We start from the raw sequence: 72089 nt of genomic DNA, 5'->3' as shown, positions 1-72089 counted from the left end.
GATGTATGTATGAAAACAAATCAAACTGTAACAAGAAGGTATAATGAAATATTAAAATGTCACCCCAAGATATGGGTCTTCCTACTCCCTTTTTTTCTACAACCTTTAAAATAGCTAGTTCTTTTAAGTTATACTTTCCTCTTATCTGCAAGCCTATCCTCCCCATTTGTTCTTTTTTACCTCTATGTTTTCCTGACTGAGACTGTAGCTTGATTCACCTCTGCAAATACCATCAGCACAAGGGATGAAAACAGTTTTTGGTGTAATACATGCAAGCATCCAACGGATGAATATCATGCTGAATTTGCAGGTGACCTTGGGGAAACCAGGTTTAGAATGAACTATTATGGCTCTTTTTTAACCTAGGAAGCACTGTGTGAGGCAGTGTACCGAGAACAGCAGAAAGCTCCTGTCCACAAGAGTGTTTGGTTTTCAGATACTTCACTGGTTTTATGTCACCTATGCCTCTAGCATTCTTCTGCTTCTCAACAGCTGGTCTAAGGTTTGATTTTTGTTGACTTCAGAGATGTTTTATCAGGCTTGAACTGGAGCTTAATCAGAGTTTATCTAAACACTGACCTGGAAGCTGTAAGGCAGAGGAGGAATAAGTTTGCCTTCTGTCTCATTTCCCTTCCTTCCTCAGGCACTGACCTTGCTGACTTCATCGCTTGAAATTTTATAAGAACACTCCATGTTCATTTTATATGTCCAGAGTCGTGTTTTTTTTTCCTCTCATGAGCTCTAGTGTGCTGGTAGATTGCATCATTCTTAGCACCTGTCCAAACTTATTAAGCTACATGAAAGACTCCTCAGCTCAGAGACATTCAAAATGTGTAATTTTAGTTTAGCTGATTAAGTGTGAGATACATGTCACAGTGGACTACCTATGCAAGGTGACCGTCAACCACCGCACCTGCAGGAAATGTTATTTTCTTTGGGTAGAGGTACACAGTATCAAGGGATGAGGCTCTGCTGCTCCACCTAGTGGGAGGAACGAAGCCCATCACGGTGCACTTCTCAGATAGGTGAAACATCTCTGTAGCCTGTTGTAACCGCTCCAAGTAAAGGGATAAAAACTCCATCTGCTGTGAAGGCAAAGATTCAAAAAGGAGACACAAGTGGCACAAACACAGCGATGTTCTCTGAAGATGAGTTTTCATTTACATACAAGTTTTCTGTAAGTCCACTTCCACATTACTGAAGAAATTAAATTCCAGAGATTGTTGTAGCTCTCAGATGTAGGAACAAAACCAGACTCAACACCTCTGTTTGCCCTCAGTTAATGTATAGTAACTAAGAGTTGCTACCTTGTAGCTCTTTTATTATTCAGACTTTCTGACTCTACATAATCCTGTGTTCCAAATCCTCATCCACTCGTTTGGATTCTATTAAAACTGCATTTCTTTAAAGCAATCACAGCTAAGTGCTTTTCATGTCGTTAATGGAGACAATGGACTCCATTACATTTTTTGCCTCCCATTTATTTCTAAATCTTCACTTCTCTTTCATGACAGAATAGATGTCTGGTCCTTGGGGTGTGCAGTTTTGAGTGACTGATTAGTAATGACAGATCACCAGGCGCTCTTTCATGATGATTTTATCAGTGAGAATGTCAGTAATTTCCTTGTTTCACCAGCGTTGGTCTGCACATTCCCTCAATGATTATTTTTCCTTCAAAGAGTCCAACCAAATAGGAACATCTCAGTAGGCCATAGAGTTTCCCTAATAATTCTGTTACAAAACAATTTTTGGTTATGATTATTTCAGTAAGAATGAAATGTCAGCTAACACGATATTAAAAGGAATTCTTAGCATAGCATTTAACACAACAGTTAAAAATAATGAAAAATATTTATTCTTAGTATTATAAGAAAGGCACAAAGTCTTTACACACACACAAGCACATACATTTTGCCTTTGACAAAATTCTGCTTTCTCTGTTCTTTTCTAATGTACTATTTACATCTTCAAAAAGATATATCTGTGAATTTATTCAGTTTTAAAGGAAAATTGTGCAAAATCTTCAGGATTGTCTTCAGTGATCTAGTGAAAACATGGAAGATTAAGAGGAAATTTAGTCTGCTTTTTACATTCACCAATCATTTGAAAGGCAATCCTTACTCCAGCCAAATATAACATGTAAGCAGCTATCTTCCCTTGGGGACTGGTAATGTAGGGCCCTCAGAATGTATTATTGAGAGCGGAAATCAGCCGAACAGCCTCTATTATCTTAGTATAGGAGGAATCCCATGAAAGTCAAACATGAATATTTTACTGGGGAAGGGAACGCCAGTTTGACTTGCTGTAATTAATTTATAAGTCAAATTTCCAAAGCTTTTTAAGACATGTGTAGGCTTTTTGGGTCACCCTCTGCTTTCATTGCACCAATACACAGAATATCTGCATTGTCTTCAGTGAGATCATGACATATTTACACACTTATGAACTAAATAAATATTATTGTTAACTTCGGGTCTTGATTCCTTCCTTTTGCTTGCTCACAAAAGCTGAAAAGACACAATCAGTTCAGGTCTTAGATGTCTTAAGGAAATTTAACACATAGGGTCTAAATGTTCCCCCGTGTAATTCACAGGGGAATAAAGGCCTCATAGACCTTGTGTTTGGCCATGATCTGCAGTTGTCTTTGTCTTGCCAACCAAATGGAAGAAAGGCGTGCTTTTGCTAAATAGATACAACAAGGTTTGACAATGTCTAGGGGTTTTCCTCCAGTTCAAAAATCTACCAGCAAATGTCTGACTTCTAGAGGGGCATAAGGTGAAATCCATGACAGCTCATGGCACACGGGAAGAAAGGTTTGGAATTACTAAATTACTAATTGCAATGCCATTTGCAGTACAAATAAAAGCAAAATTTGAACCCAAGATTGAAGAACACCTGATGAAAAAGAGCCCTGAGTCCACCAAGCAGGCATTTTAGATCAGAAAAATAGAAATAGTGCAAGTTTCTTATGTATTCTGTGGTCCTTGATTTATCAATGAGTTTATAAGGAGGAGGAATTGTCAAATTCTTAGATGTTAGTGAATGATTTATTTGGTGTCCAAAAGCAAACCTTTGAGTCACAAGATAGAAAGAAAACAGGCCTCAAATGGTCAGTCCAGATTTCCTGTTAAGGTAAAGGCTGTTATATTCATTAGGGAATCTAACAAAGAGAAACATTATAAATATCAAAAACACTTCTGATCTTAAAACTGTAAAGTAGGAGTTTAAGAAATTTCAAGATGGGTGATTTGTTTAACATTTGCGTTACCTCCATGACATTGTATAATCTCAGTGTCACACTCTGGAATGATAACTCTGAAGATCAAACTGACCGCTTTGCCTCATGCTGGGTTTCCCATCCACTGCTAATTACGATGTTTGCCTTTCTAGGACTTTTATGTGCTTGACATTCAAATGCCTTTTCCACTTGTGGCCTCAGCTGGTGTGATCCTGCTTCAACAAGCAGGCATGAAGCAGGGCTGGTTTTGTTTCCATGTTTCTCTTGCTATGCTTTCACCTGCCTGTCAGAGGCTGACACAATTTTGTCAGAAACACCAGAAGAATTCCCACTAGGTCAGTGGACAAACATTCAAGCTCAGTAGTATTACTTACTTATCCTGTGTTGTGACATTAGAAGATCATGTCTGCAAAAGGTCTCCAAAATCCTTGGCTGAGAAGTAGTATGAATGTAAAAAGTGGTACTAAAAGTACACCTAGAATTTTACACGTGTGTCTGCATGAATGTGCATAGGCAAGCGTGTGCACATCTGTGTTCATATTTGAGCATATACAGATTTGCATTCCCATATACATTTAGAAACACTGCATTTAAGAATCTGTACCTGTTGCATATCAGTACCATCCAGGCAACTTCTTGACATGTCTCCAGAACTACATAGCAGACTCCCTTTTTCAGTAGTCAGGGCTGTGATCTGCGCTTTTGCCAATAAAGCCTATCCAAAACCTTCACAGAAAAAACTGTGGTCTTCATCGCATCAGCCGTGAAAAAACCCACAACTTTTATAATATATTGAAATACTCGCTGACGAAAGATATGGTCATGTCCCTATAACTATATATTCTAGTCTAGAATGCTGCAACAAAAATCATTCCTCTTAATTGCTTTCATATCTTTAATGATACACCTTTCAGTTGCCGAACAATGAACTGAATCTATATCTGCATAGTAGACAGGCATTCATGTATCTGTGTAGTACTAATACACACAGCCTTTGGAACAGTTAGTCAGCTATTCTACTCTTTTTTCTTTTACTCTTTTTTCCAATAGATATCAAGTGGTTTGAGGTTTTCCTGAGTGTTTTCTACATTTCATTTTCTGTGACTGCCTCCATTCTTATTTGTAAGATCTTTGTAACAGACTGATCTGATTGTTTTCTGAGAATTCAGATTTTAAAAAAAACTTTGGAGTTTAGGCGCATCATGTGATTAGGATATGCACTCTTTTGGACTAATACTTAACCAAGATTGTCCACATTTTTTTCAGTGCTGAAGAGTTTTCTTCATTAAAAAAACTTTTTGCAATTTATTTGCAGTCAGTAAAGATTCTGGAGCATATTTCAAAGCCTTACCATGTTTTTTGTCCTCCTCTCAGAGTAAGTTGTATTCAGTAACAGAAGTTACTATGTTCGTTTTGCATCAACTTTGGAAAGTACTCTTGCCTCATTTGGGATGAAAAGCACTTTACAAATGTAAGCTTATTGTTATTTCTTTAGGAGTATCTTTGACAGTTCACTGCTGTTACCCATGGAACTTTGGCCTGGTAATAAAGCTGATAATAATACAGTCAGTCACCCTTATCCTGGAGGCCATCATCAAGCAAGTGGAGGAAAAGAAGGTTATCAGGAGTAGTCAGCATGGATTCACCAAGGGGAAATCATGCCTGACCAATCTAATAGCTTTCTACGATGACATGACTGCCTGGGTAGATGAAGGGAGAGCCATGGATGTTGTTTACCTAGACTTCAGCAAGGCTTTCAACACAGTCTCCCGTAACATCCTCCTAGGGAAGCTCAGGAAGTATGGGCTAGATGAGTGGTCGGTGGATTGAGAACAGGATGAATGGCAGAACTCAGAGGGTTGTCGTCAGCGGCGCTGAGTCTAGTTGGAGGCTGGTAACTAGTGGTGTCCCTCAGGGGTCAGTACTGGGCCCGGTCTTGTTTAACTTCTTCATCAACGATCTGGATGAAGAGTTAGAATGTACCCTCAGCAAGTTTGATGGTGACACCAAACTGAGAGGTGTGGTAGATACACCAGAAGCCTGTGCTGCCATTCAGCGTGACCTGGACAAGCTGGAAAGTTGGGCAGAGAGGAACCTGATGAGGTTCAACAAAGGCAAATGCAGGGTCCTGCACCTGGGAAGGAACAACACCATGCACCAGTACAGGCTTGGAGTGGACCTGCTGGAGAGCAGCTCTGTGGAGAGGGACCTGGGTGTCCTGGTGGACGACAGGTTAACCATGAGCCAGCAGTGTGCCCTGGCTGTCAAGAAGGCCAGTGGCATTCTGGGGTGCATTAGGAGGAGTGTGGCCAGCAGGTCGAGGGAGGTTCTTCTTCCCCTCTACACTGTCCTAGGGAGGCCTCATCTGGAGTACTGTGTCCAGTTCTGAGCTCCCCACTTCAAGAAAGAGGAGGAGCTACTGGAGAGAGTCCAGCGGAGGGCTACAAGGATGGTGAGGGGACTGGAACATCTCCCCTACGAGGAGAGGCTGAGGGAGCTGGGCTTGTTCAGCCTGAAGAAGAGAAGGCTGAGAGGGGACCTAATATATACTTCCAAATATCTGAAGGGTGGGTGTCAGGAGGACGGGGCCAAGGTCTTTTCAGTAGTGCCCAACGACAGGACAAGGGGCAATGGGCACAAACTGAAGCAGAAGAAGTTCCGTCTGAAAATGAGGAAGAACTTCTTCCCTCTGAGGGTGACAGAGCCCTGGAACAGGCTGCCCAGGGAGGTTGTGGAGTCTCCTTCTCTGGAGATATTCAAGACCCGCCTGGACAAGGTCCTCTGCAGCCTGCTGTAGGTGACCCTGCTTTGGCAGGAGGGTTGGACTAGATGACCCACAGAGGTCCCTTCCAACCCCTACCATTCTGTGATTCTGTGATTTATTGGGTTAGCATCAATGTTTATCATTCTTGGTTCAGTTACATACATTACTCGTGTAGTATTTCTGAGGGAGAAAGAAGGCTGCTGGTGAAAAGATGGAGCTCACTGCAGAAGGCTGGCTACAAACTTTGAGTCAACATTAGTGGAAATACAGAATTTTATACATTTTATATGTGATACTCTGTGTGCTGTAGTTTAGGACTACTTGTATATGTATCATTTACACAAAATCTTTTAAGCCTGTGAAAACAAGACCCCATTCCTTCAGTAAATAATGCTGGGGTGAGATGGGAAAAGAAAGCCATCTGAACATTCATTGCTAAAATCATCATGTTAATGTAGAAGCTTGCAGCTCTTAATCTCAAATCTGTGTGCGATGGTGCTTTGTAAGCTTCTTAAAGAGCTGAAGAACAGAGCATCGGCTTCCCCTGGAAATTGTAGTCCTTTATTTTCAGCAACCTATTGCAATGAAAATTTTACTCCTGTAAAATTATTTGCTGATCAAATAATACACGTGTCTATTCGTGCAGACTGCAACACAATATCACGGAATAGGAAAGAAATATGTAACAGAAACAATTATAGTCAAACTGTATTTTTCTGCCTGCTCAAACTATACAGAATCTTTTAAATGCTTTTATCCATTTTGTTTATGTGTTTTCCATTTTACCTTTATAGTGTTATCATGTCAAATGTAAAACAGATGGGATATCTCTGTTCTAGACATTTTAAAGCAGATGTAAAGGCAGCCAAACAAAAGGATGGTGCCTGGCCCAAAGAATGTACGAGCTGAAACATAAAATAGAAGACAGGAGGAAAAGGTTTAAGAATGACATGTTTTAGTAAGCATGGAAGTCAGAGTTTTAAGAGAGAATTTGAAAGGGGAAAAAGTTGCATAGTCTTGCCTATCTTTATAAGTAACATAAGAAGAAGCATGGGAGGAAGTTAGAAAGTGTTTGTCTGAAAATGTAACACATAGACAAAAGAATAAAGTACCATGAGCCTGTCAGTATCTGTTGCCAAATTCTTGATACCAAATGAGATCATATTCTGTCCCCATTTCAATTATTTCTCCATAAATCATGCACAAAAACTCTTGTGCTTTTCCTTCTAAATAAAAAATAATGCAGAAATACTTACATCTTTATTGATGTACAAGTTTTCTTTACATCCTACACAATTTAGTTCTTCCACTGGGAAAGCTTCTTCCTACACAAACTACAGTATAGTCCAGTTGATTCCAGCCATTTATTCTTCAGCTTTTGGTGAATGGACACCTCAGGGATTCATGAAAGCACTATAAATTGGAAAAGGTTGAAAATTACTGATAAGAAGAAATCACAGTCTTCTTTTGGATACGTCTAAATAAGAATAAGGTCCAGCTATGATCTCTGTAGGCTTTAGAGATTCATTGAAATAAAATTCAGAATACTACATGCATCTAAGTGAATATCATTGTATCACATTTACAGAAAAGCAGTATAACAGACCAAGGTAGCATCAAGAATTCTATTCTCCCATTCTTTAACATCATTCCAGACAATCTCTGTTACCAAATGCTTGCCATTATACAATTCAATTCCTTCAGAAGCATCTAACCAAGAAAAAGACCCATCGTTTTGAATGATGTCCATTGCAACTTATGTCACTGCCTATAATGTACCCCTTTAAAATTCTCTTTACCTTCACAAACCAAGACATCTGAAACATCTTAAGACTGATGTCACGGAGAAAAGTTTAAACAAAGGTGTGCAAAATGTGCATTTTCATTTCTATAATTCAAATCCGTTTCCAGCAGTCTGGCTGTACAATTAAAGCAGTTTCAGAATAATAAAGCTTTCTAGTTAAGACAATAATGTCTGGAAAGATTGCCTTTATAGTTAAAAGACTTTTTGCCAAGTCATTTTAGACTTGAGTGATGGATTGTCACTTGCTATATAGCACTTTTTAAGAAAAGCCCAGATAAAGAATTACACAGGAAATCATCTATTTAAAACTGCAAACTCAGTCAAGAGAAACAGGAACAATACTTTATTAAACTTCATCACTTATTTAACAGTAATTTCTTCATGTCTGAAATATAAGAGAGTAAAAGCAAAGGAAAAAAGAGCATGTTAAGTTGAACTGAAAAAGATACATTTGTTGTGGATTTGCACTATCTGTATTCTTTTGTCAGAATTAAAAAGAGTAAGGTCTCTGTTTAATTCTACTAAGAGAACTATACAAAAAAGAAGGCTTAGTACCTCTTTCTGTCTTGACAATGAAGAGAAAACCAAAAATTAATTTCGTTAGAAAGAAATGGCAGCTGATAACACTCAAAAAAATAAAATCCCTCCTAGCGCTGAAAGATGGTTCTGCTAAGAGATTTGTTTGTTCATTTGTTCTGAGATCAGGTACAATGAAGATATGCAATACATCATGTCTCTCCAGCCCCCTAAAAATTAAAATAAGTAAAAGGCATTCTTCATATCTCGTTGGTATTCAGACCTAGGCCAGTACAAAATGGTGTCAATTACATAGTCAACTTCAGCTAAAGTATCTGCTATCCAATGTAGGAAGTAAAGGAATCCATAGCACAGTAACTTACCATCTCTGGACAAATAACTATAGTACAGGGAGGGAAAGAAACAGTAACAATCAAGTTTCATATTGACTGCATTATTATAGAAACAAGGCACAGGGATGTCACAGAAGCATGGATGCTTTCAGGATATAACTGGCTACATAAGTACATAGTGTAAACCCTATTGGGACGGGGATTTTTTACCTTCTGTTCTCATATTTCTGTTTTCCTCTTCCTTGAAATCAGGGGAATTTTTTATTGTCACTTGTGACACACTGGTCTACACAGTGAGACAGTTATTGGTAGTTGAAAATGTATCAGTGAAGCTAAAGTTGAAGGGGTGAAATTTATCAACAGGTAATACAAATAACATCATTGGTAAGAGACCAAGTTATTAATATTTGCTTATCCCAGGAAATGGTCCACATATGTACTGTGATTCAGCTAGTTAGTAGAGCCTGGAGAAGTGAAATTGCACAATGAAATCTGCAAGTAATGAATATACATCTCACTAGAATGCTCTCTTCTTTAAGATATGACAGTGTTTTGGAAGTGTTTTCAGAATAAATGTATATAGGAAGCTTAGCTAGGATGCGGATAGGAATAGTGGAAGAAGAGGAAGAAGAAAAATGTAATAAAATGAAAATAATCTGAGATATTGAATAATAATGTTAATTACAAAAATAATTTTTAGTACTGTGGATAAAGGAATAGAAGAGTCAAATTACTTGGTGGAAACCTGTTCCAGAAAGACAGGTGATTAACAATAGATCTTTTTCCCTTTTAACCAAGTCATTCAAATGAGAAATACCTGTGGACATAAACATGTATTTCAGAAGCAGATGCAATTTTCATGGGATCTGATTTTACAGATCAATTTCCAGCTGTTTTTGGCTTGTTGCTGTTACTAGACTTACATCTCATGGCTCATGCCCTTGAACAAAGTGTCATCTGCAGTGCAGCTATCATTTAACTGAATTTTGAGATGGTAATGAAATATCCTTATTTGTGTGTGTCATAACAAGACACACAAATACAGTACTGATCGTGGAAGTGAGAGCATAGCAGGATGTCCCTAGCTAGGAACACGACAGACAGGAGTTTCAAGCTGTCTTTAAAGCTCTGCCAGAGTATTGTTGATCTTGCCAGAGACATAGAGAGTGGCAGCAGGGTCATATCCTGTCCAACTAAGCAGTGATTTTTTTATGGAAACTAAAATTATTATTATTATTTCTAGCAATGAGACTAAATTTTTTTTTTTTTTTTTAATATATTGTGAGGTAAATAATGCTGTCTTTCATTTCTAGGGATCATGGTGGCCTGTGCTGATATGCCCTATACTCTACCTCATGGTAGCTGAGGAATATCAATGAGATCTCTTTCCCACATACGGATTACTGTGATACTCAAATGCTAGCTTGCAGTTCATGGACAGGAATTAAGTGCAAGATAGTCTTATGCAGCAGAAAAAATTTCCCAAACAGTAATCTGGCAAAATCAATGGAAAGAAACAGGAGGGTAGTCCATGATATACCTCTGTTTGGGTTAAAGAATCACCATCGTAAGGAACACACACATACGCAAACCAACAAAAAACCCCACATAACTTCTGATACTAAGCAATAATAAGACAACATATTTTGGGGTACATTGCTGAAAGATTCTCTTGAAGTCAGCCTGCTCATACTTCTACTGCCTTTGAGGAAAAAGTGCAAGGCAATGCATTTTGCCATGTGTTTATTCTGTCAGATCTTTGTTTTGTTTAAGCCACCACGATTTCTTCATAAAGCAGAATTACATGAGAAATTGCATAGAAACAAGAGAGATACCAGGAGAAAATTGTAAATACAGCAATGGCAATCAGAAGCGCATAGCATGTTTTTATCATCAGGTTTTATGAACAATATTTCCGTATCTGAGTATCTGACCTCCATATGTAATAAACAGAGGGATGTATGTTCCTAACTTAGGTATTTGCAATTAGTCGTTGAAACACTGATGGAGCATGGCTACTAAGACTGGACCCTCTTCGCTACACTGGGCCCCTGAAGTTAGAAAGCACCAAACGTAGCAGTCATTTGAGAATGAAGGCTTTAATTTAGTATATAGTAAATGTGTGTTCTCTGCTCAAATTACAGCTTTATGAAAAAAATTAAGAATTTTCAAATTGCCTGATTTTCAGGTTCGGATAGGGTGTAGATAGAATATAATAAAAATTTAAAATATAAAAATACCCTACATAAAAAGTAAGAAGGGTTAAAGATTTTGTCTTAGCGTTTCTTTCCCTTAGCTTTAGGTGGATGTATCTGAGTAGAATCATAGAATCATAGATTCACATGTTGGAAGAGACCTCTAAGATCGTCAAGTCCAGCCATCAACCCAACACCACCATGCCTACTAAATAGCATAGATTTGATAATGGCACATCACAAAAAATCCCTTCTGCGCCTCCAAAGCAATTGTATCTGTTTATTTTTCTGTCGCAGAGAGAGGTAGTATGAATCTGAAATGGCAAACTTGCCACCAGGTAAAAAAGCTGTGTTAATGAGTTAACTTTTCCCTTGTGTCTGCCAGAAACAACAGTGGGATAGCTGGATCAAGTGGAAGGACACATAAACAGTCTAACAGAGTAAAAATTAAAGGATGGATGTATCTGCTGTGTTAGGGCAAACAAAATGCATAAATAAGTTGATCTTTAATGTTTTTATCTATACTTTTTTAAGAATAAGCCAAATTATCAGCAGGTCTGAATGCCTTAATTCATCCCTTACGCTTTATAGCTTCTTAACCGTACGTTCCATGGTCACCTTTTATACTTCCTAGTGTAGTGAACATATCTTAACACCAAAATTGTGAAGTATGTTTTAATTTTATCAGTGGAAATATAAGCTATTAAAAAACCTATTGGACCAAAATTCAAGAAATAGATTGGTAATTTCTGTGTCATGACATTTTTCATAAACCTTTAAAAAATAAGACTCTTGAAGATATTTTATCTGAAATCAAAGATTTTTTTTCCCTACCCAGGATAGATTCTTCTGGCAGAATCATTTATTAAGCTAAGATGACTACTACCAAACTGCCTAACAACTAGTTTCTTTCCTATGACAGGTTGGATGAGAGACTCTGAAACTGAAATCCATTATTCTCTTGAAGACTGTATTAGTGTCTAAAAAGCAGTTAACCGCACAACATTTGATATTTATTAACACTTATCTACATCTAGCCTAGCAAAAGCAAATTCAATCCTCAAGCAGAAGTCAAATCTTACATATCAGATAAATTTCCATGACATTCAGTGAGGTGTTCTGTGGATTTTAGAAGAAATTTCACTAAAATAATTTAAGCAAATTGCAAATGAGTTCCCACATCTGGCTTGAACTCATATATCATTCATTGTAACATGAATAAATGAAGACATTCATCACAAAGCACGCAATAGAAAATGTGTTCTCCTATTGGTATAATTAAATACTCATAGAGGGCTAAATGCATAATAGCTTCCAGATCTTTTATTTCATGCCAGAATTCGATGGCTCCATCCTCATATGTTCCTAGTCAGAATCATTGTGAACCCTCTCCAGTTTCTAAACATTTATTGCTAGTGCAGTAATAATAAACATCTTGCATTTATAAAATATAATGGTGCCTAGAATTTTTCATTTTTCAAGAATGTAGATCACACTGTCTAATGGCTCTCATATGTCCAGCGTGCCCATGAACAATTTGTCTGCTGAGTGGAGTGTTAATCTGACACCTCAAGGACAGAGCCAGTTTCAAGAAGACTCAGAGAAAAGCTGGAATATTTCACATGTTGCAATAACTACTAAAAGCCCAAGTATACTTATTTTGGGATTACTTAAAGATCTGGAATATATTACTTCTGCTTTTCAGTGTTTTGTTCAAATGGGAAATATGAAAGATGCCAGAGATTTATTTTATTCTTTGGTTTTAGGTGTATGCCAAAAATAATTTAGAGAATTTTGTACCTAATAATGACATTTCTTGTCCAGTTCTGAAATACATTTAGGGAAGGAGCACACAATAAGTTTGTTAGATTTTGAATAGTCTTGGAGAAAAAAAAGAACACAAGCTGTCTCCTGCTTAATTATGAACATCAAGAGATGTTCTTTCATCAAGATCTTCCTTTTCTATAAGAGTGAGGGCTGGTGAATGATGACAAGGACATTACCATCTAGCTTCTCTTCTCCTTCATGAAATGTGTACCACTCCTTTCTGCAAGAATTACATCAACATGATTAAAGCTCTGCTGAAGTCTATAAAGAGTTGGCTTCTGTCATTACTGAGCTTCGAATCAAATGTTCCTGTGCTTTTAAAGTAGCTATTTGATCCATAACGATAAAATATCCATAAGGTGAAGAATTAAATGTGCTTTATTTTCTAGATAGAAAATAATAGCGATGAAATTGAAATGCAATGAAAATTAAACTCAGTTAAATGGAAAAAAAACCTTCTTCTTTTATTGTGATGATATTGCAGTGAGTGAAGAATGATTTCTCCTCTAAGTTTGTTTGCATGTGGTCTGATCATCTATATGATTACTTGCTTAGAATAGGTCACAAAAGTTTAGCTGGCAAACAATTTAGCTCATGGGTCAAGGAACTGAATCACTCAATTTACAGTTTCCTGCCAACAATAGAGTATTTTGTATTAGAAAACTGGTGACCAAATCCTAGAAGCATTTATATCATAGTTACATTGGCCACTGGGTATGTTACTGTCTCATTCAACTTTAGATGCCCACAAAACTCATTTAAAGTGCAGATCATGTAGCGTATTGTTGGAGATCTTGTTTGGGATGAGGTGAATCGGTGTGTCAAAATGCTTGTTTCTCCACACTGACTGTGAAGTGAGCCTGAAGCAACCACCTAAGGTGTTGGTATTTACACAGAGGTAGATGACCCTTGCTTTGTTTCTCCTCAGAGACAGTAGCAGTAAATGCATGTCAGACATTGACTATATTAAGTGTTCTAATAGAACTAAGTGTTATCCTTACGTAACATTGGTATATGAATGTTTCCTAGATTGAAAGAAAAGAGAAATCTAAATTGTGCTCCATTTGTGAGTCATTCAGAGCTGTATTCTGCTTCGAATACAGAAAATCTATCTTTAGGCCTGGGGAAATCTCTATCCTGATGGGGAAACTTGGATGTTAGCTACGATCATATAACCCTTTGAAAAAGAATGCTGTCCTTCCAGTGTATAGCTTTATTCATAACCTTATCATTTATCTGAGCTGTATTTTCTAGACCTCAGTGCCACAGGAACACTGCTGATACAGCAGGAAATAGATGGATGGGGTGTAACTGGGGAAGTTTTTTTTTTATGAGATGCTCAGTTTGTTTTATGAGGACGACACTGTTAATATTCTAGATGTTGAGCTTTGGTCATGCAGAAGGCAAAAATTTTCTTCACCTTCTCCAGATCATGTATTACTTCATCAATGGAATTCCGGTGTCAGATTTCTAAAATCTATAGGTCAATGAGACATAGACATCTAAAAGCTTAAGTCCCTGTAGAAAGTGAGAGTTGTACTCTGAAAGTCAGGTCATTTAGTTGCTGTTTAAAGTGTTAATCAAAACAAATTCTCACTAATTGCTCCATGAAAGAGCTAGAAATTAATTTAGATCTCAGATCCTGCCTCCAGGACTTCAATGGCAAAACTTTTTTCCTAGTTGACTGGTGAATGTGTACTCCTCAATTGTTTCAAAACACTTAGCGTGTTTCCTGTCTTGGATTTGTCATTTCATTTCATCATTCTTTTCTTGCCAAGAAGTCTATTGTCTGGATGAGAAAAAAAAATGTTTATTTGAAGCTCATGTTTTGCTGTCACAGAGAAGTGATTTGATCTAAAAATTCAATTTATTTACAGCTTTTTTCCCAGACTCTATAGAATCCAGAGATCTACACCTACTCAGACTTTGTACTTCTAATTCATATAGCTCTAATTAAAGTAAATAGATTTTAATCTGACTGCTAAAATGTAAAAATTTCTTTCAATAAAATGACAAACGTTGCAACCAAATAAACTGTCAAAACATCTTGCAGTGATGTTTTTAATTACATGTTCATTCTGCTTTTAATGTATCTAGTTACAGATCTATTTATTTGGCCCTCTTCTTGCTTTTCTCTTGAAAAGCTTTTTTTTAAAAAAAAAATTCTTGCATTTCTCTGACTTTAGTACATTTTGGTAGAAAATCATACTTGAAAAGAATATAGAGCATGCACGGCTGAGACAGACTCTATGAAGGTGTTGCACAAACATACTCACAGTATCTGCAGCGCTTGGAAAGATTTCAAGTATCACTTCTAGATCACACTGTGATATCATTTACATTCTTAGGTGATTCTTGGAATATCTTTTTCTTGTAATGATCCAACATGACGACAGGCAAGTTGAATCTGATAAGTGGTTACACACTTAACCCTTTAGACATAAACCATTGACCAAGTTTGGGACTAGGAGTAGATCCAGGTGCACCTAGATTCTCCTCTGAGAGAGAGTTTAGAACACAAGGGGGTCTGCTCTGAACCTCGTGACTCAATTGAAGGGTTCTCTTTTTGCCGCTTGTCAGAATCCCTTAGCGCTTTTAACACGGCAATGACTGACAAGGAATCCCGTGGGTACCCTTGAATCTCAGGAGAGGAATGTACACATGATGATTAGGTGCTTAAGGAACAAATATTTATGTATTTTTTTGAAGAAGGGAGAGGCTGAATTATTCTCACCAGATTAAAATAATTCCATCTGAAGTTATTTTTTCAAGTACTTTGGGTCCGTGCCATGGCTGAGGAGGCATCTGTCATGATCTGTCATCAGTAAGGACGTCTGGTCCCAGGGACCAGCTACAACAACCTGGTGTAAGTGGAGTGTAGATTACCTTGGATGGAAACTTTGTTCCCCCCAATCCAGCATTTGGGACACAGCATTTGTGTGAAATCTTCAACAACTTTCGTATCACTCATGAAAACCATTTCTGTAATCCATTATTATCCTCCTATGCCAAGCTACAATATCATCAGGAGGTTTTTGTTTGTTTTATACACCATTCCTTTTTGTATCTTTCTAGAGAAGCCTTGATTAAATGCTGAACAGCAAAATTGGCAGTCAGTGATGTGTAACGTTGAATAGACGTGTTGCTCCTTTTGTTCACTTACTTTCCTGATTTAGCACAGTATTTGATAGTATTACAGGTGATTTACATAGATGTCACTTTAGATTCTTCTTACTGAAGATGAACAAGAAGGTTTTGCCTAACTTCCCTGTATTTATAGTAAAAAAAGAAATAAAAAAGACTTTGTGAAAATGAAATTTTCAAGTCTGATAATCTCTCTGGTAATTCTCCTCTTTCTGATACATTGCTCTATAGGCCGGAAGTATAAAGCTATGACATTTTAAAATCAGTTACTGTAAATATAAATTCAATATACTGTAAAAATAAATTCAGGAATTATTAAGTTGCACATGGCCATGCTGCATTATAACATACTACATACTGGCTTAAAGATACTGTTATCATCTCTAGTGAAGTTGTGGCATGACAGCCTTTAACATGAAAGCCAGAAATTGGTTTGCTAGCATATGAATTCTGGAGTCAAAGAATTTAGAAGAAGAGCAAATTTATCAAGTTAATGAGAATCTTAAATCAAAATGTACTAGGATGATCTGTGCTATTATAGTCATATCACTTCAGGTCTTTTGAAGGTGTAACTTTAACCATGACCAAATGAATATGAAGATATGCAACTTCTCACCACCACCTAAAAAATTTTGGTTTTTTAAGTGGAGAATCAGGAAAAAAGTCCTACTGAAAGAGGATTTTAAAATAAAAATTTAAAAATAACATTAAATTCTTAGTATTTCAAAACTATATTTACAAGTAATAGACGAGAGGAAATGATGTATTTTAAAACTTTATCTCTAGTAGTGTAGACTGTCAGGTTTATCTACAATTATGACATTCTTGAGATAACATTAATCTACCCCTAAAAATGTGATAATTAATAATATAGCATGCAAGGATTCATTCCAATTGTAATTTGTGTTTAATGTAATGCTAGATTAAGGACATTCTAATAAATATAAATGAATATTTCAAGTTTATTTTCTTTTTTTAACTTAGAAACCTGGATGCTTTTTTAATGCGTTTTTTTTAATATAGGGAGTTGCATTCATTTGATTTACTTTTTAGTATCTACACTGGTGACATTTACAGTGAGATGAGTAACTGCAATTATTAACTATTATTTATTAAGTCTCAGTGACTCTTTAGTCAATGGGCAGAAATGGCCACTTTGAGGGGGAAATTTGTTTAAGGTACATTACATATTTCAGTGAAATGCTTCAGGCCCGTAAAGGATCTGTTTCTCTCTGTTGGCTGTAAAATCTGCACAACAAGCTTACATGCACATGGCTACATGGTACAGATGTATTCCAGTTAATGGAATCCTGTTTGATTTTTCATGAATGATATTCTGTAGGTAAAGATCTTTCTTTTTTTTTCTGTAAGTCATTAACGTTGGTTTTGTTTCAAAAAACTTTTTCTTATTTGTGATACTTTTTAGTATTAAAGTAAATTACAAAAGTAAATAAAATCTAGCTTTACTAAAAATAAAACCCTTACTGCCACAGTTTTTTCTTCTCCCCAAAAGTTTCTGAAAAGCAGTGCTCAAGGATTAACAGAATTCTTACTTCTTAAATTGTTATTCTGCCAGCATTAGTGCACTCTTTTCTTACAAGAACTATTTTTCAGTCTCTGTATGTTTGCTGACATGTATTTGACATTACCATTGCAAAGATGTTTGAAGTTCTACATTCCGGGTAGTAAGGACAATAAACAATTTGGGAAGGTTAACAATAACAATGATACTTGAATTTTATTTGAAGCATCTACCTGATGAGGCTAAAATTTTTGTTATTCAAACCACACACAAAAATAAATTCAGGAATGATTAAGTTGCACATGGCCATGCTGCATTATAACATACTACATACTGGCTTAAAGATGCTTTGATGAGATGTATTGATAGTTTCTAAAACTGAATACTTATGAAACTTCCAGAGAAGGACAGAACATTACCTAAATAATTGAAAAATGAACAGCACTTGCAATGCACATATATGTTTTTATTTAAAAATTTGTTTGAAATCTTCTGATTTCTGAAACACTAATTCAGACATTTGCTCTGCATTGAAGAACTTACAAGCCCCTGGAGTTCTTAGCCCTGTTCACTCTTAAGGCTACTGTATTTCATTGAACCTCATTATTTTCAATTATATGGCATAAAAGGGATTTCCAGCATGACACATGGGGAGAAATGTACACAGCTCCTATAACTTGTGAGTGTATAAAGTGCAGATAAGTGCTGTGTGCCTGGATGTAACACTACAAGGACTGATGTTAGTGGAATCTCTTGTATCTGAATGGTTGATAAGCATCAGAAGTATTTTCCATTTCCCATCTGTTTCTGTTTAAATTTGCACATGTATTAGCAAAATTCCAAATTGTATCATGTTATTTTGACCCATTATATTGTAATTTACATGAATATGGAACAGAAGGGAGCTTCAATCAATAACTGGAATCAAAACAGCCAATGGAAATCTGGATCCAGATGCTCTCCGCTCTATTGCTATAAAATATACTCTTCCACGTACAATTAGTCTCCAGTTTTAAATCTTTGTCTCTTTAGATCCAGCTTTTACTATCCTTCAGAGAAGCCAACCTGTAAAACATCAGGGTTTACTGTGAAAATCCACATATACAGAAGTCTGCACCAGACCTGTATATGACTCATTTAATGACTTTTGTGGTCTTATTTTGTAAAAATAAGTTAAGCTTGTTAATAATTCACACCAGGTGGACTGAAAGTTCCTTGAAAAAATAAAGCACTCTTGTTTCAGCTTCATAACATGAACAGGGATATAAGCAGTAGCAAAATAAGCAAATATGTTTCTAATTGTGACCTTTAGCAATAAGTAAAAAGCGGATGAGGTAAACCACTAAAGAAACCAGTATATTTTGGAACAATGAGTAGCTTTTATATTAGTTTTCCATATGTTGATTCAATTAGGGGTTCATCAAGGCTTTTCACCGAATTGTCTTTTGGGTTATTCTATGGTCAACTAATCTTAGGTTGCTCTAGATTTACATCAATATCACAGGTAAAACCGATTAATTCTTAAGTTTGGATTGAAATCAACCTGTCTGGCTGTGTCTCTGTCTCTTTCAATTTTATTTCCACAAGATCTTCCAAAATATCTCACTTATGAAGTTTGTAAATATTTGTATTTTATTTTCCAAAAGAAAATGAATCAGGCAACTGTCTTCCACTTAATGAGACAGCAGCATTTCTTTCAGGCATGACTAAGAAGGTTTCCAGATGCTGGGTACTGAGTCAGGATCTGAGACTGAATGTTTCTGGAAAAGTCAAGACTCATTCACTCACAAATGTTTAAGCTACTAAGTATTTTACTGCACTAATACTTGAAAACAAATAAACCAACCCCTTATGCTAAGCATGGATATAGATGTAAATACATACATACACACACACATATGTACACATACGTGTTCTTCAAACAGGAAAAATGAAACATACTGTAGTTTCTAACCCTGTAGCTTAGTTCTACGTAGTAGTGGCACTCAAGAGCTCTGAAGTCTGGGCTTCTTCTGTACGTTTCTCACAGAACTTTCATTGCTGTTAAGCAGTAAAACTGTACAAGCCTTGGTGGAAGAAGATTTGATATATTGACTGATTCCTGCCGAATTTTTTGTGCTAGCAAGTTGATATTTTCTAAGAAAATATTGTCAGAAGGTTTCTAGGTAGAAGGCCAAACTCTGTTGCAGGTCATAGGCTCAGCTCCCACCAACTTCAGCAGGAATGTGAAATGTCCACCTATATGCTTTAGGAGAATAAAGAAATATAAGTTCTGGAATTTCGCAATTTACTTTTGTTGCACATGTAACCCTCCTGTCAGGTGTCAGCAGCAGTAACCAGGACTGCATTCAATAACGTCTAGGGGACTCCTTCTAAAATCCGTGTGAATGGTGGCTTGGTCCCCCACCTAAAACACCAACATTTAGGAATTTAATAATCTAACCTTCTACAGGTGTTCCTTCTCCCCTTGCAAGCACGCAGGAGTTCTGAGAGTATGAAACCACAAGTATCATTTATTTGGGAAAATACAAGAAGTATATAGTTTCAAAAAGTAAGGAAAACCCACACAGTGTGTTGGGGATATGACCAGCTTCACAGTTTCGTTTATTAGTCACACGACTCCTTATAGTGCAGCACTCTGCAGGCAAAGTATCTTAACATAAGCTGGGCCCTTGGGATGACTTTACAACTTTTTTTTTTCTTGTGTAAGTTCTGCACCACTCTTGTGATGCTACCACCTCTTTTTTTTTTTTTTTCCTATTCTGAGTGTTTTGGTTTCGGCTGCCGCCGGCAACAAAAGCGCCACGCGGCCGCCCCTCCCCCCGCCGGCGTGCGGAGGAGAATGGAAAGAAAGAGGCAGAAACTGGTGGGTCGGGATAAGGGCAGTTTAACAGAACAGCAAACAGAGGGAAAACAGGAACAACAACGATACAAATAAGGAGAAAACGCAACCACGAACCGTACAACAGCCGCTCTCCCGAAACCGGACCGGCGCTGCGCCCGCCCAAGCCGCGAGTGCCTTCCCGCCGCACCGCCCCCCCCACCGGAACCCAGCGTGACGTCACATGGTATGGAATACCCGGCTCTGTCTGGCCAGGTGGGGTCAGCCCCCACCCCCCGGGCTGTGCCCCTTCCTGGAGTCCGGTGAAAATTAACCCTGTTCTGGCCAAACCCAGGACACTGAGATGTCAAATACAGCACTTGGGCTATTATTTCCTGGTCTCAAATGCCGCTGCTAGTCGGCTCCTATAAATTTAGCTCCTATAATATTGGTCACTGAAGAACCTGTACACCACTGCCTAGATATCTTGCTAAAAAAATCTTACATAAAGAAAAGGATAATTACCAGCAGCTAAAACAGGTGAAAACAATGAAAGATTCAGAGATCAGTTATAAGTACTTGTTTCTGTATAAGAATTGAGAAGCTGTTAAGCTATAAAACTGTGTCCTATTTTATGAAGTACAGGTCAGTAGAATTGTCTTTCATGTTCTGTAGATTTTTTTGACAACTTGTGGGTTTTTTTCAAAATCTTAATTATTTCTATGAAAAATGGGCAATCATAATCTTAAACATGTTGCTATATGCTACAGTAGGAAATTGAGAAGAAAATAGCAGTGAAAAAAAGGAAAAATAGAAATAAAATATTTTGAGAATCTAGAAATATCATTTTATATATCATATTATAAAATAAGCTTCAGGTAGACACAAATTCTAACACACAAAGTGAAAATTAATCAGAAATATGCACATGCAGCAAAATAGAAGATGCCCCAAACACTTGAAAAGAAAGAATAAAGAAATAGTGTATTCCAAAGGTGTTTAAAACAGGTAGGAATTCACAAAACAACATGACGGCTTAGGCAAATGTGATATTGGTCTGCCTGCAGAGGAACATCTCATTATGTCACAAGGAAATGATAGTCCTTGAATATAAGCAATTATGCTACAGCACAGGGACTATTCAAAAAGATGTAGACAAATTGGAAAGGACTTCACAGATGTAAAAGAAAATATATGGGGCCAGATGTTGATTAATGAGGGTTGTGCTTATGTTGGCTCACTTCAAAAATTAAATCCATGCACATACAACATAAATGCATAAATATAAGTGGCAAAGAACTATTGTTTGTTGAAATACAGGAAAGTACAGTTAAAAGTGCATTAGAAGGGTGTTAAAGAGAAGATGAACAGTGGGGAACATCTCTCACAGTAAAAGAGTCTCCTGTGTGAGGTGAAAGGAGCTTTTTCACCTGGGCTATTTAGAACGCAGTTGCGTGGACAGAAGTCGTCTCACACCCCTGTGGTTTTGTGGAGGGGAGAGCTTTGGAATTTTGTACGAAAATTCTACTCAACGTTAAAAAGGCATTATTGATCATAGGCATTGTTTAGAGAATCTGATATTGCTCTGAAACAGACTTGGAATGACTTTTGTGTGCTCTGAAATTCTCCCACTCTTTTTTATATCTCCTTGTGTGACACTGAATTAACTGTCAGTGTGAAAACAGCAGATCCATTAATTATTATGGACTTTTTTTAATTTATACTCATTTTATCAGCTAATGAGAGTGACTGAGTTGTCACGTGAACTCTGATGGAGCTGTAATGCTGGTACAGAAGTCAACACTGCTGCTTGTTATCAGTTGTTATTGTTAAAGCTACAGGCAAATGGCTGGGCTACAGGGTTGGCCCTGGCCTGAGGTGATGCTAACTGAACAGAGCACAGAAAACTGCTAGACATGACATGAGAAACTGCTGGACATAACAGATAACAAAGTAGGAAGTTTGCAAAAGTAACAGACAGTGCTGCAAGTAGTGGCTGGATTTCATAGGTGATTAAAGGGGCATTGTGTAAGGAACAACCAAACTTCAGAGATAATTGAATTATGTCTGGATTAGGTACTAATCCAGTTTTTGTGGAGCAGTCCTGCATTTGATGGCCCCAGCCTAATCAGTAAAATAAACCAAATCTGTTCTTATGATCATACCAGATGAACTGAATCTACTTCCATGGTCAGGAAGCCTGCAATACTAAGGGGAGACTTTCCCGAACTGTTGCCACCAGGATGGTGCCCATACCAGTCCCAACAACACAGACGTCTACTCATTGCTTTGTAACACCGATCAGTATAGGTGAGAACTAAATTAAAGCTTTGTCTTTTCTGATTGCAAGGTAAATATGTCCTAAACATGAGCTGGAAGCCACAGTTAGAGAGTGAATCCACCCTCAATTTCAGAACATCCTTAAGGATTTAGAATTTGAGATGATTTGCATACAACAGCATTAGAAATATTTAGAAGCATATTGTCTGCAGTAAGGTGTTAGCAAGGCGAATAACAGTAATAAATGCAGTAACAATAGCAATAGCAATAACAATACCAACAACAATAGCAATAACAATAGGAATAGCAAATGCAATAGTAATAAATTGAAGTATTAACCACCATTAATTGCATAAATACAGTAAAGAATATGCAAGATCACGGTAGCTCATAGGCAAGAATTAAAAGGGTTAAATCACTGGGACAGCAGAGAGCCTCATTTGATCATGCTTGTCTTTCATCAATGTCCATCAACATTTTAATCTATATGGCTAAGCTCCATACACACATTTGCACCTCACTTTGCTATTATGCTACTCTGGGAAGTCTGATTAAGCAGAGTAAGGCTGTCAAAGAAGTTTTGATATGACTGACTGACATTTATACTTAGCATGTCCCATGGGCTTTATAAAGAACACTGTTTAGTGCCAATAATGTTACATGTTGGTGGGTGAACATGATACAGTCATGGTAAAAAAAGACAAATAGATTAAAACACAACTTTGGAAACTAAACCCTATTTTTCTGGAAAGTATAACTTTGTCTTGGGTTATCCTGGGGAGGATCAGTTGTCCTGGTTTTTATTTCTTTCTTTTTTCCCTTAAAGAAAAAATAAATGTGCTGAGTTCTTTAACTTCCAGCTGAAACCACATCAGAGCTCAGCAGAAGCAACCTTGTTTTTATCAAGATGTGATCTTAAGCAATCAGGGGAGATATCTGGATTACTGATCAGAGCTACCCCATTGCTCAGCGTAACATTTCTCTGTCTTCCATTTTGTACTTCTTGGCCCTCATCCAGCTTCAGAGTAAACCATCATGAAATGATTCTTTTTCTTTTTTCTTTCTTTTCCTCTTCTTTTTTTTCTAAGAAAATACAAACCGCATTAATTTACAGTAAGAATCATGGCATTATTTTAGAATTACCTCCACATTCCTGGATCTGCATTCTGAAAGGGATGCCAATAATAGGTCTAATGCAAAGCCCCTGATATCTGTGAGGAACTTTCCACTGAGTACATTAAGCCTTAAATCAATCCCATTGGAGAAAGATGCTTGCCTTTGCTTTACACATTTATGCCTAGTCATAGTTTCTTAAATGCTGTCTTTGCTTTTGAAGATGTGTCAGAACGTTGGCTTGGGAGGTGGAGGTTTGTCTGGATGCCATTCTGTTACAAAGCAAGCCAGGAAGATCCTGAATGAGCTCCAGGAAGAGAGAAATTTGCCAAGACACTAGCTGAAGCATGAGGTTCCAATTTGTTTGGACACTATGTAATATGTGCGTAAGAGCTTCTGAGGGAGCAGGAAAAAAGTACAACATACTCTAGGATGCACAAATGTAATGTTTACTTTCATCTATTTGAATATTTTGGCTCCATTAAGCTACAAAACAGATCCTTTCAAAGCAGAATACTTGCTGTGCTGGTGGTGATGCACAGTCATTGAGGTGGTGTCACATTTTGGGTGTTTTTGCAACCTCCTTACAAGAAAAGCAGTCAGATGCATTTATACCCCAAAACAGGAAAACAACTGACCTGGAGCTAATTCTGCTGCATAGCTATGTCTGTGTAGTCCAGAAATGGATAGTTACAGCTTAATTTCCAGGGTGAATTTTGCATAAAGTAGGTTTAGAGGCCATGGAAGTGACATGGATGTAGTGCTCTGGACAAATAGTGTAGGGACGGTGAAGAAGGGATAGGAATATGTTAACTTCTGAGGCTGGCCCACCTAAAAAGACTTCTTCTAGGGCATTCTGTAGTCCAAAGAAAGCACTAAGTATCCCAGAAGATTATTAATCCCTCTTAAAATAGCTGTTCTGGATGCATGAGGAGCATCACTTTACAGCCCATCACTTTTCTTTTCTCTATAGAGGAAATTCTGACTTCTTACTTAGATGTAGCAGATCAGCTTAAAATAGCCAAAGCTAGCCTTTGAGACAGGCTCTACTTTAATGTAATGAGGTATAATTAGCTCACTGTTTGCTCCCTGTTATTTTTGTATTTCCTAGGAATCATCCTCTGCGGTCTTACACACATAGCTATTAGAAGTATTTCTATGAAAAATAAGTATAATACAGCCTCCAGAAAGTTGTGTATGATTCATTCTGGACCCTCTGAAAACTAAGTTCCTGCTGTGAAGAGCTTTCAAAGAAAGAAGTATGGCTAAAGGTGCCTGGTGGGTCCTGTTTGGCATGGATCTACTGCTTTGGTGGGGTAGTAGGAGAGGAAGGGATAAGGAGGGTGTGTTGACTGCATTAGCTGTACAAAAGGATGTAACTAACCATATGACTGGACATTGATTTAAACTCTATGTGACCATGTTCAGTGTTTAGAAATGTGAAGTAAAGAAAATGGTGATATAGCCCTCTTAGCTATACATGTATTCCCAAAAGAGGGTCTCAAGTATCTTTTATGATCCTTGGAAAAAAAGTGTGAAGATATTTGAATTTTCTTTAGAAGTAATTAAGAAAGCAGATAGAATATAACAAACTATCAGGAAAGAACACAGAAGTGCCTAGGGGGCTGTTAAGTCTTGATGTTCTTGAGCTTGGAATACTGCATCCTCTGCTGCAAAGAAAGTGACAACTAAGTTAAGAAAAACATAGGAAAAACAGGAAGGATGAGCAAATATAGTAAAAGACAAATAGAAATAAATCAAGATAGCATTGACATCTCTATATATGTGGAATAGACGCATGCTATTCTGAAATGTTAAACTTGAATTTAGTCAGACTGGTAGTGAAATGGAGTATCATTCCATATAATGGCTCATGGTAGAACTTGTGTGGAAAAGCTGTACAGAGAAAAATAAAAATATACAGTAAAATGCAGCAATTTTAAATTTGTGTAAACTAGCCTTATTCCACTCATAAGTATTTTGAACTTTGACAATTGATTTTTTTAATCAAGTAAAGACTTAACATTAATATTTCATTAAAAAAAGAAGAAATAAGAAAGAAAAAAGAGAAATGAGAAAAAATAAAAAAGGAAAAAGGAAAAATGAAGAAAAGAAAAAAGAAAACGGAAAAAAGAAGGAAGAAAAAGGAAAAACAAAAAAAGAAAAAAATAAGCAAAATATGTAGACTTTTTCTGAAAAAAACCCTGTCCTTGTATTTCTCACAAAAAAAATGGAACTGAATTAATTCTACGAATTCATCAGCCTAAGAAAAACAAATAAACATAACAAAAATTTTTAGTACACCAAAAAAAGGATACTTCTTTACAATTGCTTCCCTCATTCAGTCAAGGCTGTGGGCTCAGAAAAATCTGATATCTACCTGCTCACATTACCTACCCCTCTGATTGAACCTCGAATCTTCAAACCCTGGGTCAAGAATAAATTGTGTAACATCTACACAGCAGTACAGCAGCTGTGCTGGCACCAGAGAACCTGTCATTTCTGAGGCAAGGTGTACTGTGGAGCAGACTGGTTATGAGGAACAGATTTTGTGGAATATATGTGGAAAACAGGGTGGAGAGTGAAAGCTGTAAAAATAAACTAAACAAAAAAGAAATGCGTCTTAAAAAAACTTTCATCTTCCTAGCACTGATTTTCAATCTTAGTCTCATTATCTCAATTCTTCCACATGCCATGCTGAAAGCTTCAATGTTGCACATACTGACAACTAGACGCTAGATGTCAAAAATTATTTTTTCAGTTTTTTCTTCCCGTTTCAGGTAACTTGTGTCTGACTCCTTATGTGTTTATTGAAAGTGATTCATATTAGGCATTTCAGCTCTTGCCCTGTCTGTGTATATGTTTTTCTTCAAATGGACACTTAACTTGAGTTTAGCCTTGACCTCTTTATGTGATTTTAGTATTTCATTTATCTAGCTGCAATGAATCTTGCGTTAACAGGAACAGGGCCTGCAGAAATATAAGATTTTATGAACTCCAGATAGAATATGCACACTCTAGCTTGCAACAAATTGTCATTTTCATGAGGGTTAGGAACAGATCTTGAAGTTAAGAATTTCATGACCTTTGACAATATTCTTCAGTGATTTTTCTCAATGGAAGTGATATATTGGAGATATTTTTTTGTACTTTGTGTTCGTTTTTGAAGACTTTAAGACAGATTGTATGAATATACATATGGAAATCTGTAGCTGCAGAGCAGTAAAATGGTACAGCTGATCACTTAAGATTTTATATTGGGTAAGCTCCCAGGAATATTATTTTTGCACAACTTTTACTGAATCTTCAAAACATCCTATCAATAGTCTTAATAACTTGATCATGAAGTCTTCAGGAATGGGCTATTTCCAGTGTCCAGTACAATGAAACCCTGATTCTGTCCAGTGTGTCTCTACGTTAGAGTAATAATGTGTTTAGAAAAAACTCTCTCTGTAAATGTTGTGTATCTAGAAGTGTATATAGCAATAGATTAAAAGTGCCCTTCAAGATGCCCACACTTCGTCTCAGCAGAAAAAGCGTCATACACTCTAAGTCACACAATACCTTGTGGCATAATTAAGATGTTCGAAAAGATGTACATTTAAGTAAGAAGTTATGGGCATGTCATTATAGCCAGGGCTAAGCACAATGCAGAAAGGTTGACAAATGCCATGTCTGCACCATGTTGCCTGGTGCAGAAGAATCTTGTTCCTTGTTGCTCCTCCTGGCCCACCCATCCCACTGTGTTGCTTCTCACCCAGTATATTCTGTCTCTGTGTGAGAGGATGTCACAGTTTGTCTGCTCAGCTCAAACCAGCTAATTGCTTATAATCAAAAGGAGTTCTTTCAGCTCCAAAGATAGAGGTTTGTGATTTAGGTCTTATTATGTAGATTCAAGAGAAAATGGTGTGTGGGAAAAAAATTCAGAAGCTAGAGAAAGAGAGAGTAAGATATCGGTAAGTAAAAAGAGATAAAAACTTAAAAATTGAGTAAGAACAAGCAAAAACAGGAACAAAAACTAGAAAAAAAATTATGCCTGGGACTTAAGGAAGGGGAGAAGGGATAAGTGAATAAATGAGTAGGAATTGGAACTTGTATAAAAAGCCTGAATTATGTCATATAGTGAGAACAATGTAAAATGACTTAAAAATGAGCCTAGCCTAGAGATTATTCAGTTAGACAAGTAAGCAAAAGGCAGTGCAGGGGTCCAGGTCAGGAAGCTGTGATGAGATCTACGCAGAGACAAGATGAATCTGAGCCCATTCAGTCAAACCACCAATACATCTCAGAAACTGAGTTGAATTTGGAATAAACTCTAAAACTCAAGTTTTTTATCTCGGTTCCAAAATAAGATTTGACTATTCTAAACAGGAAAGCATTTCTTTTTTTTCACTACCTCAAACAGGGAAAAGTCAAAATGTGGAGGACAGAGTGGGGCGATGTTGAAGGAGAGTTGGTCAGCATAAAACCAGAGAATAATTTGGTAGGAACTGCAAGTAGAGAGGGTCAAAATGAGAAATGTCTATGGGAACCCAGGCAGCAATAGGTCACTAAATTATGAATGGGGAGAGAGGCAAATGTTATGTTAAAGAAACTGAACTTCCTGTGCTTTTAAGTTGTGGTCATAGCAAAATCTGGACTTACTAAATAGGTTGCATTGGCCTTGTAGGGTTCCATGACATAAATAAAGTAACATATGTAATATGTCACTCTGAAATGTGAAATCATTGTAGAATGAGAATTGAACAATGAGAAACAGCTTCCACTTCCACTTGAAATTTCCTGTGCAAAAAGGCCTTAGGTTTTGCTTTAGTTTTGTCCTCTTTAACAGTTACACATAAATAGGCCAGTCATAATCAAAGTTTCTTGTTTCGTAAACTTCAGCAGATTCACATATGCAAAATTAGTAAAGTAGGGTGAAGGAAGAATAATACATTAGGATTTTTATTTACAGAAGTACCAATACCATCATTTAAAGGACCAAAAGAATTTTCCCCTGATGACATCAAAGAAGTGGATCTTCAAAGAGAAAGAGAATTCCTATATGTAGTAAAACTGAGGAAATCCCAATTCTTAGCTCGCAGAGCCTAGTACGGCTCAGCAGAGCTATGCTAATTTAGAAAACTGAGAAACTGGCCATTAATTTCTCTCTCCCTTGCAGCTCTCTGTCCCTTAAAAATTACAGAAAAGTACATTGCTGTTGAAAAATACATAAACCCCTACTGAAGTATGCATTTTACGATACTTAACTAAGTCTGTGAAAGTCTCACCTTGTAATATAATAAAAACTGCCACTTGTTCTGCCTTTGCCACCGGTAAATCTCAAACCACCTTTCTGGAGGGCAGTATCATTGCCTTTTGGCTGGTGATGAGACTAAGGAGCAGTAACATAAAACAAGTTACACAAGATCACCCCCAAAAACCAGCAGCTTCCACTGCTTCTCCCGTTCAGAAATTGTATTGGAAAAACTACAGGGCAAGGCATGCCGGGGTACTCTGAAGCCTTTCAGTCTGCAGAACTATGTACAGGATTTTGACAACATTGTGGTGGAGCTAGAGCCTGATATGTGCAAATTTGGACTGAGAGAAAAGGCTCTGCTGCTTTGTACACTCTAGACCCATCATGTTAGTATGGATTTCAGCTATTATCCCAGAAAAGTCCTGTGCAGCCTGCTGTAGGTGACCCTGCTTTGGCAGGAGGGTTGGACTAGATGACCCACAGAGGTCCCTTCCAACCCCTACTATTCTGTGATTCTGTGATTCTGTGATTCTGTGAAAAGAAATATGTTTAATAGGGGCTAATAAATGATGCAACTGTTTTGTGGCAGGAGCACAGCAACCGAAGTTTATCAGCACTGTTAAGAAGCATAGCAATAAGTCACTACAGAAATATTTATTACCTACCGGTAACTGCTGGTAATTGCTGAAAAAACAACCCGAAAGACACGTCTATGCTCTTGCTGGAACGACTCACCATGATGTAATTCCCTAAGCACCTCCACTAGGAGACACCAGTAAAAACTTATGAACATGTTCTCCCTGTTAACATTCTTTCATTCTCTCTTTAATACAGCTGAAAAAAATAGCAGTGTGCACCCATAAATTCTCTACAAAACAAAATCTGTTCTTTCAAGTGGCCGTAGCAAAGAAGGAGGACAGTTTAGAAAGTCCTGTAATCTGTAAGCATACTGCAATTTTTTCACATTCTGTTGTCAAGGAGTTTAATTCACATATGCTTTCTTCATTTAGTGTTTAAGGGTATACAGAAATGGACCCATTTCTGCAACTGCTGTGGCTGTCAGGCTGATAGCAAAGCTTCTGTGTAATAATGCTAAGCCCCTGTTTTGGTTAATATTCACTCAACATTTGGGAAAGCTCTGAACAACTTCGTACATCTTTTGCAGCAGTAAGAAATGACTAAAGCTTAGGCTGAGGTTTTGTAAGACTCTGTGAGCCAATGTCACAGCTCACCACTGCCAAAAGGGAAACCCCACTGCCTCCAGTCCACAGCTCCTCCCTCCCACCCCATTCAGGAAGGGGGGAGCAATGGCACCTTCTGGTCTCTGCACTGTCAAACTATCAAACTGGTCAAGATTCAGGCAAAATCGCAGCCACAGAACCTGGTCTGTTACCTCTCATAGGCAAACTGTTGTCCTTACAGGGCAAGAAGGCTTTAATTAACAACTCTCATCCCCCCTTCTCTCCCCCCACAGCACACTTAGCAATTCTCAACTCATCTGGCTAGTTTCAAACCCATATTTACAACAACTGGTTAGTTTTGTTCTATTAGGTCACAGACCATTTAAACCATCTGGTTTTCCTCCAGCATGTTCTAGACCCCTGACCCCAGTGATCTATGTATTTGAAGTTTGTCCACGTCTGAAGTAACTGTTTTTAGAGGTGACAATCCCAATTATCACTAGCTGGTGTGGGCATGGTCCCAGAGCATAAAATGTGGTTATATGATGCTTTTGCATCTTCCCCTTTCCACCACCTCCTGCCACATTTGAGTCAGGGCTATACAATCCCAGCTATAGACACGGCAGTGTTAGTGAATATTCACATCTTGTAACCACAGAAAATAATCATGAGTTCTTATGCAACCTATTTCTCCCACACTATTTATCAAACTACAAAAGTACGATCTTTTTTCTAGGAACAGTCTCACAATAGAGAGTGTCTGTATTTGATTTCTAGGGATTCTAAAATTCTTACGTGGCGCCATCTCAGGTCCTCATTTAGAAACCTGAGAAAATAAATTGTCCTATCTGGGTGTTCAGTGTCGGAAATGCTTCCTCATTTAAAAATCATAACTTTCCATAAAGGGAGTTAAATGAACATAATTTTATCTGGGGGAAGACCTTCTAAAACATTATCTTGAGAATCGTAAGTAATGAACAGCAGGTGAGACTGCTGTCCCTAGAGCCCAGCTCTGGCCCTGAACTCCTCATACAGCAGCAAGGGGCGCTCAAGTTTATGGGCACTGTCCTCACCCCTCCAGTTACATCCAAGTCACAAAACTCTTTATCCAGACTCAAAAACTGATTTGAGGGCACTTTAAATCTCCTGGCCCAAGTCAGAAGCACTCAGTTTGTAGCAGTTTGTGGGCTGTATGTGATCCTCAAGTACAGGTTATTGAATCATAGGCAGCTTGGGAGCAGACAGGGGGTGGGATGAATTGTTCTGGCAATGTTGCAGTCTGCTCCCCAACATCCCATTTTTCCTCCCTTACAACTTTCTTCCCCCCACAGATTCATCACTTCTCAAAAACACACACAAAGTAACTTGCACAGCAGTAGCAGAGAGATGTGTCATGTAAGCATCTCCTGCTGGTTTCAGGGAGTGACCATCAGCCTAGAAAGGTGACACCACCCTCTATGGGTAGTGTAATTTCTGTGAGCTTCTCTACCCATCCCTCACAAAAGAACTGTCAGTGAAATCCCTAGGTTGACAACTGCTCTAGGCGAGCTCCATCATTCTACACCTAACTGACTGAGCCTTTTCCAGTTGCCATCTTGCCTCCTCTTGCCTTCGCATTATAGCCACAGTTCTGCTGACAGTCTGCTGCCAGAGCATCTGTCCCCCTGGCAATACCAGTAGTCCAGTAGGTCAGTTCTTACAATTTCTTGAGATTTTTTAGAGACAAATCAGAGACATACTATGGGAAATATTGAGAGAGTATTAGTTTTTTGAACAAGACACTTGAATCATTTAGTTTGCAGAGATGCAGGCTGTTACCTTAATGATTTCACTAAAGGGAAGAATCACTTCACTTTGTGAAGAAGGCATTTTTTTCATCTTGTAACTTTGGTAAAGCGCAATGTAATTATATGTGAAGGAAAATCCCTTTTCTAGCCCAGGAGCTTTCTTTTGCTGAAAATCAAAGAGTTTTTTGCCAAAAAGAAAAAAGTGAGAATATTTCCATACAAGGTCACAGTTACCCAAATAAATCACAGCCAGCTTCACGCTCCAGACTCTATTTATATTTTGAGCTAGGGAACATCTGTTTAATAGTGGGTGGTCATGTAACAGTTTCACAGACAACAGAGCTATCCTAACACTCTTGGAGATGCCAGGAAGTGACTTATCCTAAAGTTAGTGAGTTGCAGAGGTGTAAACGGGAGGCAAATTAGACCCACCATTCTGGAAGTTTCTCTTCTCAAATGCCAAATAAAACTACATGCCAGGAACTACGTGGTAGAAGACAGATATCCCAGAAAAATTCTTATTTAAAATGTAAAAGCAATCCAGAACCCTGTGGCAGTTCCTCAATAACAGTTGCATTAATTTCTGCATAAATAGATGAGAAAGACTCAGGATATGTCTACATCTTTGCAAGGTAGCCGAGTGCTATCTCGCTGTGAGTCCCAATGGTTGGATGAGGAGCTCAGTGAATGCACAGACCCTGCTAGGTTTTACCTGTACTTTACACAGGCAGTCACCTTAGAATTATCATCGAACATGAAAACTGTACAGTTTTGGATGTGGAGCTAACAGAGTACCGACATCATTAGAGCTAAACAATGTTATTCTCCCCAGCCTGTTGCCCACAGGCTGCTGCCACTTGTAGACCCATCTGACTTCATTGGCTACTGAGGGACCCTTAGGCCTAAAGTCAGCATTTTGCACACGCACCCTGACCCTTTCCACAGCACACAAACAGTCAAGAATGGAATCCTCAGCACCCTGCAAACTGAGTGAGATGCCACAGGGAACGGGAGAAGAGGTCATTGTTGAACACCTACTTCTGTGTATTTGAAGTGTCTCATTTATATGTCGGATTATGTATCTTCTTTCATTTGGATTCTTTCCTTGAAAGTGTATGTCTACTGATTTAATTTCAGAAGGTCAGAGAAGGCAGGGGGAGGGCAGAAATACGGCCTGCTACTGAGCTGCTTTTCACTCTGCAATATTGCTGTTGAAACCCTCTTCTGGAATATAAATATCTTGATCCTTGGTCGGGTGCTTTCTCTTTCTGAAGGGATCAAATCTATCTCTGCCTCCTGTCAAGGACTGTTTGTGTATTTTTGATTAAACTGTCTTTGAATAAACAGTCTGAGGTAAATAGAAAAAGAGACTTTTTCCATCTTTGTTGCCTCAGGTGAAAGTCTCAGCTATCAGGCTAAACAGCGTAGCTCTCCCATGCTAAATCTGAGCCAGGGAATCCTTTCCTATCTCATGAAAAGTGCAGGCATTGGAAGCATCTAATTCCAGAAAGCCTATTGCTATTAGTTGGATGGTAGGGTTGTGCCTTAGAATCCATTTGATTGTATTTGAAAACCAAAAGTCCATTTTGTGCAAGGCCACTCCATCAGCAGCCTGACAAAATGCCTCTGTGTCAAAAGTGAACCCCTTGCTTTCCAAAGATTCCAAAAATTTAGGCATGAAAAGGACAACAAACTGTTCACTGCCGTGAATCTTGAGTCATTCCTCTACTGACAGATTCAGAATTTCAGACTTTTGATGAACTTTAAATTTAGATATCTTCCAACTTTAGGTATAGGCAACTCCCATATATGATTTTTAAGGCTCATTAATTCCTAACTCTTACTTCATTTCGAGTGACGAAGAAACTTTATTAAGAGAGAAAAGCATGCCAATAGTCTAGCTTCTTAAACTGAGAGAGCAATGAAAAATTCATTCTTGTGAAAGTCCCATTGTGCTAAACAATTCTAGGACATGGAAGAAAAGGAACTTTACCATGAAAAGAAAAATATCTTCCCACTTTTTACATTTCCTTTGCTGTTTCTCTTACCTGGATATAAATGGGCCTTATTGAAAAATCAATAACAAGAGCTTACATGGGAAATATCCATAGGATTTTGTATATAAACCATTCTTGTCTAAAGGGCCTGATAAAACAGCTGGTAGATATTAAAGACCAGCGTTCCCTACACACAATAAATAAGTACTATGGTACCCTTCAATCGTATCCTAGAATACTGTAGTAGTATTGTTTTGGGCTGCCTGACCATAATCTCACTTCTCATAAAACATTATATTTATACTGAACAATGATAATTTAAACTGGTTGAGGATCGGACATGCAGAGTGGGGATTTACCTTGGTTAACTCAAATATGAAATTTCATGATAATCAATAGGAACACGATGTGATTCACTCAGTCTCCTTTAGATACCTACACAGGCTCGGACTAATGCGTTCTAGCAGTGCCTGTTTCTCACCACTGAACACCAAGGCATCACAGAGTGATTGGCTCAGATGCAGGCATTTGTGCTATAATGTCTTTCACGGTTAGTGGAAAAACTGCAGTAGAGATTCACTGAGGGAATTGTATCTCATCATTTGAGATCACTCCTCATATCTGAGTAGAAGTCCGGCAAAAGATGGATAAGCATTGCTTAACTTCTACTTAAACCTCAAAGTAGACAGTCGGTGCACACATGCGGTCACACGTGGGAGCTCTGCACTTGAGGTCATTTCAGTACTATAGAAGTAGCCCTTCTCTCCTGTCTGTGTAGGAGTTTGACGTGTACTCAGATTACAAACCGTTGTTGGGATACTCCAACCATCTGCTGTAGCAAAGTTTCAGTAACCTGGGAGAAGCAGCATGACAAAGTCACCCCTAACATATACTGGTGCGGTTATACCAGGGCTGATTTCGGCCCTATGCATGTCAGACAGAAGTTTATAATGAGGATTCCTTGTTCACTTCTCTGATAATGTGCTTTAACCGTTTTCAGAAATAACCGCTAACGGAAGATTCACTCCCACCACTCAGTTTCTCTTTCCTTTTAAGCTGAACCAGACCTGACAGACAATGTAAAACCCTCAAAGTAACTCTAATCCATTTCCAAAAGATGCCTCAGACCATACGGTAGCCCAGGATTCTGTTTTAAATAAACCCCTGCTCATGGTCTTTGCAACCGACTATTTCTAATGTAAGTGCCCGCAAGGAGGAGGAGGTGAGAGGGGCTCATTAATAATCATGATGGTTTCAGTATTGCATAACTCGGTCGATTTAATCATCCGCTGTGCTTTATCAGGTTTGTTTTATTGCAGTTTGCTTGTGTCTGTACAGTTCCCATTTTGGGGAGCTTTAGATCCTGGTAGCTTTCATGCTATCCCCACTTCTAGCACTGTAAAAAGGCAGCCTGCTGTTTTAATCACGCCTCTCTTTTTCCAATGTTGTTTGCGCCCTGGTACAACCCATCTGCCTTGAATCTAGTGCTCCGCTGGGGCTGCACACATCTGCCAGCCAGACTACCTTCGTACACAATTACTCAATCCACCGTAAGGCTCTTTAATAGGAAACAAGTGTGACAACGGCAAGCCCTTTTTTCTCTCGCTCTCCCTTTCTTTCCCTCTCTCCCCCTCTCTCTTTTTTATTTTTTTCTTTAAAGCACATAGTCAGACCGCCCTAATGGAGATGAAGCTTAATAGATCCACCCAGGTGTAGGTGAAATGGTAGAGCCTCAAGCGTAATAGATGCTGTGCTCTTGTGCTGAAGTTCAGCACAGTGTCCTGAAGGGTTGTCTATCAGCAGTGAGATGGGTTGCTCTTTGCACAGTTAAAAAGTCAATGAGCTTCCTTCAGCTTACATGTATGACTAATTTAGAAAGCAACCTGGATCTAGGTGAGTGCTGCAGGACTGTCTCTTCAGTGCACGGACAAAGCACAGCACACAGTAAGTGGAAAATTTGTGTTTACTTATTTTACTTGGGAATTAATTAACTGTGTTTACTTTTGAGGGAATCCTCTAAAGGCTGGTGCAGAAATGAAGCAGAATAATGTTTGCATGCAGATCCCCTGTGTATTTCTTCTTGTTTCATTTCACACTGTGCCCTTGTCCTGCCACTACAGCCTGATTGCTCAGACCACTTAACTGGTCTGAAGCAGCTTTCTTATCTAAAACTGAGATATATAATGATATCAGTAACACATATGTCCATTTCTCTATGAAGATATGCATCTGCACAATATCTGGTTACTAAGCAGAAGTAGGGTTTAATCATTTCTTATATAAAATGCATAAATGAAAATCCTTAAATGAAGAAAGTAAAATACTCTAAGCATTTTTCTTTTTTTTTGGGGTGGGGAGGAGAGAAAGGAGGAAGCAATAGTTATAAATGTTAGGCATTAAAAAATAAAATTAGTTTAACTTGAAATAGAAAGCTGCACTGTTTTGTTTACCAAACCATTGATTCAAACGTACTAAGAATGTTGCCAAACTATAAACTAACCAACAGTATCAACTACAGTGACAGTAAAGCTTGAAACAAAAAAAGAAGGTCTCTTGTCTAAAATGCAAGAGACATATTAGAACCAGATGTATAGAATCTAAACTTTGACTCCTCAGTCTTTCATGCTTGGTTTAAAGCAGCCTTAAAATTGCCTTTACTTTGCATTTACAACTTCGGATTCGCTGTTAAACTGTGCTTGAACTTGAAGTCAAGATTTGATCTTAGCACACACATATTCTTCAAGCCTCCTACCAGAGTTTTACTTTGCTATTGGGAGTCTGTTTACTACTATACCATATATCCTGAAGCACATTAGCAAGCTCGCTGTGATGGACTTTCAGGTGGAATGTCAGCCAATATAAAAGAATGTGTCGGTTGCATATACAAAATGTTCTATCTAAGAAATAAACATATGCAGTATAAAAAGGATCTGCCAGCATCTCAAGTAGATGATGACACAGTGTAAGAATGCATACCAGAAGTATGTCTGAATTTATTTTCCGGAGGATCCAATGAGATGACACTTCTCACTTTCGGCTTAATTTATTCCGTACTATTACCCAGGTTGGTGGCTGTTGTCAACACTGGAAGTGGAACAAATGAGTCTGCACAGTTATGCCTATAAAGTGCTTTCAATAGTCTTCGCTTCTGCAGATGAGTTATTTTCTTTGCTCTTGGACAGACAAGTATATATAGCCATTTTAATTAGCCATGGCTTTAGGCTGATGCAGTTATACTTTGTGTATGATAGCCATTAGCCTAACTCTGCTGCTGAAAAGCATCCAGTCTGTTAACAGTAAGCCTCTAAATACAGCAGTTTAAAAGGGATGAAGCTGGAAGTTTAGGAAGGTTTAACAGCCATTTCAGAAGAAATATTTAGACCTGTAGTTGCTGGCATCAGACAGCGGTCAACGCCTACCCCCTACAGGGAGAGAATCTCATTTCATTGTGCCTCCCCTAGCACAGGAGCCCTGTAGTAGTTTGGTTCATACACTCGAGCAGTGCAGTTATTCTTTGGCTCCAACAACTGCCCCTTAATGGCGAGGTCAGACTGTGATTAATAGAAAGTCATTTTCGGGGAGCTGGATTGCTAACAAATAGCATAACTAACAAATAGCAATAGGCATTTTCTTCCTCTAAAATTTAACCCTGTGGAAAATGGCTTTTAGAGTTTAAAAGCCATGATCAGCAGAGTTTTATTCCACAATAGCAAAGTGTAAATGTGAATTCACAAGAAATTCCTACTTACCTTACATCAGTATGCATGTATCTTGAATATAACTTTGCAACAATCCATGTGTAATACTATATAAAAAAAGGTCCTAGATATTGCAGTACAGCTATGAGGTTAAGGTACAAACAAATACTCACATTAAGTACTCTGCCAGTATTCAGATCAAACCAAATTACTCTGTTTTTTTCCAGTCTGAAAAATTTTGAGTGGTACTTTATCCTTTGCTTTCAATGCAACTCATTGCTCTGTAAGGCATTTAGGGATAGGAACAGAAAAGAATGAAGATGCCATTAACTCATAAGTTTCTATTTACATAAATAAACATGGCAAAAATTATCCCAGTTTGCTAGCCAATGTAATTGAAGAAAACTAAAAGTTTCCTGTGTTTTGATCATACACACTGCATAACTTCTGGGTTTTAATTTTTTTTTTTTATTTAGACATTATGCCTTTCATGTAAGTTACAGTATCGTCTACTATTTTATCTTGCATTTTTGCAATAGAAAAACTTTTAAATGTTTTAAATAAGCATCATATGATACCTTTTCTTCCCACTTGTTTACTAAGACTGAAAGTTTTTAGTGTGCGCAGAATAACCTCATAATCTACTTTTTTCTCTCTTCACCATCTTTCTGATACACACAAGCCATATACACACATACACTCACAAGAAATATTATGTCCTATGCTTTCTCCCCACTTTGAAATGGAACTCTGCATCCTTCAAAATCTCTTCTGTTGGCTTCAGTGCTTATAATAATTTAAATGTGAAAAATATGGCATTTACATATCATAGAGCCTACTCCTGACCTCAGCTACAACTCGTGAGTGTAACAGAGTTTGGGATTTATGCATAAACTTGACTGTCATTACCGTTACCCCAAAAAGAGCAAGTAACAATATGTTGAGTTAATATGTTTTAATAAACATAATTTGACTGTACAGTTTACTAACAAAACTTCACTGAAGACATAAATAATGAGCAAGTCTTTTTTTCTTTCTGTAACTAGCATTTCTACAGAAGGCTTTAATTTTACTCCCATTTGCTAGCGTAGTGGAAGCTGTAGGTATTGTATGACACAATGAATCCTGTATTATCTTCTTTGATACTATTACTCATGGTTGCTAAAGATTTAATGAGTCTTAAACTGAAAAAGATGTAGAAAAAGTGCTTATAGGCATAACAATGTGTTACTGATGAGCATCAAAAGATTACCAGCACATTAGCTAGGGTTACAGGAAAACCTCAGATCATGTATAGTCCACAAATCCAAAATATTTTCCATAAGCAATCACTGAAGAAATATTGTCTTCATCTCTATTATTATTCTTCATATAAAGCATCAGTTCTAAGCTAGTTCAGATCTTTGTTCTGCTAAGGCCAACGTACTGCAATTCTAGTTAACAAGCATTGCTAGTGTTAATTTACATTAAAATCACACCAATTATTTACACCAATACACTTCATATTTGTGAATTTTACTTTCGTAAGTCTTGGCTACTTCTGTGAGCTATGATAGATGTGAACATAATTTGGATTTCATTCTTCTTACTTTAAGTAAGTTTGAAAGCTGATTTGATGCATGAGCTGTTACTTAAGAGGGCATTTTAGGTACTGCCATGGAAACTAAGCCTTTGATCTAGAAAGCTTATGTCCATTGACAGTTGGGTTTTGGTAGTGAATGTCTGACATACTTTTTAAATAATGTCTCATGCCAAGTAGGTCAGATTTAAAGATAAATCAATATTTTAGGAATCTAGATGCAATAAGAGAATTCTTGCAGCTGTCTATATTAAAACTAAATTACTTCAAGTAAAAAAAAAAATTATTTCAAAATTTCTGGTGCATTCAGACAATGATTACATTTTGTGTCTTGCTGCTTTCGATCAGAATGAAAGTCTTAAAATTCCTTAAAGCTGTTCTTTTTGTTTATTTAACTCAGTGGTACCACAGTAAACTGGTGTTGAATTATTGATTGTTGAAAATTTTATTCTTCATATGTGGACTTGAGGATGTTCACATAAAGTGCTTGTATGAAATAACACTGTCATTTTCATTTATCATTCTGGTGTTACAGTATCAGCTTGTCAAGTGTTTTTTTCTCATAATTACTAGTAGGTTGGTCTTCAGTGGAGGTGAGCAGCTTGGATGCTGATGACAGTAGATACAAATATTTGGGAATAATGGAAATAAAACCACAGGAAGAAATTGAAACCCATGATTTCCAGATCCGAGTTGTGTATTACCCTTTTCTTCCTATGAGATATTGGAGTTCAAATGCTATTACAACAGCAAAGGAGTGCATTTTAAGAGCAACATGCCTCTGTTCTTGTTCTAAAAATGTGAGTTCACTTGAAATGATTAATGGGAAGGGCTTTCTGGGTTTTTTTTTACTGCTATTCTTTAAAGGGTGGTAAAGATATATGAACCCCATGATATACAAAAATCCCATGCACAGTGACTACAAGTTTGATTCGGTAGCTTATATTCTGGTGTAAAACCTCAGAAAACAGTGGTAAGGAAACCATGAATCAGAATAATTTATTTTTCATTATTTTTTTTTTCTTTAAATTTAAGAGTAAGAAAAAGATTCAACTAGACTAAACAATAGGATTGTTTTGTGTTTTTTTCCCAAATGTTATTTTGGATTTACTGTATTAAATTCAACTCAGGTGTTATCTTGTTTTCTTCCTTGGAATTAACAGCAGGGCTCAATTTTTGTTTTGAACAGTTTTAAAGTAACACCAGCTACAAGTTTTGTTACTCTGACAACTTTGAAATTAAAAACCTGTAAAATTGGGACAAACTGGCCAATGATACTGCACACAGGAAGGGTTGAGGTAAAAAATGTGTTTGTTAAATTTCCAGAAGGTAGTGCTGGACTTTAAAAGCTATGTGAATGTAAACCGCAGCAAATTCATGTGATGCATATCACGGACATGTGTCATACCTGTGTAATGACATTAATGTTACCCTCAAAATTTACACTGGAGAAAATGAAAGAAACATGCATGATACAAGGTAATGCGATTTCTACTGGAAGTATTTTTACTTTACTAGGTTTTCTTACCGTGCACTTTAACCTTTCTATCTGAAGAACTGATATGTGGTACAGCTTTAGTAATGTTTTTTTAAATCACAGGCCTTGTGCATCCACAGATTTTCTTTTCAATGCTATGGCAATATGAGAAAAAAACAAAATTCTATATCAAGTTTTTCAGAAATCTGAAAGAACCCAAACATATTCCTGTTCCAAAGATAGTGCCTGACATATCTACTGTCCTAGTCAAGATTTTGAAGAGGGCAAAGGGGTCTTTACGGGGACGCAAAAGTTACAGACAAGTATGTCACCAATATCACCTCTGTCCCATGTAGAATCTTCTAACGTCATCCCAAGAAGTCTACCTAGTCCAATCTGCCCTATCACGTAGTGGGGCATTCACCTCATGATCCTGGCCATCATGTTTTAAAAATACCACTTAAGCCGTGATATTTTTAAAGGCTGAAGCGCAGCCTTCACAATTTTTCATGTGTATCAAGATGAAAATAAACCAAAATAATAGTCACTGTTTAGGGCCGTAGAAATGCTGCGTGAAGCCTTATGACTCTCCAAACCAAAGAACTTGTGGAATGGATGTGAACAGGGCCTGAAGGCAGTAGTCTGCAGAGCTTTGCTCTGCAGGGCAAAGCTTATTTCTGTTTGCCTCCATCAACAAGACAAAAATACTCATCCCTGACAGATTTTCCATTGGCTAATGAACATCTGAAAAATGATAGAGTGCTACGGTGTTGAATTATAACAAGGATAGGATAGGATAGGATAGGATAGGATAGGATAGGATAGGATAGGATAGGATAGGATAGGATAGGATAGAAGTTACGGGGGTTATTCTACTTGAAAGATAATCACACTTCCAACTTTACTAGTGGAAAATCCCACCCTTAATTTATTAGAGATGGTGTGCATTTCCCTTTGATGGAGATTTGAGAAGGCTGTGCAGATGGCCAGCACTGTGGAGAATGGCTCTGTGAGGGCTCCTTATGCGTCTGCAAGGACAAAGTGTGCCAGCAAAGCTTGATGGTCCATGGATCGGTGCTTCCATGTCTTCACAGGCCAAATTTACACAAGCTGAGGAGTTTATGTGTCAGGTGGCAGGGATATCCCAAGCAAAGCCCTGTTTGTTATTCTGTGGAATTAGCTGTGGTTCCTCAGTCCATCCATTTGTCCTGTTGCAAGAAACTCCATCCAAGTGACCTTACTTGGCAGCCATTTTATCAGACTGAGAAAAATGATTTAATGACATGTCAAGTGAGCTACTCTGTTATCACTGCAATGGCTCCCTTCGCACCAGGTTTAAGGCACATTAACAGGGTATTGTGGGAAAGCAGACACAGCTGATGCCCATGCTGTATTGGATCTGTGAAAAAACAGATAACTGCTGTCTCCAGAGAGAAAATTTTGCCATAAGTCACGCTGACTTTCATAGCCCTTGGATTTAGCATAGGGTTTTGATTTAGCACCTTCACAAAGAGTTAAATGTGTGTATACTTGCATTCATAAAAGAATACATCAATCTCACTTCACATTATTAGATTTAAGATCTTACAGGCTACAAATTTACTTATTGTTAGCATTTACCAGTATTTTCATAACCAATCACAAATTTGATGAAGTATGACAACACCCATTTGCAGCAATTGATATAATCTCACAGAAAGCAAGGGTTTATGAAACCGATAATCTCGAGTGTTTGGGATTTGTTTGGGTTTAAAAATGCCAGTGGCTGCTTGTCAAACTTCATTTGTAAATCAAAATTGTTTGTAAGTTCTACACCTGCAAAACAAGTGTTCAAAACTTGTAAACTTCTTTATGGATATATTTTTTTGGCTTTCAAATATGGTGGAAAGAGTCCAAGACAATTTTTTATGGTTGAATTATAAACACTTGAAAAATGGAGTTTGTCGTGAAAGTGCTGACACAGCTTTAATTATTGTAGCATGAATGATTTTATTATACTCTATCATCCACAGTGTCTATACATACAAAATACATGCTCTAGTGTTCTAATATTTCATTTAAGAAAAAAGCAATTACTTAGCAGATGTAAAGCTAAGCATAAATGGGCTAAAGCAATACCTTTATGCTGTTTGAAAATCTATATGGAGTGTTATTACCACATAAAAGGGTTTATACTTTAGAAGACTCAAAGGTACAGAGAACCAGCTAAAGCAATAAACTGTGCTGGTGTACTTAATTAAAAAGCTTCAAGTTACTGAAGTCAATTGAAAAACAGAGGGTTTGATTCTTTAAGGTAATTTTTTCCTCTTCTGTTAAGTGCTTATGAAGTTTTAAAGAATTAAAATGCCTTCCCAGCAGTTTAAATAGAGAATAATTTGCTTTTCTTCTATTGAAGGCAATTCTTTATTCTGTCAGCCTAGACACACGTAGTGAAATGGGCAATGTGGATGTAATTGGGTGACACGGTAGGGTTTAATTTACCTTTGATTAACAGGAATTGTAGAAGAAGTTGAGAAATCAGTATTGAGACATTTCAGAAAATCATTTTTTAATGTCGATCTCTTTACATAAAGCTGGAAATCTTTGCAAAGAAAAGAAGAGACTATTGCTAAAATATATTTCCAGTTTTCAAACACTGAATATCAGAGTGGGTTTTGACTCAGTCACGTGAAAGACTAACCTCCAGACTGGCTTCGTTAGTGAAACTAGAAAGATTATGGAAAAATATGGATTTCTGCAAATTATGCTTCTATACTGTTTAGTTTTATTGCTGTTGTGCATAATCCATTTTAGACAACTGGGCTTTCTTTTTTCTTTTTTTCTTTTTTCTTTTCCCCCTCTTAAAATGACTCCACAACTTCATGAAAATGCCTCTTTTTGGAAAGTCTAGTGTTTGCACTTTCCCAACAGGTGAATGTTGAAAGTGTATGGCTGAAAGGAGACTGTTTGGTGCCCTGTTTCTTTGGCCAGGTCTACATCATCCTTGGCACAGTTTGTGCTGTGAGATGATGCCAGCCAAGAGCAGGCAGAGAACAGTGGTGCCCTGGGCCCTACTCCCAGGATACGCTCTGGAGCCAAATGCTGCAGGGTGAGTGGTATGGTCTCACCCAGCCAGGTCCATACTGTGCTCTGGGAATGTCTGCTTGGAGACAGCCACTGACTCCCCCGACTCTATGTGCAGCATCCAGCATGTCACAAAGAGACTGAGCAGAAGCGAGAAATCTGCTTCAACTTTAAAAACATAGGAATTATTTCTATGCTTTTATATATACTGTCTGTGCTTGAAATTCCACACTGTTTTATCATCAAGGACATGCATATGTGAATTAACATTCAGATAACCTGGACAGCAAAAGCGTAAGAACAGAATTTGTCACCAGCTCAAAGCAATATATATGTTGAGTCTTCATCTGGTTCTAGCATGTTTTATGGCTGGAAAGAACTGCAGAACAAGTAGATTTTTAATTATTTGAAGGGAAAGGAAAAAACTTGGTGACAGTCAATTATGAAGCTGTTAAAACTTGCAGGATATAGGATTTCATTCACTCTGAATTCAGTCCTATTTCAGGTCCAATAGTCACAGAATTAGAACACTTGATAAAAAATACAGGTTGCTACAGTAGTTGATTAACATGACTGAAATACTGATTTTAATTTTTTTAACTCCAGTTCCAGCATTCATTTTTGCAATGTTATTGTTCACATATTTTAGAGTCCTTCTCTCTTTTTTTTTTTTTATATCTAGAAAGTGTGGGGTTTTTTACAGATACTTGTCCCAGAATAATTTCTGGGTATATGGAGTCCTCGCTATACTCATTTGGGTGAGGTAAGAACCTCTATTGGATGATTCATTTTTAGGTTGATACTATTGCCCTCTGGACATAACTCTTTCTTTCCACTGAAAGACCAGTAGTAACTATAAAAGGACTCGGTAGCCTGCATTTCCAATCTTGAGATGCCTGTATTAGGTGCTTAATGATACATGTGGTAAATCTGGATCTAAATTCAAAAGTCTTATGTTATAAATCATATTTTCCATCTTGTTGCTCACTGTCTGAAAGCCTCTGAAAGAGTGGGCGCCAGAGCTGGAAACAACATCCGATGGTAGCTGCACTATGGAAAAAAACCTAGAAGTCATTTAAATTCAGTAACCCACATTTCTTTGGTTTTGTTTGCAGACTTTCTCTTCTTTTCAAGACCATGAAAGCAGTAATCTTATCAGTTATACTCATTTTAGAGGTGTGGCTTGATTGGTTTTCCTGTGAATCACAATTTACTTCATCTCATGTAAATTAGAATCAGGCCCTGTATATGTAAAATTTTAGGTCTCAATGAGTTCATATTTTATTTGGTCCTAATCTTTTGCTTTAATTAACTCTATTTTGCCCATACTACATAATGCAGCATAATATTTCAATCAATCTTCAGGCTAGTTTCATGAGTGGATATGTTTCTTCTGCATGATATACATTAGGTGAAATCAAATATAGTAAGATCCTATTTAGTTCACATTAAAAATGAATGTCTACCAAACAATTTAACAATCTACTTTAACTCATAAAAAGGATGATTAATGAGTTTATAAATAATTTCTTCATTATTGTTAGAATGCTGGAATACAAACTAGCAGTGGGGCAAATTTTTTAAACACAGTATGGACTTTACAGACACCGTGAAGTAGGGGAGGGGGGAAGAGCATGGTGAATTCAAGGGAGCAATATGATCTTAACATAGAAAAGAAATTTCCTGCTTTTCAGACAGGTACATTGAACAGTTGTTACTAATTCACTGTGGTCATGCATTAAAAAAAATTATGGGCACAGAAAAATAAGAAAAGCTTACTTCAGAATAATTGCAAAGAAGTAAAAATTTCAATAGTGTGGCAGTCTAATATTATTTTCCAATGGCTACAGTGAATGTAGGAGCAGGTCAGTAACAAATAATGAATCCATCCTTCTGTTCTCAGCTGCCCTGGTGCAAATCTAGAGAGGTTTCTTTCCTGAAGAGAGCAGCAATGCCATCAAATCTGTGGCAAGTGTACAAGCAAAAAGCGAGCCAAGCCTGAAAACAATGAAAACAGATAGAAAAGGGGACAATTAGTCATGTAACTGATAAAATTAAATATGACACAAATAGAGCTAATTAGGTCCTTGCTCTCAATTCAGATGTTATTAGTTTAGGAGCCCTTGGAGGTAGCCTGAATTATATGTGTTATGTGTAGTTTGATGGGATTTTTTACCGTATTTTCTTTATGGCCTAGGCCCCCATCTGGCACAAATAAGAGTTGCTATTACCTTTAGTAGGACTGGGAGCATTTACACAGTGGAGGATCAGGCATCCCAGCTGGATTTGTTGGCTGACTAACCAGGTTCTTCGATAGATTTGGGGTTTTTTTTCTGCTTTTTCTTCTTTTTTTAGCATATGAAAGCATTTAGGGTTTAATCTCACACCATTTCTCTGCAAGCTTTAGAAAAGTGAACGTTACCACACAATTGCCATGGAGGAAAAAGGAAAACTAACTTTCTCAGTCTCTGTAAAGCATATGAGAAATGAAGGCGGGGAAAAACCCTCTCTTATTTTTCAGCAGTGCAAATGTGCTCTGTGGTACAGCCTTATCTCCCAGTTTCTAGATCCTGGAACTATTTAAAATTCACCACAGTCCTTCATTTAGCATGTGCCTTTCCCATACGAACAGAAACATAAACATACAGGGGATGATACGTATCCAGATCCTGTAACAGCACGAAGTGGTTCTCTTTTATTGTGTCTGTAGCATAGAACATGGTACAAGGAATAATAGGTCTCAGCTGGCACTTTAGTAATACTAGTTATAATTACACCCCTGAAAGATGTATTAAAAGAATGCTGTTATGGTGGAGTTAATCACTTCTCTGTTGCAGTATGCTGGAATCAGTGTCACTTACTCACATCCCTCTCACGGCTTGCACAGCATGTGTAGTACCAACTTTGTGAGCCATTTTTCAGTGTTTTGTTTTCTCCTCACCGTTTCAAGGGTGCCTGCAGATCATATTGTAAATACAATAATCAAGCTTGCTTTGATGGCAGAATTACTAATATGCCTAAGGGTCTTGCTTCTATGTTATGTCAGTTCTTCAGAAATGTGAATTTATACATACAACTTAACGTTTGAAACAGAAGTGTGCTATTAATCCCATTTTGGAGGGATCCTTTATGAGCAACATGTTCTTCCAAGTGATTTACATGGTACAAAATGTACATCTACATGATATTTTCAAAAGACAATTCATCTAACAGATTTGTTGTTTTATCAGATAAAGTATAATATCACTGAGGCATCTATAAATCATAATTTCAGAGGGAATCTTGAGAAATTTAAATTCATAGTTGTCAAGAACAACCAAACATGCAGAGGAATCATTAATTGTTAATTGTTAAGCGGAGGTCAGCAAGTCAAGTGAGGTTCATGTGACAGCCCTCAATTTCCCCATCCATGCATGTGATAGAGGGTATAGTGGTCAGTCATGTAAGAGACCAGCTGAGAAGCAATGACACATTAGAGAAATTTTAAATCAGAGAAGGTGTAATAGTCTCCATTGTTTCATAGCCACTGAATTAACTGGTTCTTGAAAGCGTATCTTAGAGCAAGAGAATAAACTGATGAGATGTGAGGATAAGAATTATAAAATCAGATTCATTAATATATACATAAGGTTATGTTAATTGAAAGGAATAAGCAATGGTGCAGTTACTTGGTCAGATTCCTTCATGCGGGAGCACAGAAGGAGAAGCAGAAAGATCATAGGGAACCTTCTCATGCTTCTTGCTGTTGGAAACAAAATTCTCCATTTCTGCTAAACTTGGTCAAATCCTCCCTGAAATTCAGTAGAACTAGTTTTTTTCCTGGGCTTCAGTGGGTTTTGAATCAGGTTCTTTCAACACAAGCTCTGGATCAGGTAGAATGACATCAGACACCTTCTCGCAGGATGTGTTCATAGATGAGGAGGAATATTCTAAGCTTCAATTGCAATAATGTAAATTGTCAGCTCATTTATAAGAGTAGAAAGGCATGGGGGAAAAAAAAAGCTTCAACAAGTATACATAAAAAAGTGATATAGTCAGAGAAAGTCTGAGCATCCACCATTGATCCTTACCCTTCTTTGAACTATTTAATTTCTGATTCGTTATGTATTTTTACAATGGGGCAATTACATTTTAGTGGTTTAAAGAGACAAGGTTAGGTGCCACTAATGGTCTTATGCCATTTTTAACACCTGTTGAGAGTTTTTCCTGGTTGATCACAAAGAAGGCATTTTCTGCAGATGCTGTTTTCCTGAAAAATCACTAACATAATCCTTCCATAATACCAGCAGCTGTAATAATACCATTAATAACCACTTGACTGCTTATTCTACATTGGCTGGTTAGCAGTGGCTTTCCCCAGTATTTTTAAGATTTTGCACAAAGGTTGACAGAAACTTTTTGACATAGTATTTTTTTCGTGTGAGGAAGATGCCAGTTTCTCACAGGTACTTTTGAGAGGAATGTGTCCCCAGTGATAACAGTCCAACCAGAGCCCATCCCTCAAGTAAAAGATAGGATGAGTGGTTGTGTGGGCCACAAGCATGGAGACAGAGAAACTAATTCAAGTCATTTGGACACTCAGGTCATTTGTTTAGGCTGTTGTTATTCCTGCTGAAATCTCTGGTCTTCAGGACAGATGATCAGAGATCATTTTGCCTCCATCAGCTAAAGGCTCCCAGAGCATGGTCTGTTTTGGGCAAAAGTGTACATCCTGATATCCCCTCAGCTCAGTCTGATATGGGGAGAAAGCAAGTCAATTCATAGCTTAATCTACGTGTACGATGGACCATCACTGAACTAGAAACAGAGCTATTTGATACCATAGGTGCGCCTTTTAACTCTCTTCTTGATTTTCACTCTTTTGGTGTGATGTTCATTTTTCCTGTTTTTTTCTTTAAAGCATCCTGCTGTGGAAAGGGGGAAATGGATACAGAAAAAATAATTTTCTCCTTTGCTGTAACAAAAAATCAAGAGAAAAAAGGGATAGTGATATAGGTAGAGAAATTTTCCATCAAAAACAGAGAGGATGACGGTATGCATGTGTTGTTTTGTTCTGGAGTTGGTTCTGGAGGTATTCTTTGGGGAATTTAAGCCTTTTGTCCTGAAACGTAGTGAAATGAGATCACTGAAAAAAGAGCCTGACAATTCTGCAACTTTCTTCTGAGAGTGTTTCTATCTGAGATTTTTTTTTCCGGGTGTTTAAGCTAGATCTTGGATCCTCCCACTATTTATGTCTCTCCCTTCAGACTGTATTTCAGCCGGCACTATTCCCTATACCCTTACCAAATACAGTACTGATCTGGAAAACAGAAGTGCTGATTTCCAAAGCTTCAACCTCTATCTGTTCAAGAAAAAAGAGTCACTTTGTTAAGGCTGAGTGTCTTACGGTGAAAAAGTACAAAACCTTTATAAAGATAAATAAATATGATGTGATTTACCCTCTTTTGTGTTACTGGGACATCACAGCAGGACCTGGAAGTATTGCAAATGTTTAACTGGAAATAATCAGCTAAATGTAGGATAAGGTCTATTCAGCAATTATAATGTAGAATGATGAATACGTGTACCAATATGAAGATTATGAAAAACTCCAATCATGAGAAGGGAGGTGATTTTTTTTTTTTCTGTGCATGATGAGCATAATCAACATCAGTAATTTTCAAATACCAGAATACTCTCATTGATCAGTGGAAATATTTATAACTCTGCTGTGGGTTAGCCCTAGTAGGCTGCTAGACCTCACGCAGCTGCTCACTCACACCCCACAGCAGGCAGAAAGGCAAAAGTGAGAAACTCATGGTTGGGATAAAGACAGTTTAATAGGTAAAGTGGGGAAAAAAATTTAAAAAGGAGAAGGAAAAAGAACCTGAAGAAAAACAAGTGATTCAAAAACAATCTAACCCCACCAGATGACTGAGGCCCAGCCAGTCACCTGGAAAACTACCCCCCAGATTTTATTGCGGAACACAACATCATAAGGCATGGAGCTCTCTCTGAGGGTGATGGAGCACTGGAACAGGTTGCCCAGAGAGGCTGTGGATTCTCCTTCTCTGGAGCCTGCTGTAGGTGACCCTGTTTCAGCAGGAGGGTTGGACTAGACGGCTCACAGAGGTCCCTTTCAACCCCTAACATTCTGTGATTCATTCATGCTCCTGTTAAAATATCAAGTCTGGATCACTATAGGATGTGGATTTTTTTTTGAAAGCCTCGTAGAATTCCTAGGATTCTGAGGGATTTCCATTTTTCGTTGTCATTGAGACTACAACTATTTTTTTTTTGGTAATGAATCCAATGCAAACCAGACATGATTTGGCTATATTTCACTCTCTGTCAATGGATACAAAATAACTTAAAACCTCAGTTGAGTCTAGAGATTATGAGCACATATAAACCAAAGACAAGGTGAGGTGTGGGGCAGGGGAATGTTTTATATAAAATTTTTGAAATCTAAGCCTGAAATTTCTGAAAAGCACTGATAAGCATTTCATTTTTAATAATTCTTGTTTTTCTCGATCTTGCATTCTCTTACTGAAAGTTTTTTTTTCATTTTTGTAGCATAAGAAGTCATTCAGCAGTTATTAATGCCTAATTAAAACCGCAGTCATGAAGAAGTTCCCTAAAGCACTGTTTTAGGGATGCCAGTGTATCTTTTCAAGGCCTGAGTCTCAGCTGTTTTTAAGATGAAGATAGCTGAGTCACAGTAAATGCCAATTTCTATAATGAGGTTGCCTCATGCAGTGGCATTCCCTCTGGAGTGAACTGACAGTGTTGCAAATGCACCAGCTCATTTAGAAGGACCTGAACTAGTATTAACCTGTCATGTCCCCCAGGGAAAAGCAGGTAGCAAAAAAAGCAAGAGAAAAGTCACCTCAACGGATAAGTTGTGCTCCATGAAAACCGGGCTGCTTTACGCTTTCAATTCAACAGATCGGGTCAAAAGTAACCTAGGAAAACACAAATGGGAATTAATTTTTTTTTTCTCATTGCATTTCACACACTCCATGGTCTTCCCGCACTGTCTCATGCACGTTCTTAATCTGTTTCTTTCCCACTTTTCTGGACTCTGCATTCCTGTTCTTCTACTGCTGTTATGACCCATATTTTTCAGCTGTTTACACCCTCCTCTTCCTGTATTCTGCCTCATGCATCTTCTTAGCCTCCTTCTGTCTCTCTTTTATTTGTCTTTACTAGACAACACTTTCCTGTTTTCATGTTGTTGTGCACCATAGATTGTATGAAATCTTGCTAACGTGGTTCTAGCTTTCTTCTGTCATTTATTAGTTCTTCCACTGCTTCTCAGATACCTCTGAAACCATCTTCATCTTTCCAACCTCTACTACTTGAAGTCTTCATGTTAGTATACCATAATATGCCTTGTGATGAAATTTTCTTGGCAGGTGCTGAATAAGATGGTTAAAGTCTTTCTTTAGGATCAAGGATGATGGGTCTTACTGAAGAAGAGTATTACTGGAGGCAGAGGAAAATGCAGAAGAGGCAGGTGGAAGAACTGGATTTCCTCCTGATCCTGACGTTCATGTCTCTGGACTAGTTTCTCCTTTAAACTCTTTGTCTTGCTTGTCTGTTTAAAAATACTCAGTGTTTGTACCATATTTCCCGTGCTAGCAGTGATAGTAAGGAACATATGATGAAGGACAAAGTGCCTTCTTTTAGATAGACTGAGAAGTGAGCTTCACAAGTGATTATCACTACAGGAGTATGGCATATTATTTCAGCCTCAGTCGTTGATTTTGCCTCACTTAACTCCTAAGAATGTGCTTATTCTTTCTTGCCTGTCTTATGTTCTTGCACATTGATTGAATACACTGACAAGCAGCTGCTACATTTCACCTCAGGGATGGCTGTACTTCAGTGCTTGATGAAGTGATCCCTTTGTCTAGTTTGTACTTAAAATCTTTTGGGATAAAAGACAACTCATGAAGATATGTAGAATTGCACTCGTATTCCAATCTTGTCGTAAAAACTGAAAGAAATTAAAATACAAAAAATAAGTTACAGATAATAAAATTCTGTGAGCAACTGAAATTAGAAAAAAATACTGAATTGCTTAATTCCAAAATAACATCTGTCCACCCCTTGATTTTTAAGCAGACTTTTCATTAGGTGACTATTTCAACGAATGGTGAGGTCAGCAAATGATATTAACATACAGTAAAAATTCCTAATGACCACCAGTTACGCGTGAAGTATCAATGTTTTGCTTATTGTATACGACACAGAAGGAGGAAGTAACACAACCTGCATTTTATTACTTGAATCAGATGCAAAGGGTTTTCAAAACTTCAAATTCAACTGAAAGCAGCTGTTGAGAAAATATCATTACATTATACCTTAAGCTACAAAAGCCAATTTAATGGTGACATTTTATTTTATTCAGATGGTCCCTTCTTTTATTCTGTCTAACCCAGTAAAGCCTATGGAAATTGTATCTGGATGAAATCACTAGAAGGTGAAGGGCCCATGACTACAAACATTCTTTACAGATTATTCCGGGTTACAGTCAAATGGAATAGCAGCGCTAACGAGAGCAGAGGTCTCCATAGCTACAGGAAGTAATATTACATCGTTTAGCAGCACCTATAAGAAAACACAGTCTTGTTACTAGATTTAGTTAAATGTCGATTAAAGTGCTGTACAAAACCATTAGATACTCTAGTAAACACAGGTATTTAAAAAGGGGGTATGTCATTCATCCAGGTCAGTATAGAATGGTGTTTGCAGGTGGAATTAGCTCACTCCCCATTCACTTCAAATTATAGCTGTTGCACTAGTTTAATAACTATTCCCATGATTTGAGTGAATTGTTTTTGATCTTTCTCTCTCCTTAAATGTTAATACTTTCATCCTATGTGGTGGCTGAGCAGAGTCATTGTACTTTTACCTTGAATTTCAACAGATATGATACAAACATGAGAGCAGTCATTCAAGTCAGAGTAGAGGTGAGGCTGTGCCAGTGTCCAGTGATCGGTAGGGGACACTCAGAGAAGGAGTGTGAGCATAAAATGCCTCTGTCCTTTGGCCCCTCCCCTGGCTTCTGGACTGCTACATCTCATCCTTCTGGCTGGCAGCCCTCAAAAAACTTTGCTTGCATGAGACTGTGGCTACTACCTTCCTTAACTCACTCAGACCTTTCATTTTCAGAACACTCTGTGACAGCGAGCTTCACAATTTAAATTTTCATTATATGAAAAAAAGTACTACTCCCTTTTGTTTTCAGCCTGCTGCCAGATAACTTCACCTGGTGCCCTGCTGAACTTGTTATGAGAAATGCTTAATAATTGCTGCCTAATCAGCTATTAAGTTCAGAAGAGATTAAAATATAAAACGAAATTATTCTTCCATTTGTGCCAAGGAAGCAAATCCTTACTAATTTCAAGAAATAAGCCCAAAGGAATAGAAATGCACACAGTAACTAGGTATACAGTTCCTTTAGGAAAAAGAAAAAAACAGAGTTTAAGGTAACAAAACTCAGGGAGGCTGCTGGACAGACAATTTTTTATATCTGAATCTTTGCTAGTATACTAGGTTCAGTAGTGCTACCAGTCTGAAAAGCTACCTGTAGGAATGAGATCATTCTCTAACATGTATATTCTGTTTATTTGGAACATTAGACAAAACTCTACAGAACATAATAGTCAACATACTTTTTCTAAGAAATAACAAAGATGGATGACTCCAGAGCTTCTGAGGAAATCATCATAGTTGCACCTATCCATGATCAGCACTAAATACGCAGATGTATATATATATCTATCATTATATATGTATTTATAAAAACCTAAGTGTTTCAGTATATCATTTTCACTTTACTAACTTTTCACATTACAAAACATAAACATCAAACCATGCTTAATTTACAAATAAATTTCTTTGATATTCCTCCAGTTTCAGTCACTGAAAGTTATTATTAAATCTTGGGATACCAGTTCCTTTCAGGTGTTTTAAAATTCTACCAAAATAGCAAAGAAAAACTCATTAAACTACCTGTTGTTCTTAGTAATATTCATAAAGTGTCCATGTACTTTGAAGCTATTAATTCACCTAATGAATAATCTCAGATGAATCTAACCATATGGTTTCTTGGAGATTTGAAGTAACCAGCCATCAGAGATTTAAGAAGTAACTGTATTTTCAAAGGTGTCCTGACAAAGGCTTATACGGTGACTCACCATTACATTCACATGTAGTTTACAATGAACTGGAATGTAACTGTTCTCTTGTTCGGTGTCTGCATAATCAAGTCTTAAAACAGGTATCTTTTCCTGCTCGCTAACTAATTGGAAAAAGGACAATTTTACCCCTTGTCGCAAAGACATTTCCAGAAAAAAAGCATAGCAGAAGCTGAAATATACAGACACAAAAAGTTCAGAGAAAATTCAGGCTATTCAGTGCTGTCACAGAAATTTTTTACGGAGAGAGAAGCCTTGTTTGTTCTCAATAACAATAGTGCTGATGTGGAGAATTCTTCAAAAATCCCCACTGATTCAACCTTTGTCTTTGCAGTTAAAAGTTCGTTGGAGTGGAGTCTGAACTCATGGAGAGATTACAAGTAGGGAAGCATTGCTGAAATTCTGCAACTGTTATGAAACATAAATGTTAGGAAATTAATTGATTTTTCCCAATGGAATTGTATATGGTATGCAATATTTGAATTGGCAAGACTTAAATAGGTTGGTCATTTTGAAGTAGATCGTAAGCCAGTTTCTTCAGATGATTTTTTTTTTCCTTTTCCTGTAAGGCATTTACATTGTTTACACAGCCAATGTGGTTTTCCCTGTTGTTTTAGAGTATTCTTTGTTTGTTCACAAAATACAAAATCATACTTCTTCATGCATAAGTGGTTGATTTATGCATCTGTTCCAATGGCTGTTTTAATACAAAAGGGTGAAGTGAAATAAAAATGAAATTGGGAATTTTTGTGTTTTTATACTTCAAAATTCATGCTTATGTTGAAAAAGTTACAGCTATATTTCACTGTATAAACTAATTTGTTTATAAAGATGCTGATCTGCATACTTACTGCAAAGGATGCATACATTTGTAAAACTGAAATGGGAGATTGACATGTGAGGAAAGAACATCCTTCAGAAAACTGTTCCTAGTTCCATTTTTAAGAATTGATGAAGCAATTCTAATGCGAGAATATCTCTCACTGGAGGCAATAAGCATTCACCAATCTAACAAGACATTTAAGTATGGGAGTTGGAAGGGGAGAAAAATGCTAACAAAACCTACTAAAACAGAATCTTCAGATTATCCTGCTAGATTGTGGGGGAGAGTCTGATTCAGCATTTCTACATGCAGTAAGGATTTTTTACCGTTTTCACATTACACAGCATGTATATTTTGCATTCCACATAATATACATTTGATGACTTTCATGGTATGCTGTAAAGCACTCCTTTCTTTGAAGTGTTTACCACTATTGGACAGTCCAAAGGGTTGTGCATTGTTAGAATGACAAAGAATTACGCCTTAGTTTGTCTAATTTGCTGCTTGTTGGTTGTAATGAATACTGTGGTTGTCCATGAAGCACATCAAACAGTTTTTATGTTCATATCTGCTAGCAAGAGTGTCTAGCTACCTTGCTAGAAAGGTTTTCTTGTTACATCTACCTAGAAGCACATTTTAAAACATTATTTGTAATTAACTTCAGCATGGAAAGAATTCTGTTTGGAGTCACCGTATTTTAGTGGAAGTCACTCACAAAGTATAATGAATAGGTTACACAGTATGTCTGCTTAGAAAAATTAGGGCAAATCATGTGATACTTACTTTTTTATAATTTTGTAATGACTTTTCAGCCATTCAATACAAGAAAAAAAAGTACATTGCTCAGCAGAACCAGAAAAACTTTTTAAGTCAGAAATCCTGTTACCAATAAGATTGAGAAGCAAGACTTCCATGCTATGGAAGATATTCCAGTCTGTAGGCAGAAGCCTGTACTTCTTCAGAATCTATGCAGGACATGTTTAATCTGCACCATACACTGCAGCAGAGGTATAAGCAGTTATGTCTGATACACACCTCAAGTCATCTAGAGCGGTTGATCTTGAAAAAATGTGCTAAGGGTTTGGGGAATGTTGCTGTGCTATTCTCCCCTGCACCACATGAAAACGATGTGGTGGATGATGGACACTGAATGTCACTCATAGTTTTGCCACCTCTATTCCTCTCCTCCAGCCCCACTGGGGTGTCTAAAGGCAGCTTAAAAACATTTGAAGGCCTTCTTGCAAATTGCTGCCTCCTAAGAAATGGTGATAGCTGTCAATACTGTGCTATTCTGGAACAAGGACAAGATAAAGGAGGTTTTAATTACTCTTCTACTCTAGCTTCTGCTGTTGAAGGGTGGATATACTACATATCTGATGTAGGAAGGATATAGAGCTTGCTGTCTTTCGTGTAAGGAATTCCTTTCCCTGAAATTTAATAAAACAAATACGGCTCTGAATGCTTCCTATTCCTGTGTTGGTGTGGCATATCATCTGGCCTATATTTGTTAATTCCTCTGACAATCACAGATCAGGGAATCATCCAGGTTTTTAGAGTTTCTTGGGTTTTTTACACAAACAGGGTAGGAGTGCTTCCCTTGAACACTTTAAATTGCTTTTAGCATAAAAATTATTTGACTAGGATCGGAATCAGACCTAGAAACTTAAAGAAATGAAGCCTATAGACAGCTGGCAGAGTTTTCCTTGCACATTTATCTTATTTAACTTAGGGGCCTTGGGGTTAATTAGAAGAACAAAAATTCTGTTAAGCAGGGTTTTACAAAGTAGATCTGCATTCTTCCTGGATTTGAAACTCATTGGTTCTACTCTCTGGATAAGTATAAAAGAACTATTCACCTCTTCCTATATTCATTTCATCTCGCCATGGTTATTCAGGGACCTCGAACACAGCAACAAGTCAGCCTTTGGTAATGAAACACTAACGAATCTTTGAAAGGTCTGTTGATGTAATACTATGCTGATGGGGTAGTGAGATATTTATTTTTGTTTTCTACTTAGAAACATACTGATTAAGAGAATACTTCTTTAGATTCCTTAACATACCAAGTTTCTTTACTTGCTGTATTTTAATATTTATTTTTCCTTTTATTTAGCAAAGTGTTTCCCAGTGAAAATCAGGGAAATGGAAAGGATTTGGTGCAAAAAATAAGATGAATTAGCATTGGTTTTAATAAAAGTACACAAATTAAGCAAGCAAGCTAAAATCACCATGAGTCACTCCCCCTCTGTCACAAAGATGTCCCCATTTACTACAGTGGTAAGGCTTTAAGTATAATTTCTTAATGAAAACTAATGATTAGTCTATTCAGTTTCTGAAAACACTGATTCTCTGTCCTGTTCTGTGCTGATATATCTTTCACATGTTTTGCTCAAAGAAACATCATATTTTTGGTTGTCGGTAGAAGTTTAAGAGGCTCTTTTGTTAATAATTTCATCTTTTCTTCATTAGTAAATTGGATGTATGAAGTTGTTGCATGCTGTCAGTTTCTGCTTTGCTCCTCCATAGTTTTTTATGGACATTTTAGTGATATTTTGCCTGATATTTTATTGAATGAATTTTGATATACTTTATTTCAGAAAAGGACCAAAATGTATCTCTAGTTTGGAAAAATTAAGGTTCTGAAAGTAGATATCAGAAAACTTTAGAGGGTAAAAAGATGCTATAATGGGTGTTTACATATGTAGAAATCAGTCATTTTCATCATGCAGCTACTCTAACAGCATTGAGAGCTGCACCCACATGACAATGGAGTCTGTAACAATATGCAAGGACAAATGCATATTTCCTCAAAAATATTTGGGCAGTTCAGTCCCACTGAAGGATTGATTTTACAGTGGCGGCCATCTGTCTGGCTTTGGACACTTGGAGGAATCAGGAGTGTTTTCAAAAATCAACACCTAGACAGCTTCCAAAAATGCATGACTGGTTATGAAATAACATTTAAGGGAATGAAATATAAATTAAAACCATTATATTTGTTCAGCAAGTACTTACCCAAATAGGCTTAAGATTTTCAAAGATTTTGTGTGTGAAAGATCATGTAATCAGGAAATATTTATGTAAATAAAAAGATGGACAAAAACAAGAACAATGTTGAGTTGCATACTAAATCCCAGTCATATTTGCAAAATTATTAGAATCAATACATAGACAGGATAAAATGATTGGGCACACGACTGAAAGTCTTTTGTAGCTTGAACAACTGTAGCCCCTTTATTAATCAAGAAGTCACTTGAGAGGACATATAACTGGACACCATAAAACAATATGCTTCGTCCTTTCACATTCATGAATCTATTCCTGCCTTTGTCCTGCAAACAGTCTTGTCTCATGTGTGATCATCTTTCCAAGTATTAGTCAGAAAATGTTTCTTTTTTTAGAAAAATGTTTGCCTTTCCTTTGTTTTTAAGTTTCCGTTATTCTGTCTAAAAGAAAATCTTGAACCTTTTAATTGGATTCAAAAGTCTGGATGTGTAGATTGATATAATATGGTACATTTCACTCCATGGAAAATATGATTTCCAGGGAGCAGAGATCTTCAAACTTTTCTTTTATTTTTCTTAAATCAAAACAAGACATCTTAAATTACAGATGAAATAAGGTGACTCTGAAAATTACATGGAGTCTGCATAGCTTTATGAGTCTGTGTTTAAAATTAATTCTAAAGTGTGAGCCTGTAGGTTTAGGGATTTTTAACAAAGCTTATCGAAACATTAAATGAATTCCAGCATTATGATTTCTTAGTGTTACATATGGTACAGAAAAACCAGAATCTTTTGATGGCATACTCTAAAAGCTGAGAAAACTGTCTGATTATTCTCTAAACTTTGATACAGGCCCAATCCAGAGCCAGTACAAACCACAATATTTTCTAACCTCCTAAGAGATAAGTTTTTATTCATCAACAGTAAAGGTAGGAAAAACAACTTCTTTAATTAAGGATGGTGCTTATTAAAAGTTTGAATAAGATATCAGGCTTATATATAGGCTCTGCAGTAACAGAGGATTGCTTTTGTTAATTCCTGAGTTTTTATCTGCTGCCACGTGCCTGTTTTCCTAATAAATCCATCGGTATCTCTTTTCAAGTAATTGCTTCTCTTCTATATAGTGTAATACATTTTAGGAATAATTTATTTAATTTAGGGTGTATCTCAGATTACATCATCCCACAGCACACATTTAAATATCCAAGAAGTTATATTGCCATATACATCCACTGGGACAAATTCTCCTCTAGTATATATACCAAGAGAAATCTTGTGTGAGGAAGTCTACATGGAAGTCAATTAAGTGGCAATCATTTACAGTGCTGAATTTCACCATTAAACTCTAAGTAGGGACCGTAATTTTCCAAATGTATGTAGTCATGCTATGATCAGGGGGTCTCAGTTGATTAGGGATTCAGTCTAGAGGTTACTGAAATACAAATACATGACATTCATAGAATGGGTCAAGAAAGTTTTTGCTTAGTGAATTTTATCACAGAAATGAACTATGTTATGACAAATATAGAAATATATGAAATATATGAAGTATATGAACTTTCAACTTTGAAAGTATATGAACTTTGTTATGACAAGAATGAAATCACAGTAAAAGTAAATGCAGGACTACTCTTCCCCAGACAACAGTACTACATCCACATAACAGTAGTTGAAAACGAATTTGTCAGTGGACAGACTATTTCATTCTTGTGTTTAAACTACTCACCTGTTAATGTCTGATTCCTTTCTGCATGTTACTTAAAACGAAACAAACCCAAAGAAACAAACAAAAAAGCCCCCCAAAACCCCCAGCCTTCTAATTCTCTGGATATTCTTTAGCTCTACTAACCCATTGTATAGTTCCAGCTATGTGGCCACGTTACCTTAACATGATAAAGTGTCTATATATGTTCCTTTACTAACATCAATAAGAGAAGGGAAATATGTGACAGTTGCTAAAGATTTACTTCCGAAATTATGCTTCTTATTTGCTTGTACAAATGGTCAAAGAGAGTGATGAGTGACCTCTTGCTCTGAGTTCAAACAAGTTACAAAAGGCAAAGAAAAATAGTACTGCTGGTCACTGACAGATGAACTCCCTATTTGTCAATACAGCTTCATTGAAAAAGCGGGTAATAGCCTTGCTAACATCACTGAGAAACTTCTGTATCAGCTTTGGCCCGTAGCACCTGTGCTTAGTTTGCAACTACTGCAAATGTGAGTAATACAAGCTTTGCACATCCTCAGGAGCTGATTTCATTGACAGTCAAGGGATTATCAACTGCTGCTGAATTGTAGAATACAGTATTGACAAAGAAGAATGAAATAGTGAAAGGACAATAATGAAAGAATAGAGTGAGGGCTAATACTTTGTATCCTAATTGCAGAAACGGGTTAAGTCTCAAAGTATTAAACTGCTCTGAAACTTAGAAAAGTGAAACTAAGATTTAGAAATATGGCAGGTTAAACATTAGATTTCTTTAGGTCTGTTTCTTACTCTAACCTAAAATCCAGATTGACAGGTTAATTAGAAAATTCATTACAAATTAATATATTCTGAATTTCACTCAGCTAGTTGACAAAACCACTTGCATCTCTGACTTTTACGACACAGCAAGGTGTGAAGAAAGAATCAGTCTGCACCTACCATTGACTCCCACCGCTCTCCTTTCCAAATTTTCTAGTTCTTTCGTTCATTCTTCATGAGTCCATACATCCTCGGTCATTTCCACTTTTATCAGTCCTACCCAGTATTAATCTAGAATATAGGGCATACTTCATACTTTAACGGTGGAACTGATTCAACAGCAGCTACCTCTAAGCCTGCCTATAATCCATTAATGTCACCCGTCCAAGCCAGTTGTCTACTCTTTGATAGGGAAGTTTTCACAGTATTCTGAAATCCTCAAATTTTCTTCCTGACTTCACCACTCATGACATCAATCTTACAGTTCTTTCTTCTGCAGTGACATATGTCACAGCAAGGAGAGGCAGACAAGCAAAGATTGAGGTCCACTATTGCATGCTATTTTGTCAGATAATGACTTCAGTTCCAGTCTAGAATGGCAGCAGATCCATCCCATTAACATGATCTTTGCTTCTGTGGAAACAATTTTGGCGTCTTTCCACTTCCCAGGGGACATCAGGCTATGTTCCAGATCAGTACCCTAAGTAGAAGGCTTGTCCCACACTTTTACATGAGACTTGTTCAGTCCAGCTCTGCCTGATACTTCTTTGCCTGCATTATATTCCTTGGAGCAGCACATGAAGCAGGTCAGATGTTAATCTTTCCTGAGGTTGCTCAGGCAGCTGAGAAGCCCCACTTCCTCCCAGCTTACACCTCACACTGCAGTCTCTCTTCCATCTGTAGGCCTGACTTTTAATCATTTCCTTTCATGATGTAGTGCACTGACATAACCTGCTGCCTGCCATTGTCTAACAAAAGGAGTCTTATTCCTTGAGTCAGAAAAATATGACACATCCATAGCCAGAACTCTGGTAATGTTGCTGTTTTCAATCTCTATTCCACTGGATATACATATAATCCATTGCTTAAGATGACAGATTTTTGACAGTGTTTGCAGTGTACTGCTCCAGTGCCATGTGTTTTATCGTCACCTTTACTTTCCACGTTTTGCAAAAGCTTTAGAAACTCCCACACCAAGTGGGGGGAAGAAGGATATGTAAGGGCTTTAAATCTTCATAGGAGGTAAACAAACAGGATCAGTGTGGGTTTCTAGGACAAAGATACAACCTAGGTGGAGCAACTTGTGATTTTGCAAAGAATCCTTGTTCTTAGATCAGTTTTAACTAGCAGTCTTTTAACTTGACTTCAACACTTGCCACTCTGAAGAATTTTGTATTTTTTTTCTGAGTCTTTTCGATTTTCGGAAACATCATGGGATCAAGCTGGGAGGGAAGAAACCTCTGTAACCAAGGTGCTGTTATGTTGTAGGAAAGTAAGGACCATGGAGACACTAAACCCTGGCCCTCCACCGAGTGTTAATTCCCAGGCCTCTGCTATGGGCTGTGGGGTGGCATTGCTCAATGCTGAAAGGGGGGATCCAAGGAATGAGCAACAGAGTGTAAAAAGTAGGAGACTTATCATGTGTAGAATTCCTTCAGTCAAGGCCCTAGAGGTACAAATGACAGGGTATACCAGTGAAAGAGTTTGCTGTAGGATCCCGAAGTCACCATATCCATGTATCAATGTAGAGTTTGGAGAAGACCTAAGCTGTCTGAAGCGGTCCTGCCTCGAGGATAATGAGGAAAGACTACAAAAAACTCAGGATACCATGAGATGAGCACATTAACTTGCTATTCTAATATCAAATTTTAAGAGAAGATAGAAGAATACATTAGGAGAGCTTTATGTCTAACTGGTTGAGTGGGATTCAATAGACCTCATACACATTCCTGTTGCCATAAAGGTGCACAAGATCATCTTTTCTTGTCCTCAATCTGCTACTCCAGTGGAGTCAAGATACTCTCCCTTCCTTATTGACATCTCCAGTACGCCAGGATTCTAAAATGACACTGAACAGTATGGAAGCAAACGAAGTTTCATGTGGAGGTTGTAGTGTTAATATAGAAGGAGAGAGGTGACAGTGTAGAAATAAAATTTACATTTTGGCTCTCCCATTAATCTCTAGCTCCTCTTCTCTCACTGCAGGACTGAAGACTTGCAAATTCCTAGAGTTTCAAGTCTCTTCAGCTCCCTGACCTTATGCACTGCACATGGATGGGTGAAGAGAAGTTGTTGTGCTAGGCAAAGCCAAAGTGTGCATGCTTATCTTATCTTTGATAGTCCCACAATATGGGGCATGCCCTTGTCACTTGATGAAATCAGTAGGGGAGAAAGGTTGTCTGGCAGCACTGGGTTGTGACTGCTCTGCAACTCACTACAAGCCTTACATTTACAAAGCAAGAACAGGTGACCCAGTAAAAATATGATGTATTTGCCACAGAAAGCAATTGGAAGAAAACAGGGCACGAGAAAGTACAATGTTCCTAGATTCAGAGAATCATAGAATCATTAAGGTTGGGAAAGACTGAATAATCACATATATCACTGCACACATTATTTCTGCCCAAAATAGATATCTTTGTCTAGACCTTAAATATATTTATCCATAGGTTTTAATATTAATAGTAATAAACACAATATTGGTAGTAGTTATGTGCCATTTTACTTTTACTTTTTACTCCAGTAATTTGTAAACCTAAGAAATCTTTATTCAATACACAAACATATACTCCATTACCTTATCTGTGAGTAGATAGTAGATTCCTTTTTTTTTCTTATTGTTTCTGCCATTTTGATATAAGTTTGATTTTTAATGATTTTTAAATGGCAAAGTAAAAGCATAACAGACTGTGTACAAAACAGACATTATTTTATGCATGGTAAACTTAAAAACAATGTAAAAATGGTCAGATTCTGTTAAAGATGTGCCTTTTTTAAAAGCATTGAATTCTTTTCACACTACTCTAGGGTCAGCTCAGGAAGGATATGCCTTCATTTGGTAGCCTTAATCTAAATCTTTGTGGTTAGCCTCTGATAGCCTTTTTGGCCTCTGTTTAGAACCTCATATCAGACCTGTCCACTCTTCTAAATATACCCTGATCCATGTCTCTATTTTTGTATACGAAACAGCCCCGAAATTATCTTTCAAGCTGTGTACATTCAGTTCAAAGAGGTAAAACTGGCAGGATTGTTACTTTGTTGATGCTGCATACACACAGGCAGAAAAGAAGCTGCAGGAAATCTAAGGAGAGAACAACATAGAAAATGAATGATTTTCATTTAAAAACAAAGAATTAAAACTAATTTCAAATATACTAATCTAAATAATTTTGAGAAACTTGCTAAATTTTTCACCTTTTTGGAGTTCTCTGTAGAAACCTTTCCTTCCCTTTCTGAGTCTGAAAATGAAGTCCGATATGAAGACCTGATCTTTCTTTTAACCCAGTTGGATTTGCAAGCTGTAACATGTGATTGAAATCTGGCTGTAATGTCACCAAACCAGCTGTAAACTTGTGTTCCCTATAATGGTGGGAGTCTGTATGTTCTTCCTCCACGACTGGAAGTTATGAATGTATTTTCTTCACTGTGTATCTTTTCAGACAGCCTTCATGAACATACCCCTGAATTCTCCCATAACTGATTTACCTGACCACAGCCCTCTGTGGTGGCTTCTGGGTTGACATGCTGCAGACATGCTGTCATTGAACCACTGATCTAGGCATATTTGGGATCACCAGATGAGGTGGTAAGTCCATGTGAAGCATCGCAATATTTAAGTGGAAAGAAAATCTCAGTTCTGAGAGCAGGATTGTATCAGCCCCATGTCATGCTGAGTCAAGTGCCAGCCTGATGCTATTACCATGCTTCAGAGCTGCCACACTCTCAAGTAGGTCATTCATATCTACACTGTACTATGCTGTTTACATATGTATGTAGCCTCATGATCTAACAAAGTCTGGGGCAGAGCACGTGACTCAGCTCGATGTCCTGACTCACAGCCTTGTGCTCTAATTAGTGGGTCATTCTTCCTCTCTTCCATAGATCCGACTGTCTCTAGCTCTCCTCCGATGATCTCGACCAAAACTCATTGAAGTTAAAATAAAGAATCCCTTTGGAATTTGTGGGATGTGGGTCAGTTCCAAAATGAATAAATTTGACTCTCAGTATTTGTGTTGTATAATTCCTTATTAAAAACATATTCCTATCTTTCTTTTTCTTCTCTCTTCCATGCATCTATTTGTTGTGCTTTCTCTCTGTTGACACAGTACTCACTGAGGCTGATCAGTACTGTGCCTGCTCGAAATAGGTCACTACAAGAGCAGCAATGCAGAGCTCTGGATGTCTTTGAGATGACATTGGCAGCCTGCAGCCCCTAGTCACATACAGGAAGATAGAGCAGTTCTTGCTTCCTCAAAATGTTGTTTGTACCAAAAAGTGTACAGAGTAAGCAATCCGTATTCTCATGCATGCAGACATAACACAGTGCTGAGTGCTTTAAAGAGGATGATTTGCTCTCTTGTTCTTTGGACTTCAGCAGTCCACAGATCCAGTTGCAATCTTGCTTTAAGTTTGAGAATTCTCATATTTACCGAGTGCTTGCTTCCAGCCATATATAGGATTCCTAGTGTTCATATTTCACACTGCATTTGTTAGGTATATACCATACCATAAATCACCTGGAACAGAAACAATATCACTTGGTGAAATGAAGATCTTAAAAATGAACTGTTTGTAAATGAACAGCAGACCACGGCTTATTTCCTAGGGAAAAAAATTGTGAACATTTTTGAATTACGGAAGGCATGAACATTTCATGATCACTTCATGAACAGATAGAATGGGAAGGATACTAGAGAAGCCAGCTTTTGCAAATTTTCGTTATGCTCAAAGTTCTCAGACTTATGAATATGTATTACATTTTCTAAGTAAATAACATTTAAAAAGAAGACTATGTATGAAACAAAAAATAAGCTTGTTTCACTCTGTTTCCTTAAGGGTTTGATCATCCATCCTGTTTACAAATAGCTATGTTAATCATTGCAATCTGAGAATTCCGTGACATTTTAGTATAAATAGTTTATGAGTCTAAGCTTTCCTTTAGACCTGGTTCTTATAAACAGTTTGCCTAATTACCTTTCAAGTGTTCCTGAATCTTCTGATTATTGTGGCTTACACACTAGTTGTTTCAAACCTAATGACACATAAAGAAAACAAAATTTTAATATACATCTTAATGTCACAGAAGTTCACATATTCTAGTCTAGAAAACACTTAAGCACATGCTCAGTTTATAGACATATTTACTTTTTTTTATTTCAGTTGCAGTTAAGCAGGTGCTCAAGTGAATATACAAGTGTTTTTCTGAATGAGTGGGGTTTTTTTCTGAATCCCATTGCTGCCAGTTGACCACAACAGAAGTATCCCCGTTGCGACATTGTTTAAATATCGGATAGATCTATTACTGTGTCCCAGACAGCTGACAAGCCAGACTAGATGTAATCAGAGTGGTCACCACATAAGCAGGAAGAACATCATAGCAGTTGATACTGTGCATCTGTATGATTTTTGGTGGTATATTTGGGTAGACAGTAAAATAGAAGGAAATTAAATGAAGTGATGTAGTTTGAAGGGAAAAATAAGACAGCGAGGACAAGAAGTATGGGGTAAAACTGGTAAGGAAGAGAGTTAGAGCAAACGGCTAGGCAAACACTGAAATACATTCATTCCCAGTACAGTAGACCTAATGAGGTGAGTAAAGTTATATTCAGTCTTGCACTAAAAGTTTCTAAAGCTGATAGAAGCACATCGTTTGTGGCTTCACAGAAGACAGAGGATAGTTTTTCCGATTAAAAAGCAGCATTTTCTCCTAAGCACAGTTATATCATTGCCACTGCAAACCGAAAATACATCTGGCTTTCTGTGAGTGTTTTGAGGTTACACTTAAAAAAATACAATTTATTCTTCTGAATATTGGGTACGTCTGTAGAATTTGGAAAACTGGGATTTCCAAGGTCAGCTGTATGAGTTGTTGTCTCTCCTGATGCAAAACTTTACAAATCTATATATCTAAATGCATATTTTCTGCTGAGATGCAAGATCGATTTTGATCTTGTGTTATTTAGTTTATTCTACTGAGACAGTTCCTTTATAAAAATTATGTATTTTTTTCTGAAAATTGCTGTGAATTCAACTCAAAGCATCTGTGTTGACTCAAGTAAAATTGTGCCAGTATCTGTCTTGCCCAGTCTGGTCCCAGTTCAAAACTCTAATCTACATTCTCCCCAATATGTTTGTTTTCTTCCCTTCCACTTTGATAACTTTGGAGCTACAAATAACTAAAGTTTTATGGAAAACATCAAGCTCCATATTAACAAATTTATCTCTCAGCATAAGGGAACCCTTCCAAGACTTCTTTTCTTTAAGCTCATCAGAAATGCTTGCAAGTAGAAGAAGCAGTCTCCAAGACATCTAATCAGAATGTGGCCTCAAATGAAGTCAGCTCCATTCCTTCTTCAGTGGTAACTTTTGGTCTTGATTCTTCTCTGTCTTTCAGTTCCTTTTCAGTAACAGTAAAAAGATATTATATGTGAGATTAGATAAAAGTTTAATATTTTTCTTTATTATAATAAACATAGCATTAAAATACTGCATGGTATTTCTTTTTGTACAACTGAAAGCTGTCAAAACTACTTTACCTATTGAAAAGTGCTATTTCTTCATGATAATCCATCTCACACATGATTCTTGCCCTACTGGAGGGAAATGATGAAAAATGGAGGCACAAATGAGAGGAAGGAAATATGGTGGTAAGAGAATAAAGCCACTTATCAAACTGTACCAAAGAAACATGTTTTTGGTAGGTGAGTGGAATGTTACTTTGCAATCTGACAGAAATATAAATCATTAATGATTAGGAATTTGTTTGGTGATGTATAAAACACTGATGTGTCTGCATGTGTACCATGCATGTAGCCAGTCACTCCGCCACTCTGAATATGCCCTTTGGTGAAGGACACACAGCCTGATCCAAACTGTAGTAGTGAGAATCCTAAATAACTCCTTTGATGCTAGGAGTTATTCTAGATGCACTTTGTTGTAACACAACAAAAACTAAGACTAGTATTAAAAAAAACACACACTGAAATCAAACACATTCTTCAAGCATAATATAGAGAATTAATTTTATAAACCAAACAGTTGCCAAATAAACAGAAAAGGGACACAGATTGAATTACATCAGCTGTCACAGCCATGAGTAAGATTTAATGTAAGTGGAATATGAAGAAACTGGTAGCAACATCCAGCATTCAACAGAAATGCTTTTCACTTAGTGTTCTGAAGTAAAGCAAATTTGCTTAGAAATCACTGTAATATCTATTACTGCATTTACTTTAATCACTCTTCTGAAAAAAAATGTGTCAGTAATTATCAAGACCAAAGTCTTAATATGTTATAACGTGTTCTGCAAACTTAATTTTCTAAATAAAGGAGCAAAAAAATAATTTTTTAAAATATGTTGGATTAATTTTTGTGCAATTGAAAACACATGCTATGACATGGAAAGGATTCTGGTTGTTCATGATTGAAACCACTTGGAGAAGCTAGAGTCATGTCTGTTTAAGGCTAGATACTACATTAGCATGAAATAGTGGAAATGGAAGTCCCATATGTGCTCAGATTAATAAATGGTCTCCAAATAGGTTTATGTCTGGCGTATTCAAGAGTATGTGGGAAATGTACTTGCAGTATGTGAGACATCCTAACTGATGTTTTAATAATAAAATAAACTGGGAAAAAATTGTCTAATGATGCATTTACCTTTTAAAGCACTGGTGGCAATGTAATGTAAGAGACCATTTTTAAGTCAGGTGTTGTTAAACAGAGAAATTACGTATTTCATATTAATCACCACCTATGTTGGTATCACAGAAATTTGCTTCCCTTAACAAAACCAATTCAGGCTTAAGTGACACTCCACATTAAATGTTATTAATTGTGTGTTTCCTGAACTGACTTCATTTATGTGTAAATATTGATGTTTGACTGTGTTTTATTTACATAAGATCCTTTTTTTTTTTTTTCCAATGGAAAAGTGTATTACCATACCAAGCACAGAACTTCACAAATGCTGAGAAGAACAGACTGATAAATGAATTTGAAATTATGGCTGTTGGATATGACCGAGACCAGGATATTAAAAGACAATACCTTACCAAGACCCTGTTGTTTCAATTATGACTATGTCAACTTTTGTTCACAATATGGCTATGGACAAAAAAATGCCTAGGCAGTGGGATTCAACTTGTCTTGTTTTGTCTGGTATTTTATGTAGATAGATACATTTTTACTACCATTAAGAAGGATTAATCCGTACCTTGCATTCTAGTACTGTTGCTACCTTGCTGAAAAAAATACTGCCCTCTTAGCAATCATAACATGAACTAAAAACTAAAAAGTCTGATATTCATCTTTCAGAAGAAGGATCTGTTCTTGAAGAAAATATAGATTTGTCTATAGAAACTGGACTAACCGGATATGGAAATAACTGAAAGAGAATAAACAGGAGAACAAGTGTCAATTTCAAGATCTTTTTGTAATTAAGAGTGTATTATGGCTCTACACACAGAAAGTATTCTTTTTGGTATCTGAATATAGCCTAGGGACTGGAGTGTTTTCTTTAAACTTTCTGTATAACTGAATACATTCAGATGTGTGGGCAATTTATTATATACCACTAAAGGAACTGAATATTGTTTAATATTATGTATTATATAACACTTATTATATAACACTATATTATTATATGACACTAAAGACACTGAATGTTGTTGAATTTTTCTACAGCTCAACATATTTGCCTTGCAGAAGTAGAGTGTCTGTGGAGTTATCTATACAAACCGTGTTCTTTTCTTTTCTGGGTTTTTTTTTTTTTTAAATGAATCCCTTACCTTCTTTATCACAATAGATACATTCTAGTATTTTTACCCCTCTGGGGTCAAAGTTAGTTTTCTGATCACTATTACAATATGTTCCACACATAATAGTCTGGTTACTGGGAACCTCTGATTTCCTGCACCTTGTCTTACTGACCACCAGAATCAAGCAGATTTCCTTGTGAAGTGATACGTTCCCAGCTGGATACACGATGAAGGATTCTGGATTGTATACCTGGTCATAGTCCAAATTAAATACATATTACTGCTTTCAAGTGCTCTCCTTTTATGTGGCAACCTGAATTCCAATTCAAGTCAGTGGCAAAACTCCCAGTGACCTTCAGGGAAAAAGTTTCAACTCCGTAATGTGTATTAAATGCTTTGTTCCGGTAGTCAACCCAGAACTTCAGGGTTCGCTCAGGAATATGTGAGACTAAAATTTCATCCATATCAATAGTGAGAAAAACGAAAAACTTATTCTATAAAAGATGCTGCAAAATCCTTTCTTCAGTTGGAGACATGCCTGTCATTAAATAATTGCTATATTAAAGTATTATTACATGTAAGGGAGGTTAACCTTCCTGCTCACAGACAAAGAGGAAGCTCAGTAACACATGGAAACATTCGCCTTTCTCTCCACCAACAAACTATTCCTTGTTTTTCTGACCATATGAGAAGTGCAATGCTAAGAAAAAATTGAATCAATGGTTTAATCCCAGTATAGAACTTTCGTTAGATTGCTAAGATAATGAGCCGTATTTTCACAATGCCATAATGCATTGCTTTAATTGTTTTCTTACTATTTCTATGTTGTCAAGAAATGAGGTGGGTAGGATTTCCAGAATACTGTTCCCAACTTTACAACCTTAAATATATCCACACAGGCAAGAAATAAAAAGTAGCCTGAAGACAGCAATTATGACTTTACATATCATAACAATTTCACTGAAAATCCAGGGCCAAAATTACTGTGAAATTACAAGGTGTGTAAACACCATTTTTTCATCGGTACTGGTGTCATTCTTGTGCATAGCAGTGATTTAGGCCTGGGGTAATGGGAGACACCATAGTTTACTTTCATTGGTAGTTCAAACAATATAAGATGAACATGAAAAAATGAACTTTTTCTGGAGAATACAGAAGAAGACTCACATCTGCCTCTCCCTACTTTTGTAGATTCTAGTCTTTCATCTCCTCAGTATATCTCAGGTATATTTTATTTGTATACCATTTCTAAACAAAAACTTAGCTGGGTGAGCTGCCCACCCCCTTGGCTCTAATAGTAAACTATATTAGATAAAGACCCGATTTCTTTTCGGATTTTGTGTCCTGTATTTCATAAAAAGATACATTAACAAAATTGGTAAATACTGTTGTAAATGTAAAAGAATTTTGCAGTTTTGAAAGAGAGAAAGCATTTGGAGAAAATAAATGTAGTATCTGTTGTTTGTCCTCCTCTCATTCTTTTCTTTTTTCATTTACATTTTGATTTTTTTTTGTCCTTCTGTGAAATTTAACACAGAAGAAAAATTGCTGAAAATATTTTCTTTTGAAATGCACTTTGAAATTCTGTCACCTCTTAGAAGTTATGTTTCTTTTCTGTTGAGTTTTTCTGTCCCAGTCCTTACCTGAAGTTCTCTTATTCACAGCTTTCAAATAGCCCACACAATCTTCAGTGAATGCAATTAGCTTAAAAAGCTGTGTCAAATAGCCTGGTTAAGAGTAAGGCCAATGTTATGTTGCCTGGATGGTGAAACACTGTGTCTTGTCATGAAAACAGAAGTTATAAAATGATAAATTCCTGAATGGTAGCCAGAAAAACATGAAAAGAAAAAAAAGCCTGATGATTGAAAAACAAGTAAATGGTTATAGAGATAATATTTCTAAGCAATTATTTGGTCAAAATTGCATCAGACAAATGTCTTTGTCTTATTTTTGTTGTGCTCTTTAAAGAGGTGTGAATCTTTTTCTTTAAATTCTTTGTAAAAATTTAAAACATAAGCTGACCACAGCAGATTTTGACACCTTTTGTAGGACTGGAAGGCTCTTCTGGGAAATAATTGCATGAACAGAGTAATCTTTCATTGGACAAATACTTGCTTGACTTCAGAGTGCCTTAGCAGGTCAGACATCATAGGTTTGGAATATTATTTTCAGCAGAGCTGTTTGCCTTAATAAGGCTACTTTTGCGAAGAAAATGTTGCAGATCAGAGGGAACATCTTAGCACACATTTAATACCAGCTTATACATACATGTCTAGATCTTAAACTTCTTTAAAACCCCAAGAGTATTTTTATTGACTTGAGATTCTTTTCCCTACGAGCTTGCTTTTGCATATCTAGAAGTTCAAGAAGCGTCAAGGTTGAATTACCTTGACATTTTTGGAGGGTGTGTGTCACAAAGCAAGCTGCATTTTAACAAAGTATCCTTTTTTGGCTGTTTTGCCATTCTTTTATTTGCCTTTTTCAGATCAAATGGAAATAAGAGTTGAAGTAGGTCTCTGACACAGTACTGGCAATTCTACTTTTCTCTATGGCTTGCACAGCATGTTGCAAAAAGGTAGTGTTTAGCACGTAAGTGATATAAGAAAAACATATATGACTTCTCTTTTGTCCCTTGGAGCCTAATGAGGAATTTTTTTAAATATATATAAACACCAGTCAAGTTTGCATCAGGTCCATCTGGTTCTAGACGTGAAAGAATTCCTCAGAGAGGATTTTTTTCAGTTCAAGGGGTCTGTCACTAAGTTTTGAAGCTCTTAGGAGACAACTTCGACGGAAAATATGAGGATTCTCTGCTCTCTTGTAAATTACTTCAAGAGGGTGGATGGTCTATTTTATTTGCCTCTTGCTTAAACCACTGCTGAGTGAAAGCCGCCTTCAGATAGCCTACGCAAAGGAAGGATCTTTAGGGGGATTTCCAAGTGACAAGCACCATTGCTAACAAATTGTCTCAGAATGTAAAAATGTGACCCTCTCAGGTAGCTCAGCCACAGTGTTTGCAAACTGTGACCAA

Source organism: Opisthocomus hoazin, chromosome 8, assembly GCF_030867145.1.
Source record: "Opisthocomus hoazin isolate bOpiHoa1 chromosome 8, bOpiHoa1.hap1, whole genome shotgun sequence".
NCBI lineage: Eukaryota > Metazoa > Chordata > Aves > Opisthocomiformes > Opisthocomidae > Opisthocomus > Opisthocomus hoazin.
The sequence above is the reverse complement of the archived record's forward strand: the minus strand, read 5'-3'. Positions refer to the sequence as shown.